This window comes from Silene latifolia, chromosome X (genome assembly GCF_048544455.1).
Source record: "Silene latifolia isolate original U9 population chromosome X, ASM4854445v1, whole genome shotgun sequence".
NCBI lineage: Eukaryota > Viridiplantae > Streptophyta > Magnoliopsida > Caryophyllales > Caryophyllaceae > Silene > Silene latifolia.
Window position 1 is genome coordinate 314,694,182 of NC_133537.1, and position 72,089 is coordinate 314,766,270.

General features: G+C 36.0%; 2 protein-coding genes across 3 annotated transcripts; one reads left to right on the plus strand and one right to left on the minus strand.

Moving 5' to 3' along the window:
- Window positions 1-28,055: 28,055 nt before the first annotated feature.
- On the plus strand, window positions 28,056-35,090 carry LOC141617625 (beta-D-xylosidase 1-like). 2 transcript variants are annotated; one of them, XM_074434799.1, is made up of 7 exons: window positions 28,056-28,923; window positions 31,165-31,443; window positions 32,258-32,427; window positions 32,520-32,617; window positions 32,732-33,082; window positions 33,216-33,629; window positions 34,240-35,090. In XM_074434799.1, the coding sequence occupies exons 1-7, from the start codon at window positions 28,513-28,515 to the stop codon at window positions 34,821-34,823; spliced, it is 2,307 nt and encodes a 768-aa protein (XP_074290900.1). In that variant the 5' UTR covers window positions 28,056-28,512; the 3' UTR covers window positions 34,824-35,090. The 2 variants fall into 2 exon arrangements, with proteins under 2 accessions (XP_074290900.1, XP_074290901.1); XM_074434800.1 differs by having other exon boundaries at window positions 28,435-28,923; window positions 33,216-33,658; window positions 34,060-35,090.
- Window positions 35,091-59,351: 24,261 nt separating this feature from the next.
- Window positions 59,352-60,638, minus strand: LOC141620576 (uncharacterized). Its single transcript, XM_074437411.1, has 6 exons — window positions 60,477-60,638; window positions 60,186-60,414; window positions 59,977-60,074; window positions 59,718-59,841; window positions 59,601-59,620; window positions 59,352-59,534 (listed from the first exon to the last, which is right to left on the minus strand). Exons 1-6 carry the CDS (start codon window positions 60,636-60,638, stop codon window positions 59,352-59,354), a joined length of 816 nt encoding a protein of 271 aa, XP_074293512.1.
- Between the last annotated feature and the right edge of the window lie 11,451 nt (window positions 60,639-72,089).

Genomic DNA, 72,089 nt, shown 5'->3' on the forward strand with positions numbered 1-72,089 from the left:
AAGATGATCGGGAACGGATGAGAAGCGACCCGGGATCGACAGAAGAGTTATGCGAGATCTACATCGCGGGACATAGAGTTTCGGGTTGGGGACAAGGTTCTTCCGAAAGTGTCTCCGATGCGTGGAGTTATGAGATTTGGGAAGAAAGGCAAGCTAAGTCAGAAGTTTATAGGGCCTTATGAGATCTTAGAGCGAGTTGGGGAAGTTGCTTATCGTCGGCGTTACCGGTGCGTTAGAGAGGGTGCATAATGTGTTTCATGTATCGCAGCTGCGGAACTATGTGAGTGACCCGTCGCATGTGTTGGAGGCAGAGAGCTTAGAGCTAGATGAGTCTTTATCATACCTTGAGGTGCCTAAGCAGATCCTAGACCGAAAGGTTAGAAAGACTAGGAGTGGTGAGACAGTTTTGCTTAAGATCCTTTGGTCTAACCACGAGACTGAGGAAGCTACATGGGAGGCGGAGGATATTATGAAAGAGCGTTACCCTTTCCTTTTTGATCAGGTATGTATGGTTACGGGGACGTAACCTTGTTTCTTTTAGGGGGGTAGGAGATGATCGCGAGAGTTTTTAAGAGTTTCATACACCTTTTATATGCTGTGTCGGTATGTTTGTCGGGATAAGTTGGGTTAGTATCATGCTTTACGGTGTGTTTTGTTTGACCTTCGAGTCGGGAGGCTTATGGGAGTACCTTTGTTGAGTAGTGGTTTGAACTTCGGGGACGAAGTTCCTTTTTAAGGAGGGAAGACTGTAATACTCCGTATTTATATGTCTTGGGGTACTTTACCGAGTAGCCCTTACTCTGTCGAGTATGGGCAAGTTGCGAAATAAAATAGTTTATGACCTGTTGGGTACTCGATCGAGTAGCTGGGGTACTCGATCGAGTAAGGGGGTACTCGATCGAGTACCTTGGGTACTCGATCGAGTGTCCGGTTTTACGGGGAGTTTTCTCGGGTTTTGTTAATTATGCGATTAAGGTATTTAAACATATTCGTCATTGTTTTAATTCACTTTTACAAAACCTAAAACCCTGTTTAAGAGAGAAAGCAGCCACTTCATCTTCCTAATCGCATTCTTAGCAATTCCCGGAGTTCAGACGGTCGGTTCTTGTTGTTTTTCGTGTCATTGGATTCCTTGCGTCGAGGGTAAGCTTTTAACATAATTTTTATAATGTTTCGTTGGGATTGATTAAACCCTAATTTAGAGATTGGGGGTTTTATGAGTAGTAAGTGATTGGTAGTCTTGATGTGTTATGTGTTAGGAGGAGGATTCGTAGAAGAGGCGTTTTGATACTTTTGTAGATACCGTCTCGCTTGTTGTGCTTCCAAGTAGGATTTCCTACTCAGTATTAGTCCCATAATGGGATATTGGTGATGTGCTGTAGTTAGTTGTTGATATGATGATTGTGATTGTGATTGTGATTGTGATTGTGATTGGTTTCTATGGCTCTCGAGATGCGTTCTCGGCTGAGTGGGATCACTTGCGGGAGTGACTTCACGCCCTAGTTTCGCCCTTCGTGGAACCCGCCACGGAAGGGGATGTGCACATTAATGGGACAGGGTTATCGCTCGTACGATGAGCGGGGCTTAGGTGGGAACGGCTGCGGTCCCCCCCGGGCGAAATGGTCCAGTGGACAATCAAGTATTGAGATGATGGGAGTTGTGTGTGTGTGTGTGTGTGTGTGACAGTTCAAATTGTCTGTTGTCTTATTGTTGTTATCTATATTGATTGTGTGATTAGACGACCCGGTGTTGTTTTGTAAACTGCGGTGATCCATTCGGGGATGGTGAGCAGATATTGAGCAGGTATTGAGATGAGTCTTTGGGATAAATTTTGGGATGCCACGACATGACGATAGGAGTCTTCCGCTGTAGCCTTAGTTTGCTTTACATTTCAGTTAGAACAGTCATTTGAGAATCTTGTATCGTACTTTGGTTTGGTTTTGAGGATTGTATTTATTCATTAAACTATTCATATTAAATGTTGTTTCTGTTTTGTCTATTTGATTATCATACCTCGGGCGACCGAGATGGTGATGCCTTCATACCTGAGTGGTCCTGGTAAGGCACTTGGAGTATGGGGGTGTTACATAGTTAATTCTGCCTGACATATAGCATCACATATCCCAAAAACAGCGAGTTAGTAATTGGTATAGAGATTTTGTGCTTGGTCACGTTTAGATTGAGAGGGGAGGTTTGGAGAGGGAAAAGGTTCTTTAGTTTTGAAAGTTAATTGTTTACTTAATATGTTGTTCTGACTGTTTTGATTCTTGGTATCAGGAGAAAGGCATTCATTTGAAATTGATGGCCAAATATGAAAAGAAAATAGACTGGTTGAGCCAGCAATGCCAACGCAAGACGGATGAATGCTATCAAGCTTGGATGTCCTAAAATAGTGGTTTGTATGCAACTGATATTGATTGTTATAGTTGGAGAAACTTAATGCAACTGATATTGATTGTTATAGTAGGAGAAATTTTTTGTGCGCTCGTGTATCACTCGATCTATATGACGAGTATTTAGGAGCGCTGGGTGCTGGATTAACAAATCATGGTCTACATTGGCATTAATGTTCAGCATATTGCATTCATAGTACAAAAATTGGACTGTGACATTATGTTGAGATATTAAATTCAATTAAATCGATTCAGGTGTTATTCAAAATACAGATGCAGAGGGGGAGGAGGAGGACAAGGATGGGAGAGGGAAGGAGTAGTGTTTATTTTATTTTATGAAATTTGAAAATCAAAGCGATAAGGGTGGACATAGTATAATTTTTTTATATTCATTTATGTTAATTGTTTCTGGTGTAGTTAGTTAGATAAATCGCTACTTTCCAACTTAAAGTGTTCTCTTATACAATGACTACGTTACATTTAATTGAATTTCATACTTCTATTATGAGATTATATGTGTATTTTTAAAAGCTAAAGAATCTATACAATAAAAAAGTGGTAATAGTAGTTATGTAAAGCTCCAAGTTGGGAAATTTAAGTCGAAAACCTGGGTTGTGAGAAACGGGTCTGACTCGGTTTGGAATGAGGAGTTTGTGTTTCGGGTTCATGATATGGAGGATGAACTTCGTGAGAAGTACTGAATTTATTAGTTGTTGCTTGATAATTCAAAATCTCCCCTTATGATATGGAGGATGCAACTCATGAAATTATACAACTCAACAGTGAAGACGTTTAACAACCTCCTTCAATAGAATTACTTATCATGCAGGTTGATATGGGTTGCATAATTTCATTGAGAAAATCGCAATTAACATTATCCGCAAGCCTAATATCTTAAACAACAATACACGTCGTACCTTGGATCTCCGTGCGCATCCTCCATATCACGTGGGATATGTTAGTTGATTTCAACATTCTGCCTCATACATTAAGAAAAAAAATTAGCATGTAATAACTAAATGATACATTCAAAACAATCCAATTACCATTATACATCGCTATAAAAGGTTCCGCAACAAAACACGTGATACCTTGGATCTCCGTGCGCATCGCGCGCGGAGAAACGACTAGTAAATAAAAACAATTGAATTTCCTTGAGTATTGCCACTTTTTTAGGAGGAATTTTATGTTGGAAGTATTGATTCAAAAGAAGCTCTTATTATCCCACATTGGCATAATTGGTGGGATTTTTAGAAGTGTTGGAATTCTATGCGGTTTTTTGCACAACTTCCAAGTTTGATAGTTCAGTCTTCTATACTGATTATCGCGGTTTTTCCATACTGATTACTCAGTCTTCTAAACTGATTATTGACTTCTCCATGCTAATTGTGTAGTCTTCTATGGAACAAATTACAAAACAATATTTAATACGTCTCTAGATCCTTCCTTCTATTCCTATAAATACTCCATGTTTATGCCTTTTTCTACAAACAACAATATCGATTCTCTGTTATATTCTCTCTAAATATTTTTTGATATTCAAAGCTGATATTTGGCAACGTTCTGCAAGTAGTCCTCATTCTGAGTCTTTGTCGTACACCTTAGACTCGGACGTCGTGTAACTCTGGGGGTTGGTTGCCAAGAGGCCGTGTGTATCAAGCGGGGCAAATTCAACTTTAGGGCAGTGATTCTCATCACGCCACGACAAAATCTCTCCTATATTCCGTAAGATTTAATGTTATTTATTTTCGTAATAGTCATACCGCCTACAATCTAAAGTTGAAATTTGAAAAATAAAATTCGTGCTCGTTAAATTTTTATTTAAGATGATATGATTATGTCTATTTTTACTAATTCATACGGATGAATTATGACAAATGGAGAAATACTAACTTGCTATTTGATATAAATTGTTACATATCTTTATTTATTGATGAATTTTTTTATCATTTGACATTTCTCGTGGTGTACATGTGTGAGTTTATATAATCACTGTTTTATTGTGAGATGTTCATTAGTCATATGTTCCCTTCTACTATCTACTCTGGTATTGTGATGTACGAATTTTTGGGTTGCTAATATTCTCAAGGCTTTATTTTCCTATAAAATATTATGTTAAACTTGAATTTATAGGTAACCGTGCATAGTTATAATTTTTTTGTGTGTGTCAAATATCTCGTAATTTTTTGGACGTGTTGAATAATCTTTGTCTATGCTCACCCGACTTCTTTTAATTCCATGGTATGAGTGTTCGAGTACTCAAATTGTTGAACACGTATGTAAACCGTGGTTATACTTAATGACACACTAACTATAAATGTAGTATTTAATACGTACGATAAGATCGTGATCGCTGACTAATATGTTTTATTGTTCATATGCATGTGTGAATAATTCGGTGATTTAATTCTCATTCATTTGGTCTTTTGGAGGTAAATTTTACAAGTATGGATTATACTCGTGTATATAAAATGATAGTCATTCACTTAGTTTGTTTTCTTATTGTGTTGTTGTTCATGAGTTAAGGAGAAAAAGATCTTAACATGATACATTATTATACAATCCTTTTAACATGCACAAATACAATGAATTAGTGTTTTGGTTGGCATGTTTGAGAGTATATTTGTCATGCCTTGTCATTACTCTAGAATTGTGATGCTTAATTTTGATACACACAATGATAACTTGAATATGTGACTCATTTATTATATTAGTATTACTACTATGTTTGTTGTTGCATCAGAAGATAAGGATCGAAATATGTTGGGATAAGTTATTTTGTATAAGGCAAACTCTAGTCCTTTTCCTATATTTCAATATGAGACAATTTTGAGTTATTCTCTAATTGAGTAAACAAATGTGGGGGTACTTCTGCCATTTATACGGTTGATCAAAAGTGATACATTGATATGTTTTTAGTGCCCAAAATGAGTTTTTACAAGACTAATTCATGTGTGAAATTCTCGTATGTATCGCTACATATTGGTGTATAATTTCGTGAACATTATATTATGTTATCACTTACGTATGACGTGACAACATGTGAGAGAAGTAGTATTATTTAAGCAAACTTTGAAAAGTTGTGTTTTTTCTCTAGGTTGTGAAAAAAAAAAAAAAAAAAAAAAAAAAAAGAAGTTTTCCTTATGTGATATACATGGAAATATATGCAACGTGTTAAAAGAAAATATTGTATGGTTTTATGTAATACAAAATTGGATCTAATATAATTTGCTATGTTTCGTTGTTATCACAATGAATAATTTGGCATCTTGATTTATCATGTTAATAATTTCCTATATGACAATGTTGGTCTCTGGTGACATATTTCAGAAAGGGTAATTTTTGTTCATCGTTTTATGTCATCTTGGATGTTGGCTTTGAAGCCTAAAATATTGCCAATGGTGTCTGCTTAGTCAATGCTTTGAGTAAGTTGTGGATTGTGGGGGCGTCTAGTGAAGGTAAGACTACCCTTAACTTTGTCGTAAGATAATTGAGTTTCAGTGATGGAAGTGGTTATAATGACAATTACATTGAATTGGCTGATAGATTGTGAATGCTCTGATATTGGGATTGTATAAACTTGTTTCTCCGATCACGAAAGTTATGAATGGTTGTTTGGTAATACAAATGTTCGAGTAATTACTTTTTAATTAGTTTTACTTTTTAATTGGTTTAAATGTTTATAGTAAACCAAGAAAAGGTAAAAGACGCATAATCTATATTTATTGGTTTTGATTTTGCGATGTTTCTTTAACGGAAGTTATTTGCGATAATTGGATCACTAATATATGAGGTATTTAAGATGTATTCTTGAGTTTATACATGACAAAATTAAATTGGTGGAAATGTTCTTACATTTATATATATGATGTTTATATGTGTTACGAGAGATATGATATAGCTTATGTCGTTGTTATAGGTGATAGACACCATGGCTTTTTGTAAATTAATCAATGACAACAATTGAATTTTTGGGGATGAGTTTGCAATTTAATTGAACGTCGAATAATTATGATATTTATTTGACTTTGGAAAATGGTGTCTTTCATAATGCTATATATATCATGCAAGTTATAGATGCATAATTACATTGTTGAATATGTCATGGAGTATGAATATATTATGAACAATTCGCAGGATAAAAAGCTGAATGGCTAAGTGGTGTATTCCTTTGTGGGAATATTTTGACTCCATTATTTGTCATGCATCATAATCTGAAGCATCATGTTTTTTGGCAGATTATCAAGAGTGATGGATAATCTGATCAGATAATGGGTTCACAAAGATTGTGAATTGTAAGTGGATATTGAGATCCCTTACACAATAATGTGGTATCATGATAGTACATACATAAATTGTGAAGATGATATTGAGATCCTCCTACCAATGGCCATGGTAGAAGTTGGTGTTGGTTGCACCACAAGGAATGGGGTTAAAGCCTATTGGGAGTGAATCGTGACGGGGCTCCCCCACTTAGGTTTACCAAGTTCAATGGGTCAAACGAAGTCACGAGGATCTCATGTTATAATACTACTACCATTCCTATTTTAATAAAAGTGATGTAGTATTCTTTCTATATATTGAGCTATTTCTGTCATGTGAGGAAGGTTGAGCTAATTAGCTCTTAATAAGTCCATAGTCCTTGTTTAAGGATGGTTTGTGACAGTCAAACCTGATGGACTTACCTATGTGAATGTGGGGAAATGCCCTACCCCTATGAGGTCTTTAGGCTTTAGGACCTCTAGAGCGTTCACGAGATCCCAGGCATGTGAGGGGCACTGTTTATGACATTTCGTGAGGACGAACACAGATTCGAATGCAGGTTTGTGCGCAGTTATCCATTACAAACCACCGTGGAGAGTCCAATGCCGAGAGCAACTCGATACGGCTGTAGCAGGTAATTGTATACACTGGGTGACAATTCAATTCCTCAGGAACATTGTCATCTTAAGATTTACGTTCCGTTGCCTTATATCAGCTATTCCTTTTTTCTTCTTTTGAATCATGTGGGGGATTGTTGGAAGTATTGCTTCAAAAGAAGCTCTTATTATCCCACATTGGCATAATTGGTGGGATTGTTAGAAGTGTTGGAATTCTATGCGGTTTTTTGCACAACTTCCAAGTTTGATAGTTCAGTATTCTATACTGATTATCGCGGTTTTTCCATACTGATTACTCGGTCTTCTAAACTGATTATTGGCTTCTCCATGCTAATTGTGTAGTCTTCTATGGAACAAATTACAAGACGATATTTAATACGTCTCTAGATCCTTACTTCTATTCCTATAAATACTCCATGTTTATGCATTTTTCTACACACAACAACATCCATTCTCTCTAAATAGTTTTTGATATTCAAAGCTGATATTTGGCAACGTTCTGCAAGTAGTCCTCATTCTGAGTCTTTGTCGTACACCTTAGACTCGGACGTCGTGTAACCATGGGGGTTGGTTGCCAAGAGGCCGTGTGTATCGAGCAGGGCAAATTCAACTTTATGGCAGTGATTCTCGTCACGGCACGACAAAATCTCTCCTATATTCCGTAAGATTTACTATTCTTTATTTTCGTAATAGTCATACCATCTACATTTTACAACAAACAAGATTGTGTTTGTTGTATACACTATGCACTGCGTGAAGAAACATATACTGAGTAACAAGTACTTGATTCATGCGCAAGATTGCAACACAGTGAACAATGGATACTAGAGGTCTAGAGTTCTCACGCCATATGTGAATATGCGATTTTCAGTGTTCAAACACTTCAAATTTAAAATTAGTACTGAATCTCGTATTAACTGGTGTTCTTCTATGGGCACACTCCCTCAAAACTAGACATGAAACTCGTATGCGTCATCTTCGTCCAGTAAATACATCATAGCCGCTTCATTGGATACTAGAGTTCGTATTTGAGTTATGTGTGTTAGAAATCTATATCTCATAATACTCAACATATTCTTATATGTTCCATTTAATTTAGTCATAAAATTAATTAGATCTTATGCATGCAAACATAAGTAAATATAGTGAAGAAATCATCATTCTTACATTGGAAATTTCGGATTATTGGGCACAAGTGAGTTCTCCTACTCACTTGTTCTTGAGCTCTCCTAATATAGATGAACAAAGGATTCAAGTATAGAATCCCTCCCAAGGAATAATACCCAAGATAACCTCTTAATAAAATTAATATTATTGATACTAGAACAATATTAATTTTGAATAAAATTGACCCAAAAATATTGTTTTTGGTCTCTTAATTTTCGGTTTAAGAGAAGGGAGAAGAAGAAGTAATTTATCTCTCTAAAACTCTATATTTTAGATGATGAATGAATGAATAATACACTAGAATGCATCTAGTGTATATTAGACAAATTATAGAGAAAAACCCTTGGCTTTTCTCTATGACAAAACCGGGTAGGGTGGGGTGGTGTTGGCCAATGCATGATCAAGTTGTTCTTCACAAAAACAACTAAGTTTGCATGGCTAGCAATTAGGTAAATGATTATGTTTTCCACTTAAATTAACCAAGACAATATTTAGCCTAATACACCCCTTATTTCGGTCCATTTAAGATAAAATGGATTCCATTTTATCTTTGTCAATTTGTCAATTTGTCACATGTCACAAGTCATGTAAAATTGTTATGTATTTTTAACATATTAAAAATCAACGCATTAATAAAAATACGTCATGTACAAAATCGACTTTAGTAATTCATAATTACTTGTACCAAAATAACTTACCAATTATAAATCACAACATCTTGTATTTATAATAAATTATTCATTCAAATGCAATTGTTTCCTTAAACAATAATTTCATCTAAGTAATAAAACAATTCGATCACTTAGACCGTATCTCATTTAATCAAATTATAATGAGATATGTAAATATTATTTCCAAAATTGTCCGTCAATTTTAAGTAATTTAATTAACCCGTATCGACATACGATCAATTAAATAATCAATTAAGAGTGTTACCCTTTAGGTATGACCTAAGGGGATCAACTGATCACCACCGTCGCACGACATTAATGTCAAACTCTAGTCAGCCAATCATTACCGATATGTGTGGACCAGTTGACAGTAAAATATTACTTCCCACATGTATTCTTAAATTGAGACTTAAGCTTGTGGACATATAATGAATCCCATCATTATAGTTGTCTATTAGATCACTTTAAGTGGATGATCATATGTTTCTATGTGCAAGCATATATAGACGAATTTTTAGAACAAGAAAAATACGATAAAACGGGTGACTTGGGTTGCAAACCAAGCCACCATAATCCAAAATACAACAATTGTTTAGAAAGGATCAAACATTTCCATGTCGAACACGGAAATCAAAAGGTTCTAAAAATCCGAAACATAAATTAAAATAAGACAATAAAAAGCCAAGCTTAATGGAAGCTACTCCTAGCTTATTGATGGTTTCTCAAGCTTGCTTTTCCTTTCCCTTGTCCTTGCTTGCTGGAGGCCCTATTTACAATAAAAAGGGGATACATTATCACAACTTTGTATCACAATACCATAGTTGAATTAGAAACATAAAAGAAAGGATAGTCATTTACCTACTGGAGTGATCTTTCCAGCTTTGATGTCACCAAGATACTTGGAACAATTTCTTTTCCAATGTCCAACACCATTACAATAATGGCATTTATCAAGAGGACCCTTCTTGATCTTGGAAGTGCTAGCTTCAAAAGTCTTAGCCTTGGTGAAAGTGGGAGCTTGCTTCTTACCCTTCTTCCCATTCTTCTTGAATTTCCCCTTGCTCTTGGTGCTTATGTTAAGCACATCCTTAGGTGGGTTAACATTTAACCCCATGTCTCTTTCGTCTTGCACAAGTAACTTGTGCAACTCTTCAAGAGACAAGTCCTTGTCTTGCATGTTAAAATTCACCCGGAATTGAACATATGCCTTGACTTTGGATAAGGAGTGTAGAATCCTATCTACAATGAGTTCTTTGGGGATTTCAACTTTTTGAATCTTGAAGGTCTCGACTAGCTCCATCAATTTGAGCACGTGAGGGCTAACCTTTTGGCCCTCCTTAAAATCGAGATCAAAGAATGCCGCGGCCGCCTCATATTGGACGATCCTCGGAGTTTGTGAAAACATTGTCACAAGCTTGGAATAGATTTCATTAGCGGTGCCCATTTTAAAGGCTCTCCTTTGGAGATCCTCCTACATCGCAAAAATCAACACATTTTTCATTGCGGCGGACTCCTTGTGGTAAGCCTCATATGCTTCCCTAGTGGCGGCACTCGACCTAGCATTAGGTTTGGGTGGAGAGGCCTCGGTGAGGTAACGAATCTTGTCGTCACCTTGGGCGGCTAATTTGAGTTGGGCATCCCAATCGGAGAAATTTGACCCATTCTTTTCAAGTTTACAACGATCCATGAAGGATCGGAGCCATGAAGCATTAGTGAGAGGTGTGGCGTTGGTGTTTGGAGTGGCCATTTGTTTTGAGAAATAAAAGAGGTCTACAAAACAAAAATAGAAGGAATAAAACATATGTCATTTTCAAAATAATAACACTCGTAAAAATTTTAATTTAAACAAGTTTTATTGTATTTATCTAGTGACCTCTACTCAATTTGATAAATGATTCCGAGATCCAAATTCATATTAACTTGGGCACGGGGTAGCCGATGAAACCCTTATCAATATAACTCGGTGGACTAACTCTTTAATCGATTCTACTTTTAGAACTCTCGGTCGATAAAAGTACTCTAATATTTATCTATAGCCCGGAACACATGCGACTACGGTCACGAATACTTCCGTTGAGGTCAATCCAAATTTCAAATAAATGTGTCCATGATCCAAATTCACATTAACTTGGGCACGGGGTAGCCGATGAAACCCTCATCAACATGAATTCGGTGGATAGACATTTATCACCCACTTCCCCTACGTAACAAGGTTTGTACCCCGGGGTGGCCGAGTGCACTCCCTCGCGAAATAGGTTTTCATGGTTTCTACTTTTTGGTAAGGCTATGTCTCAATTGTTTATTTTTTAGCGAGAGGTCATGTCAATTTATTATCTATCACGTTTTAAGTGAACTAAAGCGGTGAACTACGATAATTATAATTGACACGGTCGATATACTCGATTTAAATGATAATGCATGTTTTAGTTATGGCGATTTAGCGATGCATGCAACATATAAATAAAATGTAAAGCAAAAATAAAATCCTAGTATGGCCTTCCTAGAATAGTAAATCTAATAAACTATTACAAATTCGGAAACCAACTCCATTGGTCCCTTGAACTTCGGTCTTGGCACGCATCTCGAGGTAACACCGTCTTTAACGGATCGCCTTCTCGAGTGGCATCGTCTTCAAGGAACTCCGGAATAAATAAATTACATAACAAATTACATAATTTCCTATTATACATTTGTAATTAAAATAAAATGAATCTATTAAATTACAAAACGGTGATACGAGATCACAATAAATTACAACCGAATCGATATTCCCATACATTTCGGGTAATATCAATTAAAAACTAAGGCCATACTAAGTAAAATTACATAATTCAAAAAATACATAAAATAAAATTATGACAATCATAAATAAAATGCAGCATTATAATATGTATAAACATGCCCAATTTTATGCTAGATCGCCTTTAAGGAGCCAATATCGTATATTAATCGGTTTTTACGGATTTGCGTGATTCAACCTTTTAAAAACACAATAAATTACATAAAATCATATTTATGTACTAGTTAATTACCCCAACCTTATTAGGACTAAAAATTAGTCTCCACTAATATTTGACAATAATTAACTTATATATTTCTTAATATTGTTCATAAAAGGACTTAAAATTACAATATAAAGCCATAAATTTCAAATAAATCATAAAAATTTCAAATAAATTTGAAATTTGAAATTTTAAACTCATGAACATTCTGGAAAATACCATGACACTCATAATGTTCAAAAAACTTAAGTTAAAATTTCGAAATTCATCGAGGAAAAACAATGTTGCGGTTTATCGGATTTATCAAATATTATCATAAAAATATGAGAAAAATTATATTTATCAACTTTTCAATTTTAGATCTAAAATAGGTAATAAAATACAATATGTGACGTTTTTCCTTAGTCATGAAGTATGTTTTAGCAATTATTCATTAATTAAGTCACTATTTATGTTATTTTTCATCAAAAAATCATAAATCATGCATAAAGACTTCATTATAGCCTATTATTTCACACACATATTGTAAAATTACATGTGACAATATACTAAATTTCTATGATCAGATTCGAAATATTTCTCATATTAACCTATTTTATCGTTTAAATTCGATTTTATCATGAAAAATCTATATTTCGAGCATAGGAACTCATAAAATTATGAACATTTACAGGTCATCTAAATATAATATATGTGAAAACATATCCAAAAACCACTGGAAAAATCAAAGTTTAGCTAATTTTAGTCCAAAAATGACATTTTTAGCATAAAATCACATTTTAATGCCATTATTCAATAAAATGAACAATAAAAATCCATAAATTAACCAAAATATCCTAAATATATTTTAGGACCAGAAAATTTAATATGCATAATTGATTTCGTGATATATCATAATAAACACAAATTTATAAGTTTTATATGTTAATCGTATAACTCGGAAAAACTATAACCGATTTGCATGCAAACAACCTAAGGCTCATGATACCGCTTGTTAGAAATCTATATCTCATAATAATCAACATATTCTTATATGTTCCATTTAATTTAGTCATAAAATTAATTAGATCTTATGCATGCAAACATAAGTAAATATAGTGAAGAAATCATCATTCTTACATTGAAAATTTTGGATTATTGGGCACAAATGAGTTCTCCTACTCACTTGTTCTTGAGCTCTCCTAATATGGATGAACAAAGGATTCAAGTATAGAATCCCTCCCAAGGAATAATACCCAAGATAACCTCTTAATATAATTAATATTATTGATACTAGAACAATATTAATTTTGAATAAAATTGACCCAAAAATATTGCTTTTGGTCTCTTAATTTTCGGTTTAAGAGAAGGGAGAAGAAGAAGTAATTTATCTCTCTAAAACTCTATATTTTAGATGATGAATGAATGAATAATACACTAGAATGCATGCATCTAGTGTATATTAGACAAATTATAGAGAAAAACCCTTGGCTTTTCTCTATGACAAAACCGGGTAGGGTGGGGTGGTGTTGGCCAATGCATGATCAAGTTGTTCTTCACAAAAACAACTAGGTTTGCATGGCTACAATTAGGTAAATGATTATGTTTTCCACTTAAATTAACCAACACAATATTTAGCCTAATACACCCCTTATTTCGGTCCATTTAAGATAAAATGGATTCCATTTTATCTTTGTCAATTTGTCACATGTCACAAGTCCTGTAAAATTGTTATGTATTTTTAACATATTAAAAATCAACGCATTAATAAAAATACGTCATGTACAAAATCGACTTTAGTAATTCATAATTACTTGTACCAAAATAACTTACCAATTATAAATCACAACATCTTGTATTTATAATAAATTATTCATTCCAATGCAATTGTTTCCTTAAACAATAATTTCATCTAAGTAATAAAACAATTCGATCACTTAGACCGTATCTCATTTAATCAAATTATAATGAGATACGTAAATATTACTTCCAAAATTGTCCGTCAATTTTAAGTAATTTAATTAACCCATATCGACATACGATCAATTAAATAATCAATTAAGAGTGTTACCCTTTAGGTATGACCTAAGGGGATCAACTGATCACCACCGTCGCACGACAGTAATGTCAAACTCTAGTCAGTCAATCATTACCGATATGTGTGGACTAGTTGACAGTAAAATATTACTTCCCACATGTATTCTTAAAATGAGACTTAAACATGTGATCATCATGATCGACAGTTGTGATCGCATTATTGTCGGAGGACACATATTCCAACAATGTGTTGGAGAAATTAAATAAAGAGAAATCAGTTATTATGTATTGTATTTTCGGCTTGTAGATGAAGAAAGAACCTTATAGATGATGAAGAGCTAAGTATTACGTAAATAAAGAACACAATAAAATGATGAAGAAATGTATGTTATCACATACTTAGTTGAATAGATATAAAATTAATTTAGTTATTGTTTTATTTTGATTTTAATTGAATAGATCGATAATATTGAATAGATATAAAATTACTTGTCTACCCTTAAAACTTTGGTGTAAAAACGAAATTAACATTTATTTTACTATTTTTATTTTTCTTTAATTATGGTGCGCCGAGATTCGGTACCACCGGGTGACGCCCTATCGCCATCCATAATTGAAGTTTGGAATCTTCAGCTAGACTTATGTTGCAATACGAATATAGCTTTTCTTTTTAATGCAGGCTATGTTTCATCTTCATCGACTAATTTGGTTAGCTTAGATTTCCGGATTCCCCTCCCCTGGATGTTCGCCTCATTTTACGAGATGATGTGTTCGGAGTTTTATTTCCTCGTTTGATTCCAGGGTAACCGCGGCTTGTCCTCTTTATGTAGCCAAAAAAAATTACTTGATTAGGTTGTGACTTGTGAGTACATGGACCATGGTACTGGTAAATATCGAAATGTCTTTATTTTCCGTGGCTCAAATTATACAGACGCATGGACCGTAAAAAAGTGAGGATATGTACACATTAGAGTAAATTATCAATTACATCAACGCTTAATCCAATTTTTTACATTTACTCACATGTTAATTTTTTTTTAAAATTACACCCAAATTAATAGCTCGGGTTATATTTTGCACTCAACACCATTTTCAGGCGAAAAAAATTATGAAGTGACGATTTTCCCCCGCATCTATTACTCTAAGTTTTTAGGACTGTCCAATTACTTGCCCTATTTCATCTCTTCAACCTAATTTTCCCCAAATATTTTCCTCAAACATTTTCCCCTAAAAATTCCCCAAATCTTCGTCATAATCAGAACTTGAATTATTGAGCTCCTATATTTGAAAGATTATTCATCCATCCCCAAATTTATGGAAGTTCTCCTTCTTTCTCTTTTTTTCGTATTTGTTTGTAGCTTATATTCAAAAGATAAAAATCAAAAAGACATTCTAATTAGCAAGAACCTTGACAAAATTAAACGAAAACCTTAAATTGAACACAATCAACGAAAACAAAACTATGGGGATAGAGTTAGGATGAGGAACACAATGAATGAAATCAAATTGGGGAAGATGAGAGAGAAGGATAAAGAAGAGAATGAACGAGGAGAAAGAACAATCTAACCTATATGCTTAATAAAAGGAGGAAGGGCAAAATCATCATAAAATTATTGTTTTAACCCAAAAAATTGAATTTTGACAGAAATATGGCCTGAAATCGATTTTGGGTGCAAAATATAACAAACGCTATTTATTTGAGTGTAATTTAAAAAAAAAAAAGAAATGACGTGGGAGTAAATGTAAAAAAGTGGATTGAGCGTGGATATAATTGATAATTTACTCTACACATTATTATTCTAAAAGCCTATATTACTGATGTAAGTGGCGGACCCAAAATATTTTCTTTTTGAGATCACGATTGAAATATAAAACCTCTTATAGTATAAAATTTATTAATTTTGGCCTAAATATTGGACACAATACACAAAAAAATCTCGTTTTTCTATGTCTTGGGATCCCAGATCCATACAAATGGATCCGCCCGTGAGTCAAGGTATATCTTCTATATATAAAAGCAAAGTTGTTTAAAGAAATATGATTGACTGCTTAATTTCAGGATTATTGTAATAGTGGTAAGGTCCATTTGTAACAAATTAACTAGGAGGACGACAGAGTTATTTACCGGTTTTCAAATTTGTATTTATATTTGTGTATTTTATAAATTTAATATACAACGTAATTTTGTAAATAATTATTCTGGGTGATTTGTGTCAATCTATTGAAAAAAAAAAACAAGAAATTAATAAAAAATAATGTCACTTTTTGATCAAATAAAAAAAAATCATACAGAGTATTTTTTTTTTACAATTATTGTGCAGAAACAAAAAAAAATCAAGGTCAAAACTCAAAACCATTATCATCTCTAATAATACTAATTATGTTAAATAAAATATTATGTTAAACCATTGTCATATGAAATTTTATCATCAATTTTTATACATTTAGTCGAATGCTCGAATTAAGCGGAGTAATAATCATACCTGGATCGGAAGTGAGATGAGATGATGCATCTGTATCCATGTATCAAGGATCAACATGATTTTGTTCCGATAAGACTTGGAACGATTGACTTAAATCAGTAGGTCGAGGAGCCTCGGATTCCATGACATAGGCTTGTCCTTGTGAGCGAGAAAGCTGGCTACGGTAAGAGGAGGGTCGTGGCTGGTTAACGGCATGTGGTGGCCATGGTTGGGACTATCCAGGGTAGGTTGGGTAAGGGTTAGTATCATCACAAATACATACTATGCTAATATATAATACAAACCCCTCATTATTACCCACTAATTACCCATATTACATATACTAATTACTAATTAATTAACCCAAAACAAAACCCCCAAAAGTTAGGGTTAAGACTAAAACAAAGATGAGTGGAAATTGACTTACAAGTGTAGATGGTGAAGAACAAGGTGAGATATCCCTTAAATCAAGCTTGAATCCATGGTGGAAGAGATTTATGGGGGTTTTAGAGAGAAGGGAGAGGATTTAAAGAGATAAGAAAGAAGATAGAAATGAAATAGGAGAAGGAAATTTTATCCTTATCCCATGTTCTGATTCAACGTCACTCGGTCGAGTGGCGAGTCCACTCGGTCGAGTGTCGCTCACTCGGTCGAGTGCCGGTCCACTCGGTCGAGTGAACCTCACTCGATCGAGTACGACACAGTTCTCAACAATGACCAGTTTTCGTAAAACAGTCATATCACTCGTTTCTTGGTCATTTTGGGCGTGTGACCTACCATTGGAATCGTAAGAGAACAAGCTATCACCTCCAATGGAAATCACATCAATAACATGTCTAGATATCAAGTTATGACAGTTTTAAGACGACCCTTCTATAGGCGGACATTATAACAACTCCACTAATTGTAATACTACGGATTTTATTAAGTTGCATACTCGACCGAGTAGAGCCTACTCGGCCGAGTAGTGTTAATTGTAGGGTCTCTTTTGATTCTGCCGATGAATACTCGGCCGAGTATGGGAATACTCGACCGAGTAGAGGATACTCGGCCGAGTAAAGCTTTACTCGACCGAGTATCCGGTCTGGCGAGTGTTGTTTTAGCGGTTTGATGCGGGAGTGTTTAGGGTTATTTTATATTTACCGTCAGTTTCTAAAACATCATTTTAACCCTAATCATTTTTACGATTACCTTAATTACTTTCTAATCACTCCCTAATCATCCTCTAATCTCGTGTGTGTAATCGTTGCGACCTTTACGTGAAATCTCGCATTCTACTGTTGGTAAGTTCATTCCTTATGTCATTTATGTTTTATTGGGGCTACTGTATGTTTGGAATTAGGGAATAAAAGGGGGATGGTTCTTTATGTAATTGTGTGATGTGATTATTGTATAGGAGAAGACTTTGTAAAGGAGCCTTTCTGATTGTCTGATCTACATTCTACTGTTGATTGCTAAGGTAGGGTTTCCTACTCAGTTTTACTGTTAATTGTTATGGCCTGATTGTTCCGTGATTATTGTTAATTGCTGATCATCGGAGTATGGGCGTTGTTGTGACGGTGTTGGTGTGGAGAGGTTGTGACAGCTGTGATGCTGTGTGTTGTGATTGTGGTGGAGTCACTTGCGGGAGTGGCTTCACACCCTAGTTCGCCCTCCGTGGAATCCGCCACGGGAGGGGATGTGCATATTAAGGGACAGAGATTTGTTTAGTCGCTCATTGATGAGCTGGACTTGGTGGGATCGGCTGCGGTTACCCACTGGTGGCGTGGATTACCTGTTGCGATGGGTAATCTGGCAGGGCTACACACTTCGGTGTGTAGTCGGTTACTGTGTGAGATCGGGAGACTTGGGGAGTGTGGATGATCAGCTGGTTACCGTGTTGTTTGCCTTGCATTGATTGAGTAATACTGACCCCGTGTTGTTGTTTGTAAAACCTGCGGTGATCCATTCGGGGATGGTGAGCAAACTTGACAGGTATTGCTATTGATGAGCTTGGGACAGTCATGGGGGAATTGTCATCATCAGTCGTAGCATCACTGTTCGAGTCGTAGTTATGATTTTCACTTGTTAGACATTTATTTACATTTCGTTGGATCAGTTTGGGATTTGGTTTTTATGTAAACATTATTTTATTGGTACTTTAATAAATGTGCTCAGTTCAGACGCTTTTGATATTTACTAACCTCGGATAACAAAGATGGTAACACACTTTCATGGTAAGGTGGTCCTGGTAAGGCACCTTGGTATGAGGGGGTGTTACACTAATTAAGTCTAGTATTGGTTATACTCGATCCACTCGGTCTACTCGGTCGAGTGAACGCCTTAGAAACTATTAGGTATTAAAATCTCCCTTCTTTAAAAAGAACTTCGTCCCCGAAATTCACCTCACTCTCTTGTGTCTGTTTGGGACCGATAGGTGATCCCCCCATTTCCCCCACCTTATCGGTCCCTTCTCTTGTGTGGCTTTTTTGTCTTTAAAGGTTGGTTTTCGTATGTGAGGCGGTGGTCCTGGGAGGAGTCGCTTGGTGAAATAGGTGTCCTTTTTGGTTTCTTGGTGCTTGCTGATCTGTCGCTTCTTTCTGCGGCTGTGTTTGTTGTGTCCGTTTTTCTTAGGTTGGGGTGAGGTCATGGTGGATGGGTCTCCTTTATGAGATGTGCCTGTAGGGGAAGAATTGGGTTTTTGGCTGTGTTGTTGGTCAGGTCGGATGCGGTGGTTTTCGCTACTTATTGATGATTGTTTTTTGTTTACCTTATTTACTGTTTTTCCAAATAAAACCGTTTCCTAGCTTTATCTTCCTAGATTTAGTTGGGTCGGTCTGTTTCATATTTAGTTACGGGTTGATAAGGAAAATAGTCATTGTACACCTAGTGGGTGTTGTGTCCATCTCCCTCCTCCGCCCTGGTGAGTTGGATTTTAGCAGTGATGAGCGGGTTGGTTTCGACAGAAGTCGTTGTTTTCTGGCTTCTTTTGACTGGGTTTTGGTTTATGGACTGCTTTGGGCCTTGCTTCTTTGCATGGCGGATTTCCTGATGGGATGGTCTTTTGGTCAAAGGGTTCGATTTCTAAGGTGTAGGAGTTTTTTTTTCTCCGGGTGGCGACTTCGTCGTCTCGCTCATCTCTTTTTCTTTCTTCGTTCTTTTCGCAAGAACGGAAGTGCACCTTGTCATTGTCACTCTGCGGCTCGTTGGCACCGATGTCTCCTGGAAGTCAAGCGTGCTTTTGAAGATGGTTCGGTTGTTCGTGGCCCTTCCTCCGCCCTTTTCCATCCTATGGTCGCGGATTTATCTTATCTTATTGTAGTAGCTTTAATTTTATTTAATATTTATGTTTTGCTTAGGTATGACTTTGTAGTGCTAGGTTTAGCTCGCGGGTCTCTGCAGTCTTACTTAATGAAAAAATTTTACTTTGTTCTTTGATGATAGAGCATTTGTAAGGTATTATCCTACTGTTGTCAAAAAAAATCACAAAATGTGATGGGACACTATAGATTATGATAACGATAACATTACATATTTGATAATTGATCGGAGTATTTCCATAGTCAATAATTACGACATAAGACTTAAGAGCAATAAAATGATGATACGTTGCGGATGCTAATTACAAAACACAAATTTGGCTGCTTTAAATGAAAGACTAAACTAACCAAATAGAATTAAATACTCATCACAACCCAATAATCTTAGATTCCCATAAAATTTGACAACGTAATGGTGATAAGGTTTTGGTCTATTTATTTAGGTATCTTGTATTTTTTTTAAATTATTTTGCTTAGTTGGCAGAAATATCACATCTTCTGTATGCTTATCAACATGTTATTGACGTGGATATGCATGCAAATTAAACACCTGTAAATTGTTATCCATCCTTAACTTTCTCCTAACATCTTTCATACAATTCAAGAATATTGTTTGGTTAGACATCAACTTAGATTAATTATCTTTATGTTATCATAATGTCGCTTCCAAAGAACAAAAGGAACAGAGAGAGAGAGATAACTCACATGTTCAAGCAATTGGTTTAATTGATCATAAAATTACCCTAGTCATATACATACTACTCATATTTATTAGGGTAATTTGATAACTTATACCTTGAATAAGTCGGTTTTTTAAATCTTATACCTAAGATAAATTTGTTTCAAAACTTATACCGAAATTCCTATTTTTTTCCAAACTTAATACCAAATCTCAAAAAAAGAGATGAATTGACCATTTTACCCTCATTAATTAAATGTCACCCCTTCCCCCACACCCTTACTAACCCATTAACCCACACAAACACCCAAATTAGTATTCACTACTACAAACCACCACCTCCTCCACTGGTGCTCGCGTCACTCCCCACGGACATCTAGCCGTTGACCCATCTCTATGCAACCTTCCTCCCGTCGAACCCCATTCACCACCCACTAAAAGCACTACCCACCTTAGTAAAATCATTCCCCCATCCACATTAATTTCTGGTGGCTTAACCCAGTCGTAGGCAAATGAATGTCGTCAAGGTACGGTGGATCAATCTGATGAGCAACATAATGAACCCGATGGAGTGAGGCGGAAGGAGACCATGGTGGTGTTGTAGTCACCTGGTGGTGCGAATTTGGCATGAGGGCGTGTCCTTGGGCTTCATTTAGGGGGTTTCTTGAGCCTTGATTTTAGTTAAACGGTGGTTGTCGCGCGATGGTATGAATTGGTTAACTGGTGGTCGCATTTGGGTGATTGATTTGTGTGTTTGTTTTCGTGGGCGAGATGATGGTGAAATTAATTACGAGAGGTGATAGGTGTCGGTGGTGCCGGCGGTGACCACGTCGAAGATGGTGCCGGTGAGGAAGGAGGCGGTTCTTGGTAATAGTGGTATTGTTTATGTGGTGGTTTTGGGTTTAATGAATTAATGTGGAGTATGGTTGGTAGATAAGGGTAAAATTGTCAATTCATATTTTTTTTTTAGATTTGGTATTAAGTTTGGAAAAAAAATAGGAATTTCGGTATAAGTTTTGAAACAAATTTATCTTAGGTATAAAATTTAAAAAACTGACTTATTCAAGGTATAAGTTATCAAATTACCCTATTTATTATTACTTTCTTCCATGTGCATATATTGAGTGTGTATTTTTTTTTGTAAAGGAAACTAGCTTTTGCACCCATGAAAATTACTGGTGCTTTTGAGATTAATTGTTTTAAGGTTATGCATGATTGCATGACTGTAACCTCATTAGTATGAAACATGTTGATATTTTTGTTGGTAACACAGATTCAAAAAAAAAAATTCACATGAAATATAATTCATGTAGTTTAGTGAGGACCATAACTTTTATTTATATAATTCAAGATATTACATAGGTAAGTTGATGTAATATTGGATGAAAGTAATATGGAAGTATGGAACTACTTAATTGGAAATTGAGAATTGTAATACAAAACTAACCGTTTTAATTTAAAAAAGGTGGTAGGATTGTTGCTCATTTTCATCATTGTCCAATATTCTTTACTTTTAATATGTTTCTCATATATTTTCAACACTTTCATCATTAACCGTGTCAATTTCACACGAGCACCACTTTTTGTAGGCCGTGATTTTTTTTCCTTTAAATTGTTCTTTTTAGTGCAATATATTTTTTAATGTTTTATGGGATAACATGACTTCAGAGGAGTATATTCGGTGTTTTCTATGTTATCCTTGTACTATGATATTTTAATTTACTACGCTATATAATATTTAAAGTACGTTATATGAAAAAATTATGTTATTTTATTTTCAAGCTCTTTTTATATTTAATCGGTTCATTGAAATTAATGGGTACAATTACACAAAATAATATTGCACAATTAAATTAATATGCCGTAGTAACAATAAGATATTAAAAGCTTATTTATTTGTTCAATTTATATGCCCATGTCATTTCACACGGGTTCTAAGCTAGTAAGAGTTTATAACATTTACAAACGCAGTAAAATTATAGTGATATAATGTATTTTTTTTTTGGGGATAACTGATTTTATAATAAAATCTTAAAACTAAAATTTGGAATTTACTTTGATGTTTAATCGTTGTTTAAGTCGTTTAATTTACTTTAAAGTTAAAAAGATAAATTCTAATATTTGTGGTGTTCTAGTTTGTATTTAATGCTACATATTATTTAAGCATTTACTTTTTTTTTTTTTTTTTCTAAAATAAGAGTTTAATAGTGTTATATAGTGTTCTTTTTTTTAAATTTTTTACTAATAAATGACTTGGTGATATGGAGGTTAGTTGTGTAAATAATTGAAATTGTTGATGTGGCATGATGAAAGATGGTTAGTTTGTATTTTTATTATTATATATAGATAATAGAATTCTGATCCATACTTCCTCCGTCATAGTCATTTGTTTACCCTTAGTTTTGGAGCAAAGATCAAGGAGACAAGAGAGGATCATCTATGGGTGTTGTTATTGAGTGACAAGTGGATAATAGGTTGTGTGATGAGCAAAATATCCTTAAAAATATTCCCAATATAGAATGGTAAACAAATGAATAAGATACACATAAATAAAATAGGTAACCAAAAGATCAGAACAGAGAGGAGTAATAACTAGTAAGCCAAGTGGATGTAATATAATAATAAATACGGATTGATCGATGAGAAAAAGAGATACGAGTATTCAAATTAAAACATATAAAATAATTACCTTATTACTCGTATTTCCTTAATCCATGTTCTATGAATAAGCTATGTTTAATGAAATTAGCTAAAAAGCTAGCTGACTATATTAAAAATGTTTGGTAAATTAGTTGAAAAATTGGCTGATATTTAATAAATAAGATACTTTGTTCAAATAAGCTAACCAGCTTATTTCTTACGTACTGTCACCAAGTTTAAACTATTTGCAATCGAAGCCTTAGCTCAAAAAGTAGAAACCTTTGGGTAGTTGTTTTTTTTTTTTTTTAGAAATCCAAAGAGGTAATATCATATTAAAATCAACCAACGTAATAATCGATCGGTTGCCTCACGCAGCTTACCAATCCAAATGGTTTTCCCTACTCCTATCGGTAAGGCATGCGCAAGATTACAGCGCTTGAGATCACATTTTCAAGATTAACGGAGTACATCGTGCAAAGATCTTTAAATAATTTATACATTTGATTTGTTACGAGCATCACTTAAATATATAAATGTAATCTACGTACTATTATAACATCGTTATACACTGGCCCTGTTTGATTAGATCCAACTTAGAAAAAACTATTAAGGTTCTCATAGTCATATACTGGACACATCAATTGTGTAAAATGACAACTAAGAAAGCAAGCATGTCAATTCAAGTGAGTCCTAAATTTAGTTAGATAACCAATTTACTTTATACATGGATGTGGCTTCTTGGGTTGGATAATCCTAATCCCTTCCCAAATCGTTGTCATAATTCCTCCCACTTGTAATAACAAGCCCAATTGAGCCCACATTTTAGTATTTTTCACCATTGTTTTATGAATTTGGATGATCTTAATGTGGCCCACTTTTGAGGTTCTCCCATAATCTTTCTTTCATTTTTGCACAAATATGTATGTGGATAGATTTGTACTACGTAACATATCTCCATTACAGACAAGATGACCCGTATTGAAGCTGTTTGGGTAGTTATTGAAAGCTCAACACTCACCTGTCACCTTCATATGGTTAGCAAGTAACTATGCATCCATTATAATTATTCAACATAAAATCTATAAAGAGACAATCTAATAAAGCCCCAAATGAGAGTGAAACACATTTATTCAGGTTTATAACTTAAGAGTTTGTGTTCCACATCGACAGCATAAGAAGTAAGAAGTATCTCTAATTGTACAAATAATACTTCGTATATTTTAAACTCATTAAATTTGTATCAAAGCCATATGCTCCATAACTAGAAACTAGTAGGAACTATCATCATGAGTAGACATGACAAAGCAGCCTAAAGCAACCCGAAATTGCCTGACCCAATCATGACCCAGAACCCAAATTGCCCGAACCAAACTTTGGTTGATCAAATGTTGACCCGACTTGAGGTGACCTAACCCGTGATTGATCCGACCTGAAATGATTGCTAGTGATCCGAAATGACTATTGATTGTAACACTCAGTAACTAATTAAAATATTTAACAATTGACCCGAAAATGACTCATACCCAAAAATCATCCGATCTGAAATGATTCAACCTAAACTAATCCAAACCCGAAATAAACCGGCAGCTCAACATCCGATAATGACCCAAAACCCGTTCACCCATCTTGAAACAAAATGTGTCACGAACCCAAAGTGACTTGACTCAATACAATTAATCCATTTGATATCTCTAGTTATGCTCAACAAAAATTTTTTAAAGGCCCTAATGACCATGCAAACTAGGATGCCTGGATGGTCAGTACGTCTGTGAGTTTTAGTAGGAGGGCAAAAGAAATTCAGTGTAGTGCTAAAAAGTGAGTAAAAACCGTGAGTGAATTTTGTTTTGTTTTAGACTCTGCCCAAATATCACGTGCTGTAAAAAACCTTAGACTTACCAGCTAATCCGTCTGTTTTCGTTTTTCGCGTAACCAATAATAGAGATTTGTGCCGCCATTTTGTGGCCTTTTCATCTCTTTCTATGCTGATACCCTATTGCCTTCTTGAATTTATCAACCCACTCGTGAACTTCCCTGCTTATTCATGGTAATTTCTCAACATGTGAAATGCTACGTTATTTCACGTAGCATAAGTGGAAAGAAAAATTACATGTAATTTTGAAACCGTTTTGACAAATCAATTAAAAAGTAATCAAAAAATAAATCTCTTTTTGAAAAATAGAAGCTGATAAAATAACTCACAAAAAATGTGACTGATATTTCCTAAAATGAGTATAAAAGTACATTATTATTATTATTATTATTATTATTATTATTATTATTATTTATTAAAGAAAAAATGAATGCAAAATAAGAAAATGTTTTGATTTTAGTTAGTATTTTTTTTAGACAACCATTAACTGAATTAAAGAAAATAAACTAGTTGGTCAACTAAGGCAGTTAAAATAGGTTGTCAAACAATTATAATAAATACAGTGCTTAAGAGGTTTAATATTACACCGTATCATATTAATAAAGTGCATTTAATATACAAGCGTAACTATTACTTGACAAGTTGACAATAACTCAATGAATTCCATTAACACGATTATATGTAAAGAAGTTATAACTTTTTCTCTTCAGGAAAAAAAAAAGTTATAACTTTTATACTCCGTTGTTCCAACAAAAATACAACATTATTCTTTAATTGTTTGTGGTACAATATATTGTATTTAAAACACTAAAAAAGTAGAGTAGAATGAGTGGCGAAATGAGGATTTATATGTGGAGCCAAATGCTAGAAATTTCAATGGGGTGAACGAGTAATAACGGCATAACCTAAATTTATAAAAGAATCTAAACTTTCAACTAGAACTAATAAAATTTTCGATATCGAGTTAGGGCGAGCACTTCTACTAAATTCATCACTAACCAGCATGCAGTGTGCGGCCGCGATCGACACCTAATAAGCATGTAAAGCTAATATTATAAATATATAGTCACCGAAAGACGACAGTGATAAAATTCTATTAATCTGCTTGATGCAGCGCGCATGCACAATCGACCTTCCACGGTGCAAACTGCAAACTGTGTGAAATACGTTTATACAGATGATCAAGCAAACCAATATGGACTATAACCTAAACAAAATATACCTAGTACTCGTAGAGTCGTAGCTGCTTATTTGTCTATGTAATCAAGTGATTAACAAATACGAGTAATTAACCGGCCAAGTATTCTCACTTTTGGAGCTACACGTTACACACCTATCCAAGTAAATAATTAATGGCATCTTACCTTTTTAGTGATAACTAGTTTTGTGACCCGTGAAAATCATGAGTTTGACTTTTGTTGTTGTTTTGTTTTCGTTGTATTGTTCGTGAATGTGTGGTTCGGGTTTTTACTGTACTTTCTTTTTGACTTGGAGATATATTATAGTTAGGGTATTTTGAAATTTTGTGATATTAGTCAAAACTATGTAATGAGGAATGACACAAAAACCCTTAAATCTATATGATGGTTTGATTTGTCTTAATGACAACCCCTAAGTTAGTATTCCATTTTAATATTTCGAGGATTGTAACCACTAAATCAAACTTACTTAAGAGAAACAAAGATAGTACTTGATATATGTGAAATAAAAGTAGAAAGAATGAAATATAAATTGTTTATACCTCGACATTTCACGTTTAGATCGTTGGTAAGTACACTTAAAAAATAAACAAAAATAAATTAGAATCCAATTGAATAGAGTGTAAAAGACTAAACAAAAGTATGCAAATAAAAAATCATAGGTGAATGAAAGTCCCACCGCCTTTTTGCGGTCTTATTTATATCTCTTGAGTTCTCAATTATAATTGATCTCAATAAATCCTCCTAGTGCTAATGATAAATGAGAGTTATTGAAATTAGACTTTAATGAATTGTGAGGAGTTATAAGATATAAACATTATTTTAATGAGTCAATTTAACCAATTTTTATTTTTTGTCTTTTTAGTTGCCAAGATCATTAACGATGGAGTAATGAAAAATTACTCATGCATATTTTCTTAGAGAGTTTGCGAAGGTTCTTACATGATTACTTAGTCATTTATTTAACCAATTTTTATTCTTTGTCTTTATAGTTACCAAGATCATTACTCATTTAGTTATGAAAAATTTAAAGCATATTTATCTTTCTTTGATTAAATGTATAGAAAGTAAATTAATTGTTAATCCTATGTGGAATTAAATTAATTGCTATTAACATGTGGAATAAAATTAATTGCTTTTACCTAGCCTTTTAATTATATAGTATAGACTTTAGCATATTTTGCTAGTTCAGTAGTTTGGACTACGTGTTAGGTAATTAAGCCTAAATTAATGGTTTCTTTACTGTGTGTGAAACGAACCATGATAGAGTGTTATCAGTTACTATCTAAACTCGGTACCATTCTCTCATATGAAACACATGTCATCTATAATAAGAACACAATAATTCAATTTTTTTTTTATCATTTTTATAGGTTTTCCAAATAATTTGTTTATCCAGATAAATGGCATAATTGAGAGATAATATAAACATTCATGTAATTTGTTAATTAAACGGCAAAATAAAAGATACTCCCCGTCATTAACAGAATTCATAACATTTGTTCTTTGGTTTCTATTAGAATTATTTTCAATTATACCTATTTTTTGTAAGTGCCGTTTGACATTTTATTAATGAATTGATCTTTTCCTTCAAAAAACAAAAAATAATATTCATAAATACTTAACAAATGTTATGAATCCAGTAAATTACAAAGTTTACTTATATAATATTTACTGTTAACATAATATCGCGATCTTTAGTAAATATAATAGGTGAAATGTTTCAATCCTACACTCCTAGCCCATATATTATAGAAAATGATGATAGGTCATAGTTGGTAACTTCAAAAAAAAGGATGGAGTCATTTGTCAAAGAGTAAATGAAAAGTTGATTCACAACTATTTCATTATGAGTGCATGCAATTGAGCAAAGTTCATCCTTACTACACAATAATCACACTTCACAAATAGCCAAATAATGCGTGTTTAAATGTCTTACTTACTCGTAATAGTACTCTTTTGAATCCAACTTCTGTCATTTTCTTTCTTTCTCTTACACAACTTGCAATTTCCATTGATGTACATACTCCATATACCTTAAACAAGCTAAGTATCACAATATACATACGTGGAAAACTAATCATCAAAAATACGATATATATCCCTCTCATCATTTCTTCCATTTCTTTACGTAAATTCCCACTATAAATATCTCCACATTATCACTAGACTCCCTCAACACATTCCACAAAATATATACACAAACACACACTCATAAGTTTTAAACAATTAAAATGTCTAATCCGAGAAAATATTCCTTAATTATATCTCTCATTTTGGTTACTATTAGTGCTACGCATATAACTAGTGCATGGGCACGGGCACCATTTGCTTGTGACCCAAGAAACGGGCTAACCAGGTCTCTACGTTTTTGTAAGGTCAACCTCCCTATTCATGCACGTGTGCAAGACTTAATTGGGAGGTTGAACCTACAAGAAAAAGTTGGGTTGTTAGTAAATAATGCGGTTGGGGTGCCACGTCTTGGGTTACAAGGATACGAGTGGTGGTCAGAGGCCCTACATGGTGTGTCCAATGTGGGACCCGGGACAAAGTTCCAAGGTGCATTCCCGGCCGCTACTAGCTTCCCCCAAGTCATCACTACGGCTGCTTCATTCAATGCCTCTCTTTGGCAAGCCATTGGTCAGGTGAGTTACGAATACTTTTAATTCTATAACAATTCACTATCTATCGTTTTAATTTGGCAATATATTTACTTGTACACAAATACTTAAGTATAACGTAAAATATCTAACCGTCAAATCTCAAGTAGTTATACACTTCAGTTGATAATGACAAATATTATATATATATATATATATATATATATATATATATATATATAACGGTCTTACACAAATCAGATAATACGTTAAATTTTATTGTGTAATGCTTATTTGCAACTTGTAAGTGAGGCTGGTCCTTAGAATTGAGGTCTAGGTTAAGAGAGAATCATGCTTTTATTAGGAAGCCTATTTGTGCATATGTGGTGTAGCATGCAATGTCTATGTTGTCTTTATCAAAGACGTTGTAATATTATCATGGGTCGTTGTAACATACGTTCATACTACATGCTTGAATCTAATTAATGCATTGAAACATGACAAGATGCGTATACTTGTGGTTGATTTTTGTCAACAAATCCACAATTATTTTTACAATTTGACATGTTCTGAGTCCTAGTCAGCGCCTAGCTAGTTTCAGTGTCAAAATGAAAGTACACCATATACTATAACTAGAGCTCGTGACTTGTGCGTCTTATGATTGGTAGAATTAAACAATTACGGTCCGTTTTTCTTAAGACCATTGCTTTTGGTTTGAAATAAGACGGGTAACATGTCATCATTTTACAATAAAATGTTGTTATTTTTTGATAACATGTTACCATTATTGTTCACATCATTTTCAGGGTAAAAAATGACACCTCTAGTCATAACATTTTATGAATTAATTGGTTACATTTTCTTAAAAAATGACAACATTTTATCCGTCTGACAAATAAGACCAAAAGTGTCCGTCTGAAACAAGAATTTGTGAAACAATTAAAATGCACATAAATATTCACTTGTTGCCTTTTTCTTTTTCTGGTCATAATAAAATCACAAATTCTCACTTTAGAGGGATATTATTCATCTAAAACTGTTGACGGATAATGCATCTCTTACAAAATGAGAGTAGATAGATAGTGCAAGTGAGTGGGAAATAATGGATACCCCCACTTGCCCTATCACTTGCAATTTTGTCAGAGATCCACTATTCTTTTACAATTTTAGACGGATAATGTCCATTTATAATGAAACAAATTGTTAAAAAATAGGTACTGTATATGACGACTTTGCTCTTAGAATGACTTTTAAGCAAGACTATTTTAAGTTTAGAACGACTTTGTTCATAAGTATTACCAATAAAATAATAAATCATAAATTTAATAAGGTTGCATAAATAACTAACTTTTCTTCTAAAAAGAAAAGCACACACACTTGTATAAAGCTGTTTACATCAACATTGTTATTCGTAAATATAGGCGATATTGTAAAACCACCTTATGCAAACGACCAAATAAAATAGTCGTAATACAATAAGTAAGAGATCATTCCATAACCATGTACTCCATTTAATTTGTAAACATAAAATACAAGATGAACGAGAGTGGGTAGTCAGTAGCAGAGGAAGGAATAATGAAAAATGGTGGTGGTGGTGGTGGTTGAACTCTTTTAAGAAGTCTTTCAATAGTGCATAGCATGTGGTCTGTGGCCTGCTGCTATGCTATACAAGGGCAACTATTTACAATTTACAATTTGCATGCCCATGAAATCCTTCTTTCTTTATATTTGTGGCCCGTTTTTGTCACCCAAATCTCTTAAAAAATTCTGTTGCCCCATCATTTCCCAATTTCCATCATAGTAGTTATACTTGTAAGTTAGTACTTCTTTGATCAAGACTTACGTTATTTCCTTGCTTTTGCATTATTGTCTAGTTTAAGCAATTCTCCAACTTATAAAGTTAGTATAAAGTATAACATCTTTCATTTCTTGTTGGACTTTTCTCCATGGATCCTATCTAATTTAGTCCAATTTTGATTCACTTTCGCATAAAAAATAAAATGTAACATCTTTACTAGGGCGGTACAATATCGAGAGTGACCTATTGTCCAGTATACCTCTTTCTTAACCACTAGTTTAAAACATTTTCGGTAATAAATTATTAACTTAACAAATAACATTATTCGTTTAAACCTTATCAGACACATAATTGTTAAAATTCATCTAACAAAATTGTATTATCCTTTTAAACTTCAATATATAACCTAGCTAGACAAAATGGTTGTACCTAGATTTTGGCCTTTGCAAAAACCATTGATACAATATTTGATTTGATAATATATACAGGCAGTATCAGATGAAGCGAGAGCAATGTACAATGGAGGAACAGCAGGACTAACATATTGGAGTCCAAATGTGAATATATTCCGTGACCCAAGATGGGGACGAGGACAAGAAACACCGGGTGAGGATCCGACTTTATCAGCCAAATATGCTGCAAGTTATGTCACGGGTCTTCAAGGAAATTATGGAAATAGGTTGAAGGTTGCTGCCTGTTGCAAGCACTATACTGCTTATGATCTTGATAATTGGAATGGCATGGACCGTTTCCACTTTAATGCTAAAGTAAGCCTTTTCATTTTTATCGTCTCTTCTAAAACTGTTTTATATTCTTTATATAGCTCATATTTTGCTATAAGTATCTAACGTCGATTTTTAGACAATTTTACGAACAATATATAACCGAGGCGTGCAACAGTCTATGTGGGTGGGTGAAAACCCAACTAAGTCATCCACCACAAGAGCACTAGTTATCCTAAAATATTAGTGAAACTGATAGCAGAACATATCATAAATCATTAAAATGGATAAGATTATATATTTAAGGGTGTGCGCCAAATTGGTCCTACTAGATTCGAATTGTGGGACTAAAGTTTGTTACAATTAATTGTAATTTAAGGGATTTAATATGTGACATAAAGACATGCATAAATTGATTGGAGTTGTATGGTAGTGATTGAATCATGAAAGGGATTATTAGGGATAGGTGAGTTGTTTTATGTACAATCTAATAGTGACTTGATTTATAACATTTCTTGTACGCAACTTATGTTCATTTAACGTTTGATAATACAGCTAATCTCTTAATCATTTAATACCGACCTTTAATAATTTGTCTTTTTGTCGCAATAACCGTGATTTCTTAACGTTGAGTTTGGAACCAAAAACACGTGATGAATGACTGTACCAGTTAAATTAATAATCGAGATCTAATCTTTTAATTTCATGATGTAATTGACGAGATCAAAATGATTCACGGTCATTTTTCCGATTTAAGTACAAGGTTTTTCTATTATAGTTACGTTCAAGCTCACAACTATAAAGATGTTAATTAATTTCATGTATAGACTTTTAAATTTGTTGTTAATTGTAAACGTAGGTGAGCAAGCAAGATTTGGAGGACACATACAACGTACCGTTTAAGGCATGTGTACTAGAAGGAAAAGTTGCGAGTGTGATGTGTTCTTACAATCAAGTGAACGGCAAACCCACCTGCGCGGACCCTGACCTCCTCCGCAACACCATTCGTGGCCAATGGCATCTCAATGGGTAACTAATAACTCAACTACCTCACCTTATGACACGTATAAATCGAGAAATGTTGTTAGACTTAACTTTTTATTGCTAATTTGTTTTGCTAGGTATATTGTATCAGACTGTGATTCAGTTGGTGTACTATATGATGACCAACATTATACAAGGACACCCGAGGAAGCTGCAGCTGATACCATTAAAGCGGGTTAGTCGTCCCTATGAATCATGTCGGAATAAACAATTGATCTTTGACAGCTTCAACGTTTTAATTTAGATCGGACTCTGGTGCCCCTTTAACCTAAGGTTTGATGATTTTCAGGTCTAGACTTGGATTGTGGGCCATTCTTAGCAGTGCACACGGAGGGGGCCGTAAGACAGGGCTTAGTGACAGAGGCTGCTGTGAACCAAGCCTTGGCAAATACCATCACTGTCCAAATGAGGCTAGGCATGTTTGATGGTGAACCTTCAGCCCAACCTTACGGAAACTTAGGACCGAGAGATGTGTGTACTCCAGCCCATCAAGATTTAGCTCTTCAAGCGGCCCGTGAAGGGATTGTTCTGCTCAAGAACCAAGTCGGGTCATTGCCCTTGTCCACGGTCCGTCATCGTAACATTGCCGTTATTGGGCCTAACGCCCAGGCCACGACCACCATGATCGGAAACTACGCTGGTAATTAAACTCCATCGACTTACAAGCTTTCAAAACACAACTTTTTTTTTTTTTTTTTTTTTTTTTTTTTTTCACCTTTGTATATCATATTTATGAATTATGAACCTTTTTACATGTTACTGAATGTCGGTAGGCATAGCGTGTGGATACACATCTCCCTTACAAGGCATATCAAGGTATGCAAGGACAGTCCTGCAAGCAGGATGTGCAGGAGTAGCATGCCCCAGTAACCAACAATTCGGACCAGCCATTGCAGCAGCAAGCCAGGCGGACGCGACAGTGCTAGTGATGGGGCTGGATCAATCAATTGAGGCCGAAGCCAGAGATCGAACTTCAGTCCTATTACCTGGCCACCAACAAGAGTTAATTTCAAGGGTGGCTATGGCCTCAAGAGGCCCAACCATTCTAGTGTTGATGTGCGGTGGGCCTGTGGATGTCACCTTTGCTAAAAATGATCCTAAAATTAGTGCCATTTTGTGGGTCGGTTATCCTGGTCAAGCTGGTGGCACTGCTATTGCCGATGTTCTCTTTGGTACTCATAATCCAGGTGAGTTCACCACCTCCTAATCCTTAAGGGTCCGTTTGGATTGAAGGAATTGGAGAGAAGGGGAGGGGAGGGAAAGGGAGGGATTTAATTTCCTTTGTTTGGATAAAAAATATGGGAGAAAGGAAATGGAAGGGAGAGAAATGAGAGGACTTATTTTCCCTCCTATGTAACAAACTATAATCTTTCCAAAGGTGGTAAAGATTTGGAAAGAAAATATTATTCGGATTTCTTATTATACCACCAACATCCTTCAATCCTCCATCCATTCTTCATCTCCCTCCTTCCTCCCTTTCCATTTCCCTCATAATTTTGTTATCCAAACACCCACATCCCATTTCGTCCTTCTCCCCTTCTCTCCCCTCCCTTCACCTCCCCTCATTCCCCCTCCCCTCCCCATCCCTCCTAAAATTGTATCCAAACGGACCCTAAGACTCGCTTTAAATCCAAATAAATTCCTTGGTTCATTATGATTAGAAACTCACAGGCCTAATTGACCAAGTTATTGTGTTTACTGTTTTCTGTAGTATAAATGATCTTATTTGAGTTTTTATAAATGATCGGTCTAGAATGGATAAACGTTATCTTAAGAATGATTTCATTTTGCATATAGGAGGAAAGCTACCAAATACATGGTATCCACAAGACTATGTAGCAAAGGTATCAATGGCGGATTTAGACATGCGAGCCAACCCAAGTACAGGCTACCCCGGTCGTACCTACCGTTTCTACAGAGGGTCTGTGGTGTTCCCTTTCGGATTTGGGCTAAGCTACGGTCGATTTACCCAAACCCTGGCTCAAGCTCCAACTAAGGTCATTGTACCCTTATCAAGCCACTACGCTACCAAAAACATCACCACATTGAACAATGCCGTAAGAGTTTTACATACAAATTGTGAAATACCCTCTGTAAGCCTTCACATTGACGTGAAAAACACGGGTGATCTCGACGGGTCACATACCATCCTTGTTTTCTCGACCCCACCAGGTGACACCCGTATGCCCGAGAAGCACCTTGTCGGGTTCAAGAAGGTTCACGTATCAGCGGGTTCACAACAACGAGTTCAGATGGATGTCCATTTATGTAAGCATCTTAGCGTGGCGGATGAATTCGGAATTAGAAGAATTCCAATTGGAGTACATACCCTTCATATTGGAAATGACCTTAAGCATCAACTTTCTATTCAACTTAATTAAGTAGTGTGTTAATTTTTAAAGATTAAGGGCTTTGAAAAATTATTATACATTATTGATTAAGGTTATTGCTCTAATTATTGTGCTTAGTGCTCATAAGATTTGAATCTTATTAATAGATTGGTAATTGTACAAAGGAAAGTCATGTTTTTATTATATTTGGTTCTTGAGGCCTTGTACTGGTTTGCTAAAATTAATTTGCAGCATCTATATGTACCAAATGTAAGCAAATTATATTGAAATGAAAAAGTTATTCCTATATTTCATTAATATGTGTTCTTTGACGGATACAATTTTCTTTACTATGGAGTATAAATTATTGCTAGACGGTTTCATTAGGGTTACTAATGTTGCAATCCAGTCGCATTAGGTGTAAAATGACTCATTTAAAAAAGCGGTCATCATCAATAATAAAGTGAGTTTTAAAATTACGTACTAAATAAAATGATCACTCTCAATAGTAAAATAGTAACTTAATACACATAATTATTACAAAATCGTTTCATACAACAATTAAGTAAACAATTAAGTTATTAAATTTCATTTGTTTGTTTGATATGAGGAATTCACAAGTTGAGCTTCCAATTTGATTGAATCTCGTTGCTACACTTCCGGTGATTCTTGAAACGTTATTTAACGTTGTTGATTAAACTAATTAGTAGCTATGAACCTTGGACTCCATTGTTAATGTATGAAGAAAACAGAGTATGTTTAGTGAGTTTGTTATAGTGAGAGAGTTTGTTATAGAGAGAGAAAACAATCTAAATAAAAAGAGTATCTTATTATTAGAATATGTACATACAGTGTATATATATAGTACACCACTTATTCAACCTCAATACAATATAAGTTAATCTACATTGCCCTCTCAAGCTTGACTTTCTTTGTAAGAATGAAGTCCAAGCTTGTGAACCAGAAATGAATGTTGCTGGTTTCCTAAACCCTTTGTCATAATGTCTGCAATTTGTAAACCACTACGCACATACCGTGGTACCAAGAAGCCCTCTTGCAATTTATCCCTTACATAATGACAATCAACATTTAAGTGCTTTGTCCTCTCATGGAAGACGGAGTTTTCTGCAATATGAGTTGTTGTTTGGTTGTCACAGTAGAGAGGAATAGGTAGGGGTAACTGAACATGCAAATCCTTGAGTAAAGCTTCTATCCAAACTATTTCACTAGTGGTATAGGACATGCTCACCATTTTTTTTTTGTTTTCCATGAAATAAGCGCTGACCCAAGAAAGACACAAAAACCACTAAGAGACTTGCAGGTGAATGCACACTGTCCCTAGTCTGCATCACTGTAGGCTTTGAGCTGCAAATCTGATGAAGAAGGATAATGTAACCCAACATTGATTGTGCCTTTGAGATACCTGACTATGTGTAATGCAGCCTGCATATGTGGTACTCGAGGCTGAACCAGAAACTGACTCATATGATGTACTGAATATGATATATCAGGTCTAGTTAGGTTTAGATATAGAAGTTTCCCAATCAGTCTTCTATACTTGTCTGGCTTATGCAATAGCTCACCCTGTTCAACTGATAACTTGATCCCTCTTGGCATAGGAATTGCAGCTTCATTGCAATTCTCCATGTTCAAATCTTTGAGGATGTCAACAACATATTTTCTCTGGTTTAATAGAATTCCAGAATCATTTCTTGCCACCTCTAAGCCAAGAAAATACCTCAGGTGACCAAGGTCATTGATAGTGAAGGTAGCATCCAAACCTTGCTTTACCAACTGTATTCCATCCTGATCATCACCAGTTAGCAAAACATCGTCCACATAGACTAGAGCAATGATCAAGGAACCATCTGAATTTTCTTTGATGAACAAGGAATAATCTTGCCTAGACTATTTGAAACCAAGTCTAAGTGGGTGTTTAGTGAGCACTTTATTCCATTGCCTAGATGCTTGTTTTAGGCCATATAAAGACCTCTATAGCTTACAAACTTCATGATGCTTAGCCTTCTCATAACCTAGTGGAGGCATCATATACACTTCTTCCTCCAGAAAGTCATGCAAGAATGCATTGTTAATATTAAGTTGATGGAGGATCCATCCCCTTGCTGCTGCCAAGGCCAATAAAGTCCTAACAGTAGCAAATTTTGCCACTAGTAAGAAAGTATGTTTATAATCTTTGTCTTTAACTTGACTATACCCCTTTGCAACCAGCCTGGCTTTAAATCTTTCTATGGATCTGATGCGTGCATTTTATATAGTCTTTTTGAGTCTTATTTGCACGCATTTCTATGTGATTCCCTTAGTTTTAGGCTACGTAATGCCCCGAATAGTCTACTTTGGTTCGTTTGGCTTTAATTGCGGGAATGGACCTGAAAGAAACAAAATTGGCTTGGAACTGTCCCATTAGCGTGCATATAGGAGATGAGTAGATTTAAAGCGGAAATACTTTTGCCTTGGGATGCGTGAAGACATCTTGGAAGCTAAATCAACGAGCTATGTGCTGATTTCAGTGGCAGTTAACTCGATCGAGAGCTTTTGCTGGCTAGTTAGCTCGATCGAGTACTTATTGATGTTGAAGACCACTCGATCGAACTCCTGCTATGTTCGATCGAGAAGGGATCTTTTGGTGTTCCTCGATCGAGTACTTTGTTCTCTCGATCGAGAGGTTTTTGCTAGAAGTTGTTCGATCGAGTTGTTTCAATGTGCTCGATCGAGTAACTTGAGATCTGATGCAAGATTTTATTGCGTGAACTTATTTATTTAATATCTTAAGTTATCGTATTAGGTTGATAAATATCTCCCCTATATAAAGGAGAGACTGAATTAGGTTTAGGTATCTTTCAACTTTTCTATCTTCCATTAATTTCAGACTAGGGTTCAACGTTGCTTGGCTATTTCTCGGAACTCGTTTTGTGTAATTCCTTTCTCTCTTTAATTCATAGTTTTATTTCCTTTTGCAAGCATTTAATTCTCTTGTCTGTTATTTATTATTTATACCATGTTTAATATCGTTTTGTATATTGTTATTGTCTTATCTATAGTTATGAGTAGCTAAATCCCTTGTGCTAGGATATAGGGGAGCCATGGTAATTAGGGAGGTTAAGAATAGGTGATTAGGATAGGCTGGATTAGGTTTGTGTTGTTAATCATCACGTTTAACAGCAATTAGATGCTTGAGTCGACGCATTTAGCTAGTTGATTTGGTACGCTCTGACCTAGATCGGAAGATTGGAAGGGGTAAGACCAAGCAGTGAACATTAGGGCATTCTAATGAGGGCGGAAGCTAAGTTAGTAATGTCTTAGGGCGAATAGCAGACCTAAAAGACCTTTTCACTACCCTTCAAACCGAGTTTATGCCAACCTTTGACCCTAGAATGGATCCCTAGAAAACCATGGTGAACCGACAATCCTAACATTTCTCTCTCTTATTTGATCACATCTTACTTTTACAGCAATTTTAGTTTATCTATTGCCTTTACTTTTTGTTTTAGTTTAGTACTTCAAACAAACAAACAGCCCGGTGACATCGACAGACCGAGATAGACAAGTAGATTACTAGAAGCCTCCTTGTGGAATACGATACCCGACTTACCTCTGCTACATTAGTTAGAGCCATTTAGGTTTATTTTTGATAGGGTTGCGACAGCCTTATCAGGATCCATCGGGTTGTGCTTGATTTTATACACCCATTTGGAACCTATAACCCTCTTTCCTGGAGGCAATGCTACCAAATCCCAAGTGTCATTGGATTCTAAGGCTTGTAGTTCCTTGTTCATTGCTTCCACCCACCTTGAATCTATAACAGCTTGATCAAAAGTGGTGGGCTCATGCTCCTCCAGTACAGTGGCCAAAGAAGCTAGATATGCTGAATCAAACTCAGTAAGGGAATGTGAAATAGTAGCATTAACAGAGGTGGAGTTATCAACTGTTTCTGTAGAAACAATTGGTTGAAATGACAATTTTATAGGGCAATGATAACCCTGCAGACTCTTAGAGATCTGCCTTGGTCTAACATATCTTCTAGGAGCAGGTATGTTGGAGGCATCAGGAATATTAGTTGTTTCCTGTCCATCTATATCAGGAATAAGTACTGAATTATCAGGAATGACATGATGATTATTATTTGTATGGTCTATTATTTGAGTATTATTTGTACATGGTGAAGTGTTTGTAAAAGTATTATTGTTTGATAATGGGGAAATTGCTTCAGAAGTAGTGAAGTCGACAATCTGTAACTCTTCTGAAGTCTGAATATCAACTTGTGCAGGCTTCTGCTGTAGCTTGAAGGGAAAGACATCTTCATTGAAAACGACATCTCTACTGACAGATACAGTATGAGTAGCCAAATCATAGACCTTGTAGCCTTTCTGACCATATGAATAGCCAAGAAATATACACGTTTTGCCTCTATTAGCAAACTTATCATGAACTGGTCTAGCCAGTGCAGATAACATAGGCAACCAAATATCTTGAGGTCATCATATGGAGCCTGCTCATGAAATAGTATCTCAAATGGACTTTTCCAATCCAACAATTTGACCGGCATCCTGTTTATAAAATGGGTGGATGCTAGAATGCACTCTCCCTAGAACCTGAGTGGCAATCCAGCATGCAGTCTCAAAGCCCTAACAGTTTTTAACAGATGCTTATGCTTCCTTTTCACTCTACCATTTTGATGTGGTCTCCCTACCAAACTTCTTTGATGCACAATGCCCTTATCCTTAAACAATCTATGACAGTCTCTCTGAAGGAACTCAGTACCATTATCACTTCTGATAAGCTTAACTTTCATTCCAAACTGTGTGTCAACATAAGCTAAAAAATCTTGAGCAAGTCCATGAACTTGAGTTTTTGTTTGAAAAAGAAAGGTCTATGTACTTTTTGAATGATCATCAACTAACAATGGTCAGGAAGTACTTGGCACCATTTAAGGCTTTGATTCTATAGGGTCCCCAAATATCCATGTAAATTAACTCAAACTAAACTGGAGCATGGGATAAATTGTTTGGAAAGGGAAATTTATGATGCTTAGACAAGATGCAAGTTTCACAAAAAAATTCATTAATCTCTGAATTAGGAATATTCAACATATGCTTCATCTTAGCAATAGAAATATGTCCTAGTCTGGCATGTAAAACATGTAATTCTGCCTTAGTGACACAAATCTTACTATTACACTTAGCCATATTACTAGCTATATCAGTACAAGAAGTGTTAGAATGAAAACTTGAAGTCTCTTTATTTTCTATCTTACAAAACTTCAACCAGTAGAGATCACCACACTTCCTGGCAACTCCAAGAACAACCTTACTTGTAAGGTCCCGGAAAAACCACTCATGAGTGTTAAAACTTGCCACAATATTGTTAGTACCAATTAATTTTGCAACAGATAACAAATTTTGTTTGAAATTTGGTACTATTAAAACATTGTGCAAAGTCAGATGTGGTGTCAAATAGGCTTTGCCTATCCTATGCACCAGTTTTATAGACCCGTCAGGTAGACTCACAACGATAGGTTTGAGTAAAATTCTTATGTCATATAACACATCAATCCTAGAGGTCATGTGGTCAGAAGCTCCAGTGTCTACAATCCAATCTGAAGTAGGCAAACACTTAGAAACTGGACACACATGAGACTGAGGAAGTATACCTGCAAAGTTCATGTGAGCAATAGGTTAAGGAGGTTTATCAGAAAATGCGTGAACAACCTGCTTTACCACAGTCTGTACCAAACCATTCATCATTTGATTGTTAAAAACCATTGAAGACTGAGGAGTATGAGTGGTATATTTGGTGTCCAAAGCAACAGCAAGAGGAGAACCAGGACTCAAAGAAGTATAATCAAGTACTTCATCATCATCATCATCACAATCAAGAGCATGTGTATTATTGGCTCTCCTTCTGTAAACATTAGCTCCATTCTGAAAATCCATCTTGCCTTTGCCCTTCCAGGTTTTACCTCTGGCTTTGTTCTTGTAGATATAACAGTGCTCGAGTTTATGGCCCTTCTTGCCACAACACTCACAGGGGCTGAGCTTAGGACAGTTAGTGATAAGATGTCCAAGATCATGACAGTAGTTGCATGCTTGAATAGTAGAGATAGAAGAATCTGGTGGATTAGGCTTAACCTTTTTCCACTCAGGTTGTTGTGCAGTGGTGGAATATGCAGTAGCCTCAGCTAAGACCTCTACGACATCAGTAATTTGCTTTTTCATTCTTATCTTTTACAGTAGAGAGAGAGAGAGAGGGAGCTTTGTTAATAGATGGCAATGGCTTCAAGGATAGAATGTTTGTATTAACTGTATCATAGGAATTATTCAATCCCATGATGAACTGAATTAGCTTAGCATTAGACTCCCTGTCTAGCATCCTTTTGAGAAGGTGACAGGAGCATTGGTCTAAAGCACCACAACTGCACAAAGGTACAGGATCTATGAAGGGCAAATTATCCCAAACTGTTTTCAGCTTGCTATAGTACTCCATCAAAGAAGAATGATCCTGAGAAATATGACCTAAATCCTTCTTGAGCTGATAAACTTCTAGACCATTGGACTGACCATATCGTTCTATCCTGTCTAACCATAATTCCCTAGCATCTTGAATATAATCCAATGATTCACGAATATCAGGATCAATCGAATGTAAGATCCACTTAGTAACAAACAAATTGCAGCGAATCCATTGATTATGTGTACGATCAGTCTTAGCAGGTAATTTCAGGACTCCATCAACAAAACCGTCCTTATTTTTGGCGATAAGATCAAGGTAAACATCACACTTCCACTTAGTATAATTCTTGCCATTGAAATAGTAAGTAAGAAGTTTAAGAGTAGGTTGATCATTTGTGGAGAACTGGAGATATAAAGCGGATCGTCAAAAATCGCATAACTAGCAGAAGTTTGCGAAGAATTTGGAGTATTATATGATGAATCATCAACGATTTCAGGCGTTGTGATTGATGTAAATGAAAATCAAAGAATGCGCACAAAAATGTAAGCAAGAGACGATCAATTAAGGAAAATTGAAAGAGAAATGTGATCGAAGAAATCTAGGTTAAACAATTTGGGGAAGAACAGTGGAGAAAAAACGACCTAATTTCGACGAAGAAATAGGAATCATACGCAATGAAGATCCAGAATACGGAAGAAAGAAAGACAAAATCATCACTAGATAATCGATCCGTGTCGTCTGATACCATATGGAACCTTGGACTCCATTGTTAATGTATGAAGAAAACAGAGTATGTTTAGTGAGTTTGTTATAGTGAGAGAAAGTTTGTTATAAAGAGAGAAAACAATCTAAATATAATGAGAATCTTATTATTAGAATATGTACATATAGTGTATATATAGTACACCACTTATTCAACCTCAATACAATATAAGTTAATCTAAAGTAGCGTTTTTCATTCGTAACAAAATTTGAAGTAAAATGACTAATTATTGGTCTAGCAAGAGTAAGAAGTTGCTTCAAGATCAAAAATGTTACGAGATTACAAGCATAAGTCGCTAAATAAGTTCGTTTGAAGACACAAACTATTACTTGTAGTTAACAATGTTTTTTTTGGGGGGCAAGCAAGAACAAAATCAATGCTAGAGAATCGACTTTAGTTTGAAGATACAAACCACTACCTGAAATTACGGCTCTAAGCGCTATTTGGTGAACTGTAAAACCATATATTTAAAGAAGCAGAATAATGATAACAAAATGTGGTTAGCATATTTAGTAGTATGTTTGAGTATCAAATTAAAATAATAAAATTAAGAAAGGACATTTGGTAATTCCCCTTTATTTTTATTTTACTACTAAGGACTTACTTGGATTGAAGGAAAAAAAGAGGAAATGAATAGGGTAGTGATATGTAAGGTGCGTTCCATGTTTGGTATGAGAGTAATTATTCATCTCCCGGATCTATTACCCTCATGAAGGGGTAATACATTACCCACCCTCCCCCCGGGTAATGATTATGGGAGTAATAAATCATCTCCTCAGTAATCATTAGTCATTACTCCTATATGTCAAAAACCTATCTTCAAAGAACTCATTACCCAAGTAATTAACTTCCTCAATAATTATCACCCAATTAAAATTTACTCTCTAATTATTTCATGGATTCCAGGCAAGCCCTAAGAGAATAAAAATTCTAATTTTCCCTCCAAAATGCATATACCTCAATAAGGAAACAAGTGAAACTTTCTTCTAATCAAAACTTTCTTCTAATAAAATTTTTTTTCTTAAAATATAATCTTATAACTAAACTCTAATCTTTTAATTAAATTCAAAATTATAATTTTTTTCACTATAATAAAATAAAATTGGTATTAAACTATAGAATATAAGTTGATAAATTTTCATAATGCAAGAATTATTAATTTAGAGAATAACTTAGAGCAATAGCAATAGTGGTTCTTAATCTTGTGATGATTACTATTAACTCAAAATAAAAAGTTCTTCTATTGCAAGTAAAAAGTTGTTCTTAATTTTAAGAAATGAGTTCCAAAATAAGAATTTGGTTGTTCATACATGGGAATTTGAGAACCAATAAGCATATTTTGAAAAATGTGGAAGATCAATTACTTATTTTATATTTTTTATTTAAAAACTTTATACAAATGTCATTTATTGTGGGTAAAAGTTCTTAAACATTGGAGCTAATAAAATATGATATGGCATAAGAAGAACTTAATATAAAGTTCTTCTATTGCTATTGCTCTTAGCACATACTTACTGTTAGGTTTTTTTTTGTTAGAATGTAAGTATTTCATTAAAATCACCAACTTAACCAATTACAGCCAAATTATAGTCTTATGTTTTAGCTACTAATACACATTTCAAACTACTAACAGTTAACATGAATCTTATTAAGCCAACTCCTATCCTTTTGACTGATTAATCTAGGCAATTGGCTGGAAACTCTCCCTTTTATCAGCAGCTGGACTTGAGAAGTAACCTAACCAGGACTCATCAGAACGTTGTTATAATGAGCCTGGTTTCTCTGAATTCAGATGAGATACCAGACAGCAAAAATCATAGCATTCATTGTCCTTTTCTTCAGTTTAGACCATCTCCTTTATCTGATGCTCATAAATATATCATTAGCATCAAGCTTACATATCAGCCAACTCTCTATACAGTCTCAAATTTTATGACTATAGCAGCGTTCCTGAAATAAGTGTGTATAGGTCTCCTCACCAACATGACAAATACAGTATAGATTATCAGTACTAATATAGAGTCTAGCTGTGTAATTTTTATTTCAGCATTACTGTTTTACGGCAGATTAGCCATCCAATAACAGCATGTTTTGGGACCACCCAACTATTCCAGACATTCCTATACCAGTCCACCTTAGCTCTATGAGTTCTGAGCATCTCATAGGAACTAGAAGTGGAAAATCTCCCATTACCTGCAATCCAAATATCATTCTCAAAGCCAACCTTCACAGAAGAGATAATTTTGTATATCTTCTTCCATTGCCAACTGACATCACCAGATATTTCATAATTACTCCAGTGCACATTCTTAAGATAGATATGGTTAACTCACTGTACCACAACTTGTCAGGTTTCACAGCAAGCCACCACACAATCTTACTGATCATGGCATTATTCCACTCAGAGCTTCTCCTTAGCCCTAGTCCACCTCCTTCTTTGGGTGCACAAACTTGTCAGGTTCCTACAAATAGAGTCAACTCTATTAATCACACACTTGGGTAAAATAAAAATAGAAGCCCAATAATTGTACATGGTATAAAGGACAACTTGAACAAGAGTAGTTCTACCAGCATAAGAGAGCTTTTTTGCCTCCGGGGATCTAATTCTATCCACAATTTTGTCAATTAAGATAGTGCAATCTTTATTCCTTTGCCTACCTGTAATACCCGGCCTTTTTGGGACCCGTACTTAGACCTTGGGATACATGAGAGGACCTTTAGACCGACAAGAGAGCACGCGGAAGGGAAAGATAGCCTTACATTAGACCTGGGATAGACCGAGTGGTGTTGCAGCGGATCGAGTGGGTCCACTCGGTCGAGTGAAGAGTACACTCGACCGAGTGAGTCCACTCGACCGAGTGGAGTGCTACTCGGCCGAGTGAGTCCACTCGACCGAGTGGACTCGGCACTCGGTCGAGTGACGCTGTTTTTAGAAACAGGGATCAACAACCCTTTCTGCCCTAACCCTAAAATCATTTCCACCTTCCTCCTTATCTCTCCAAACACTCTTTCTTCTCTCTAAACCCTCACAAACATCTTCTACTTGGGATTTAGGCTTGGATTAGAAGATTTATCACCTTCCTCTTCATCTCCTTCATCTAGTAAGTAAAGATCTACCCTTTTCCAGTCTTTTAAACCCTAACTTTTGGGATAATTCGTTATGGGTAATTAATTAGTGATTAGTATGGGTAATAGGGGTAATTAAGGGGTAATAATAAGGGGCTTTGTAGTGTATATTTGATAGGTCCATTTTATATACATTTTAACCCCCTATTTTACCTCTATTTTACATGTCATTTGCTCTAATGTTAGTGTTTGTGAGCTAATTCCGTGTTCTAGTTGTGCTTGCTTGTTTTCCATTGTGTTTTGTAGGAAATTAAGCTTTTAGTAGCTTTTTCCCGTCAAATAGCAAGTACAAGAGTTCACGAGGCTAATGAGAGCAAGTCTTGATCATGCAAAGGAGTTTCGGGAAGCATAGGGGCATTTTGGGAAGAAATTGAAAAACCCGAGCAAGAGGAAACCAATCTTAGTTGGTGGATATGTAAAGAAATGAAATCCAAATTAAAGCCCATGATAAGAGTTTGCATTGGATGTCAAAGGATGCTTAAGATACCTTAGACGGACGCATTAAGACATAAACATCGGATTCCGCATCAACATTAAGTGCAAAGTTAAGACGAAATTAAGAGAAATTTGAAAAATACCACGACCCCGATCGGGGTTGGGTGGCCCCGATCGGGGTTAGCCCCCTGTAGCTTATTTCCGTTACTCCCTTCACTCCTATAAATAGAAGCTTTGGTCGACACTTCTTGGACATATCTTTACACATATTTTTCCACCTAAATTCTCTCTAAATCTTAGTAGTTAGTTTAGGTTAGCTTAGTTTAGTTTAGTTTGTTTACATTTCCTTTTAGCAATTACATTACAATTACATTTCAAGTTTAATTCCAAGTTACAAGTTTCACTGTTCTTCTAATTCCATTTCCATTTCCATTTCAAGGTAATTCTATTCACATTTCCATTATGTTTATCATTTTAATTATCATTAGTGTAGTTTACATTTTCATCATGTTTGAGTAGTTACATTTGTCTAAGAAGTAAGGGAAACCATGCATGACTAAGTAGATTGTAAATGTTAAAATGAGGCTAAGTTAAATTGATAAATTGTTTCTATCACATGTTTGCGCCACAACGTTTAATCTTTGGTTATTGGCCGTAATCGTAGATTAAGTTTGTTAATTCATTCTATAAGTCGAGAGGCACGGAATCGGATTAGACTAAGCATGTGTAGTAGGACGACCTAGTCATAAACGAGAGTTTCTCTAGGACCCGGTCTATGGTTGACGCTAAGATCGAGAGGTGGGTGTCTTTAAGCCTAAACATTTATCGATTAATCAACTTCCTAAACTGACATGAGCATTTGCATAGTTTGCGTGTGTGACCCGACCTCCCTAGACATTCTCTTTATTATTGTTTTATCATCACATCAAACCAAACTAATCAATCAACCATTTTCTACTAAGATAAAACTCATTTCATAACAACAAAATAATAACCACCGAGCTCTCTGTGGAATTCGACCCCTTAAATACTACATTCATTTGTTGTACCAAAGGGTATTTTTGCATAGGTGTGCGATAGCCTATCAAATTTTGGCGCCGTTGCCGGGGAGCACGGTTTTGTTTGTTATTTAGTTGTTGAGTTTTATCTTATTTTGTCCTAGGGAACACTTGTTCCTAGGATTCATCTCACCGTTTTCTTGTAGTTTTAGTGCTTATTCTTGTAGGTGATAAAGCTATTGGCCTTTCATAATGAGTTACGAATTCATCCCACAACTCCAAGATGAGCCTTTTCCTGACTATCTTGACCGATTCTACTACTTTTGCGATAGTCTCATCTCCTTTGGACATGTCCTTGACGGGGATTACTTGGGTCATTTCGTGCTTGGCGGCATGGATTCCGAGACCCGTGGATTGGCTCTAAAATTGAGTTATGGGAATCTCTACAACATGATTGGGCCTGAACTTTGGAATTTCTTAAATTTCATGGCTTCCGAATGTCGGGAATTAGCACGCCAATTCCATTATTGGTGCATCGAAGAGGAGCTTAAAGTTTTACATGCTCGTTTGGGAAAAAATTCTCAAGAGAAACCGAGACGACGTGAGCCTATCTTCTCTCATTTTGCTTTTTCACCTCCCCAATGTGAGTCTTTTCAATCTAATGATTTTGATTTATTGGATGATGATGATGGTCCGATTTTATCTTTTAAAATCTCCCCTAGTGTCATTCAAATAGAAAATGTAGAGACTCATGTTGATGACATTAACCCCATAGTAGATGAGTCACCTTCTATAAATGAATTTGTCGAGATTCTTTGTAATTCTAATGAGGTTTCTCCCGAGTCTTTTGACCCCATTGACAATTTATTTGTAGATGATATTGTTGATCCATTTGAGGAGGATAGAGGTCTAAGCACTTTCGACTTAGAAATTAAGTGGGATAAACCTCCCATTTTTGATGATCCTCTCCTCTTTCATTCTACTTACCACCCATTTGAGACCATTTATGATTATAATTTGTGCTCTAACGATTTATTTTGTGGTCTTAAGAATGATACTCCATTTCTTGCTGACGAGTGGAGTGATATGGTGGTATTATTTGAAGTCTCTCATGCGCCAATTGATAAGATATCCTATTTCTTACCTTTGATCATTCATGCTAATATCTTATCAATTGCGTATATATGCTTCCATGTTGCTCATGCGCAGGTATATGATAGACTTCTAAGGGCTTTGACGAGCTTTTTAAGCAACAAAAGTCCTATGTTCCGAAGCCCCTTCTCAAGCTAGCTTGGGGGAAGCTTCTAAAAATTAGTATGCATTTATTTTTCTCTATTTTCCGAATGTGTCATTTCCATTTCCTCTTGTTGGCTTTACTTGTCTTCCTTTGTGTTTTTTTGCGGTTAACCCCGTTTTCACATTGAGGACAATGTGATGTTCTAGCTTGGGGGAGGGAGTTAGTGTGTCTAGTTATTTTATTGCTTTCAAATAAATTGAAAAATTGTTTTGGTTTTCATTTAGTTAGTGTAGATTTATTGAGAATTTTTGAAAAAAATTGTGTTGCTTTTGCTTCTAATTCTTTGCTTGTCCTACTTATGCCCTCTTGTTTGTCCCATTTTTGGCTTGATAGCTCTTGATTCGCTACTTTTGACGGGATATAGCATGCATGGGGATGTCTTGACATAGTAGGTGGAAGATGGAAATTAAACCAAGTAGGCTTGATCTTGACTTTTGGCAAGCTACAAAATTGGTAAGGTAGAACCTCCTTAAAGGCCATTTCATCTTTATTTGGTCTCACTTAAGTGAGTGGTAGGTCTCCTTATGGTGTGTGTTACATCAAAACGCACAAATATGGTCTTCTTTTCATCTCTTTTAAGCATTACTTTCATTTTGCTATGCATTTTTGAAGCCAAATTCACATTGATAAATTTGCCCATTTTCTAGCTCCCTTCACATGTTCTTGTTTCCCTAGCTACAATATAAATTGCCTACCCTTGTTAAGCTAGTAGCTATGTTTTGGTGTTGGGATGCTCAAATTGGGATGTTCTCTAAAGATTATGTCCTTGTGAATTGGTTGCCGGATTGTTGTTTTTCCGTAATTGTGAAGGTAGAATTGAAGCAAGAAAAAAATGATGAAAAAAAAGAAAAAAAAGAAAAAAAAAAGAAAAAATGAGAAAAAATGAAGAAGAAAAGAAAAGAAAAGATTTGTTTGATAAAGTTGATGTTAATAATAAGTGGTAGAAGAAGAAGAAGAAGTTAAGATTTCTCATATGGTTAATTATATATTTTGGAGAAATTCTTAAGGTTTGTAATGTAAGAAGTCATTTGTCTTCTAATTGGGCTATTTTGGGTTGGAATGAACATTTTCACATGGTTTTGTTGCTAGCTTAACATTAGCTCCACATATCCATAATCATTTGTCCCCCTTATGTCCCATATCACAATAAAGCCTTCTTCTAACCCTTTGGCTTCATTATTTGCTTGCATTGGATTGTTTTGGCTTATGATTTGATTGTTCACCATATTAGATTGCGGGCACATTCTCATGAGTCGAGGATAGCTTGAGTGATTATTCACAAAAAAATGTCCTTTACACAAAATTGAGTTATGAGTGGATCGTGAGAGTCCGAAAGTCAAAAGATCATGCAAGAGCCGAAAAGTTTACTTGAAGTCTTCTACGCTACGCCGCCATGTAAATCTCATCCATGATTTTGCTTATCCTTATGCCCATGTTGTTTCGGGATTTGAATCAATTGCTTGTTAGTTACTTGGGATTTGCAATGTTGGGATGATCTTGCTTGAGGACAAGCAAGGGTTTAGCTTGGGGGAGTTTGATAGGTCCATTTTATATACATTTTAACCCCCTATTTTACCTCTATTTTACATGTCATTTGCACTAATGTTAGTGTTTGTGAGCTAATTCCGTGTTCTAGTTGTGCTTGCTTGTTTTCCATTGTGTTTTGTAGGAAATTAAGCTTTTAGTAGCCTTTTCCCATCAAATAGCAAGTACAAGAGTTCACGAGGCTAATGAGAGCAAGTCTTGATCATGCAAAGAAGTTTCGGGAAGCATAGGGGCATTTTGGGAAGAAATTGGAAAACCCGAGCAAGAGGAAACCAATCTTAGTTGGTGGATATGTAAAGAAATGAAATCCAAATGAAAGCCCATGATAAGAGTTTGCATTGGATGCCAAAGGATGCTTAAGATACCTTAGACGGACGCATTAAGACATAAGCATCAGATTCCGCATCAACATTAAGTGCAAAGTTAAGACGGAATTAAGAGAAATTTGAAAAATACCACGACCCCGATCGGGGTTGGGTGGCCCCGATCGGGGTTAGCCCCCTGTAGCTTATTTCCGTTACTCCCTTAACTCCTATAAATAGAAGCTTTGGTCGACACTTCTTGGACATATCTTTACACATATTTTTCCATCTAAATTCTCTCTAAATCTTAGTAGTTAGTTTAGGTTAGCTTAGTTTAGTTTGTTTACATTTCCTTTTAGCAATTACATTACAATTACATTTCAAGTTTAATTCCAAGTTACAAGTTTCACTGTTCTTCTAATTCCATTTCCATTTCCATTTCAAGGTAATTCTATTCACATTTCCATTATGTTTATCATTTTAATTATCATTAGTGTAGTTTACATTTTCATCATGTTTGAGTAGTTACATTTGTCTAAGGAGTAAGGGAAACCATGCATGACTAAGTAGATTGTAAATGTTAAAATGAGACTAAGTTAAATTGATAAATTGTTTCTATCACATGTTTGCGCCACAACGTTTAATCTTTGGTTATTGGCCGTAATCGTAGATTAAGTTTGTTAATTCATTCTATAAGTCGAGAGGCACGGAATCGGATTAGACTAAGCATGTGTAGTAGGACGACCTAGTCATAAACGAGAGTTTCTCTAGGGCCCGGTCTATGGTTGACGCTAAGATCGAGAGGTGGGTGTCTTTAAGCCTAAACATTTATCGATTAATCAACTTCCTAAACTGACATGAGCATTTGCATAGTTTGCGTGTGTGACCCGACCTCCCTAGACATTCTCTTTATTATTGTTTTATCATCACATCAAACCAAACTAATCAATCAACCATTTTCTACTAAGATAAAACTCATTTCATAACAACAAAAAAATAACCACCGAGCTCTCTGTGGAATTCGACCCCTTAAATACTACATTCATTTGTTGTACAAAAGGGTATTTTTGCATAGGTGTGCGATAGCCTATCAATATTAGTATAAGATGTATTGTGATAGTTATTATGTGATTTGTATAGGATGAGACGGTTCCTTGAGACGATTTCGGTCCGGATTCGAGTAGCTTGAAGAGATTGCAAAAAGGTAGGTTAATCCTACTCGGTTTCAATAATGTGATGTTGTTTATGTTGATGTTGTAGTTAGTCTTGCATAATTAGGGTATTTGCATTATAACATATTTTGTGGTAATTACATCATTAAGAGGATGATTATGATATGTTGGTTGTGGTTCATTCATTGGTCATTATTATATACGTTAGAGGATTTGTTGTTGTTGTTGTTGTTGTTGTTGTTGTTGTTGTTGTTGTTGTTGTTGTTGTTGTTGTTGTTGTTGTTGTTGTTGTTGTTGTTGTTGTTGTTGTTGTTGTTGTTGTTGTTGTTGTTGTTGTTGTTGTTGTTGTTATTGTTGTTGTTGTCGTCGTTGTTGTTGTTGTTGTTGTTGTTGTTGTTGTTTTGGAGACGTAAGACGGTTGGGAGACCGTCTTATGCTTAAGTCCCCTCTTGGAGCTTCCCACTCCAAGAGGGATATGCACATTAATGGCTTGAGTTATGGAGGGACTCGTGTGGTTGAGACACGACGTCAGGTAGGGGATCCGGTTGGCTTCCGGACCCGGTACGTCTGGGCGTGTCCCGGTATCTGTTTGTGGTTGTTGGTATGTCTGGGCGTGTCCCGGTACTAGTGTGGTTCTTGGTATTTCTAGGTGTGTCCCGGTACCGTGGTGGTGGTTGTTTGATAGCGTCTCATTCACATTAGTAGTCATGTTTAATATTCGCACACTTGAGTCGTGTCGCACTTTATTTGCTTATTGAAACTGACGTTTGTGTTTCTGTGTATTTGTCACCTGTCTCTTTTGGGGTGGCATGTGTTGATCCATATGATATCCTTTGGTCATATTGGGAGCAGGTTAGGTACAGATTGTTTGGATAGTACGCGGGAGACGGGACGAGCTTGATGAGTCACGCGACGAGTGTAGTTAGTTAGATGAGTATAGTAGCCATAAGTTGTATTTTTATTCATTAGTTAATGTTTTGTAATCACTAAACTTGTCATTTATAGTAAATGTTTCTTTATTGTATCTCCGATTCACCGCATCGGAAAACCGAGAATGTAACATCTCCCAATTACCTCGGCCGGGTAAGACGGGGGTGTTACAAAGTGATATCAGAGCGACGATTTTTGAACCTAAACCAATGAACCAAAATGAACCTAGGTGTGTCTAATAAAATGAACCCGACTTGTGTACGATAGGAGATCGGTTTTGGATGAGTGGACGCCCTCATGTCAAAACTAGTGCCTATTGTCTCGGTTGGTCACTACGTGGGTGGTTGAGAGTATGGGTTAACGCTATGTGGAAAGTTGTATAGTGGCATGATTGTATGAATGTGTTATTTACATGAAGTACTTGTATAATATAGTACTTGCCATGATGCATGAAGGTGTGGAAGTTGAATGCTAGATTGTTAGGAGTAGTATGCTTAAAAATAGTTGGTATATTTTGGTATGCGAATGATGACATTGCTCTATAAATTTTGCACCGAGTGTTAAATGAATGCATGTTAGTGTATTTGTTGTATATGATTGGTGAGCTGTGTTGGTAGAGTAGTTATTAGTACTACGATAATGTACCAAGAACGGTAAAATAGGATGACGTATGAGCTAACTCGGGTGAGTCACCGAAAGCCGGTGGACTCCCGAACCTTTTCTTTGTGTTGCAGGGATTTCGTCGTTCTTTTTCGACTCGAAATTAACCATAAGCAACCACTCCACCGAGTACGAGTTCACACCCGATCAAGTGAGTTCGCACTCGACCGAGTGGGCCCTGACATTCGACCGAGTGGACTATTTTCCAGAAGATGGAAACATCCTGGAAAAAGGGGCACTCGAGCGAGTGAAAAATCCACTCGACCGAGTGAACTCGCCACTCGACCGAGTGGATCTGGGATGGGATTTACACGGGTTTGATTCCCTTTTCTTCATTCAGTATCTTCTTCATATCTCATTTTCACCTCATTCAAACAACACCAAAATCTCTCTAAAAATAATTCCGAAACTCCATTTTTGTGATTTGCTACTTCGAATAAGTTTTCCACTTGAAACTTTCGTCTCAAATCTCTCCTAATAAGCAAGGTAAGTAGACCGTTCCTCTTCTTGTTTCTCCATTTTGAATTAGATGGGTCTACACTAATGAGTTTGAGGTTTGTCAATTAATTTCATGCTTTTACTTAATTCATAGTAACAAATAGTTTTCTACATTATTATTGTTGCTAAAAATTAAAATTTTATGTCAATTATACCACCTAAATTGAAGAACACGAAGTGGATACATGAGCTTGTATGTGGATTTTTGGTGCTTATTGTTGAGTCTAATTGAACAACAAAGGCTTAATTAAACTTTGTTGTTATTGATGGATCTTGTTTAGTATGTGAAAATTTCGTCTTAAAACTTGGTGAAATTTCCAAATTTCTCCTAAATCACCCATGAACAAAGGTAAATTGTGTCGTTAAACTATGAATTTGATGGTTATTGTTATATCATGAGGTAAACTAAGGAAATTTTCGTCTTAAAATGTGACCAACTCCTCGATAATTTGGTACTACCCATGTCAAAATTTTGATTGTTATACTCGCTACATGCCTTACTTACCCATGGTTATCTTAATTCTCAAGTTTTGATGCTTGAGGAAGCTTCGCATCTAGAAATTTTCCGTCTTAAGGACTTAAAAGTGTTGAAAGTAAGTACTATACTTACCCGGATTTTTGATTTTTACTAAGACAATTATTGCTTTACTCACCTCTTACCAATTGAAGTCGGATTGTGATAACATGTAACCTCTCATGCTAGAATTTTCAATCTTAAAATTTTTAAGGTTTTCAAGATGAATGACCATCACGTTAGGAGTCTAATACGGTGTTTCGTTGATGAGATGAGTCTTGGTCGAAAAGTCGGCTATAATTAAGAATAATGCTTTTGATTAAAATTATTCTTGAAGTCATATTTTTGCCACAATGTTTCCCAATTCCGGAAAACTAGTAGTATGAGAAAATGTTAGTATAGAATTAAGCATAAGGGAATTATGTTAAAACTTCTTTTAAAATGGTTAATTATTAAATTGAAGGGTTGGAGAAATTCCCATTCACCTCAAGAGAAAATTAGTTCCAAGTTCTTATCTTTCCACTCTACATCATGTTGTGTGATTTCTTTTGTAGCATGTCAAGAACATGAGGAGCACCCGTGGAAGAAACAACCGTCAACCCCAACCCGAACCAGCGGCACCACCCGCCATTACCCATCCAGGATACCCAGGGCTAGAATTTGAGAGTGAACCCCATAGGAATTCCTTATTGGCCCTCACCGAAAGACGTATGAACGCCACTAGGTGTGTGTCGTAGAATGCCTTAGAAGCCTTGGGGATAGAGGTGCAAATGCATGATATCTTTAGCGTACTTGGAATGGAAGGATTGTATAACTTAACGGAAATAAGCTATCGCAACCTTACCTTAGAATTTTTGAGCTCCTTCCTCTACAATCCAAAAGACCACACCGTGAGCTGCCGACTCAAGAACACCTCCTTCCACCTATCTAGTGATGTCTTTGCGGAATGGCTAGGTGTAGGAAAAAGGATCACCCTTACTCTTGACAAGGTGAGGAAGGAAATAAAATCCACAAAATACATCAACCTTTACACGGGTAACCGAATACCGATGTTAGTGCCATGAAAATAAACGATGTGGAACATCCCATTTTGAAAATTTTCCTTCGCCTAATGACCAACCTCCATTACGGAAGAAGGGACCCTAGAAAACTCAACTCCTCGGAGGTACTACTTCTGAGCTCCTACCTCAATCCATATTATGAGAGGTGTTTTTACTTTAGCCCCGTGGCCATAGTGTGCTTAGCATTTGAAAGGATGACCAAGTCTTACAAGTGCTCCTTTGATTGTGGCGCCCTAGTGACTAGACTAGCCAAGAATCTCTTGGGTTATGAACTGGGGGCAATTGATAGACTCATGAGTACAGAGGTGCCCTACTTCGACCTTGCCTACATGAGGGGCATGTTTTGGGTTGTGGACAGGAAAGACAAACAGGGATACTCGTGGAGGGTGAACACGGCCCTATACATTAAGCTACCCGCAAACGGGAGGTTTTCTGAGACCTCCAACTTACCTAAACTGGCCCCACCTCGCCCTCCGGCCCGATCCTACCTCATTCCCAAAAAATCTTACTTACACTCTAGATGGTGAAGCGGTACAAGGGGAACCAATCCTGCAACTCCTTTTCGACCCTTCTAGGACTTCTCCACATGCCCCATCGTCCTCCTATATGCCCATGCCCTCGCCGCCCTTTGATCGCCCTAGTCGCTCCACTTACGCCCCGTCCTCTTCTTTCATGCGCGAACCTTCGCCACACCATGACCCTCCCCGACACTCCATGCACGTACCATCTTTCACTAGAGGGTATAACCAACCACCACCAGGCTATGCTCATCAATATCCAATGGCATACCTAGTTGAGAGAGTGAACAACTCCTTGGTCCTAAGAGATGTGCATGAGTTCACCTATAACCAAGGAGTAAGGCCGACCGAACGCCCTAGCTTTTGGTCCGGGGATGGGGACACTCCCGGAGTATTCAAGGCCAATGGTATCCAACCTTCGGATTTGGGTCATGGAGTTCCTCACGGCGACAGACACTTGCTTGGTCCTTGGGCGGGACCGCACTATACCACCGGGAGTTTCTTCAATAATACGCATCAAAGTGGAGGCTACCAAGAGAATGTGGGTGGTGATTACCAAGGTTATGTAGATAGTTCGTACCAAGAGGAGGCGGGAGGTGTCTCTCACAAGGCTGGGGGCAATGTTTTCTATGAAAGCGGGAGTGGAGGAGGAGCATCAAGTTGGGCACCGGGACTTATGGAGTATCATGGCCGCTACGTCAACGCAATAGTAGAAGACGCGACGATGGACACCTCGGGCGATACAAGGAGCGAAGAGCTTAGCTCGCGAAGGGAAGAGTCACCGATAAACAACCAAGGAGCTCTAGTTCGGTGGGTTAAGAGGCTTGGCAAGAGGAGGAAGTCCTCTTCTTAGTCCTGTTTACTTATGTAGAAACTTGTTTGACCTTGTGTCGGTTGAGTCTCGAACAACTTGCTTTTCTCATGTTGTAACCTCGGCCATAAGGCCGAAACCTAGTAGATGTTGTGTAATAGGATGGTGCTATGGTCACCATTGAGACCCTTTTTCAAGTATAATCAACCATATGTAAGCTTAAAGACCAGGAATGACTGGATTTTGGACTATCTGGTGATACTCGGCCGAGTCCCGTTTTCACTCGACCGAGTGGCGGTCCACTCGACCGAGTGCCCCATCTCACTCGATCGAGTGAGCCGAAAACAGACCCTGGGAACTTTTTGTAAAAACCCACACTCGATCAAGTGACACTCTCACTCGACCGAGTGACATCCCCCACTTGACCGAGTAAGTCCCCACTCGACCGAGTGGACTGTTTTGTTCTTGTTTTGATGGTTTTGAACCGACATGGATTGATTACTTTCGTTTTATGACCCTACCGACCTCCCGATAGTTGTATGAACGTAGAAATCTTTAACAAATAAACTGGAATGAATTGTTTACATTGTTATGTGCCGCTTTGTACGTCGTAACATGAAATATGTTTAGTCGATGAATGAGACCTAACATGCTTAGTAAGGATAATAATGATGCGGTAATTGGTAAGCATAAGTGATAATTCTATGAGGGTTATACGTGATCGAGTCTTGCGGCGACTAGAGTGGGATGATATGGTACGAGGATAGATAAGAATACATGCGTGATCACGTGGTTTATGCACAACATGAGTTAGTCGAGAATAAGGAATATGGAAGAAAGTGAATCACAGTAGACGAGGTACCCAACCGTGTTACGATTGTTATGTACGGAGTCAGAAATTCTACATGTATACCTAGAGTCACAAACTATGCACGATACAACTGACCTTAGCCATAAGAGTAGGAATGAATGTTGAGCTTGACTTGTACTCGAACCCATGAGCCTAGATTGAGTGAATAAGAGGATCCTTCTCGCGAGAGATCAAGTGACGAACTTCGGAGCGAAGTTCTCTTTTAGGGGAGTGAATGTAACATCTAAACATTTAGGAATAAGAAAGGACATGAGAACACAAAAGATCACGTACGGTAAAACACTAGCGAGAGAGACGAGTGAATGCGTGAGGAAGAGATTTGGGAGTTAGACATGACACGAATGAGACGTAAGAAAGTGTTAAGAAAAAGTGAGGGTGAGGCGAAATTCAAGGACGAAGTTCATTTTAAGGAGGGAAGATTGTAATATCTGGCCTCTGTGGGACTGGTACTTAGACCTTGGGACGCGTGAGAGGACCTTTAGACCGATAAGAGAGCACGCAGAAGGGAAGGATAGCCATACACTAGACCTGGGCTAGACCGAATGGTGTTGCAACGGATCGAGTGGGTCCACTCGTTCGAGTGAAGAGTACACTCGACCGAGTGAGTCCACTCGACTGAGTGGTGTGCTACTCGGCCGAGTGAGTCTACTCGACCGAGTGGACTCGGCACTCGGTCGAGTGACGCTGTTTTCAAAAACACGGGATTAACACCCCTTTCTCCCTTAACCCTAAAATCATTTCCACCTTCCTCCTTATCTCTCCAAACATTCTCCATTTTCTCTAAACCCTCACAAACACCTTCTACTTGGGATTTAGGCTTAGATTAGAAGATTTATCACCTTCCTCTTCATCTCCTTCATCTAGTAAGTAAAGATCTACCCTTTTCTAGTCTTTTAAACCCTAACTTTTGGGGGAATTCGTTATGGGTAATTAATTAGTGATTAGTATGGGTAATAGGGGTAACTAAGGGGTAATGATAAGGGGCTTTGTAGTGTATATTAGTATAGGATGTATTGTGATAGTTATTATGTGATTTGTATAGGATGAGACGGTTCCTTGAGACGGTTTCGGTCCGGATTTGAGTAGCTTAAAGAGATTGCAAAAATGTAGATTAATCTTACTCGGTTTCAATAATGTGATGTTGTTTATGTTGATATTGTAGTTAGTCTTGCATAATTAGGGTATTTGCATTATAACATGTTTTGTAGTAATCACATCATTAAGAGGATGATTATGATATGTTGGTTGTGGTTCATGCATTGGTCATTATCATATATGTTGGAGGATTTGTTGTTGTTGTTGTTGTTGTTGTTGTTGTTGTTGTTGTGGTTGTTGTTGTTGTTGTTGTTGTTGTTGTTGTTGTTATTATTGTTGTTGTTGTTGTTGTTGTTGTTGTTGTTGTTGTTGTTGTTGTTGTTGTTGTTGTTGTTGTTGTTGTTGTTGTTGTTGTTGTTGTTGTTGTTGTTGTTGTTGTTGTTGTTGTTGTTGTTGTTGTTGTTGTTGTTGTTGTTGTTGTTGTTGTTGTTGTTGTTGTTGTTGTTGTTGTTGTTGTTGTTGTTGTTGTTGTTGTTGTTGTTGTTGTTGTTGTTGTTGTTGTTGTTGTTGTTGTTGTTGTTGTTGTTGTTGTTGTTGTTGTTGTTGTTGTTGTTGTTGTTGTTGTTGTTGTTGTTGTTGTTGTTGTTGTTGTTGTTGTTGTTGTTGTTGTTGTTGTTGTTGTTGTTGTTGTTGTTGTTGTTGTTGTTGTTGTTGTTGTTGTTGTTGTTGTTGTTGTTGTTGTTGTTGTTGTTGTTGTTGTTGTTGTTGTTGTTGTTGTTGTTGTTGTTGTTGTTGTTGTTGTTGTTGCTGTTGTTGTTGTTATTGTTGTTGTTGTTGTTGTTTTGGAGACGTAAGACGGTTGGGAGATCGTCTTACACTTAAGTCGCCTCTTGGAGCTTCCCACTCCAAGAGTGATGTGCACATTAACGGCTTGAGTTACGAAGGGACTCATGTGGTTGAGACACGACGTCTGGCAGGGGATCTGGTTGGCTTCCGGGTCCGGTACATCTGGGCGTGTCCCGGTACCTGTTTGTGGTTGTTGGTATGTTTGGACGTGTCCCGGCACCAGTGTGGTTGTCGGTATGTCTGGGCGTGTCCCGGTACCATTGTGGTGATTGTTTGATAGCGACTCATTCACATTAGTAGTCATGTTGCATATTCGCACACTTGGGTCGTGTCGCACTTTATTTGCTTATTGAAACTGACGTTTGTGTTTCTGTGTATTTGTCACCTGTCTCTTTTGGGGTGGCCTGTATTGATCCATATGATATCCTTTGGTCATATGGGGAGCAAGTTAGGTGAGATTGTTTGGATAGCACGCGGGAGACGGGACGAGCTTGATGAGTCACGCGACGAGTGTAGTTAGTTAGATGAGTATAGTAGCCATGAGTTGTATTTTTATTCAATAGTTAATGGTTTGTAATCACTAAACTTGTCATTTATAATAAATGTTTCTTTATTGTATCTCCGATTCACCGCCTCGGGAAACCGAGAAGGTAACATCTCCCAATTACCTCGGCCGGGTAAGACGGGGTTGTTACACTACAACCAAGTTATTTAAATGGAAGTTGGCCCTCAACAAAACCAGACTGACAGTATTTCATCCCTCAGTTTCTTGCTCATACCATTAAAATAGGCACAAGATTTCATTGCATTCATATTTAGACCAGAAGCATGAGAGAATGAAGAGAAGGCTCTGTGTAGCACCATAATTGACTTAAGGTCACCCTTAGTAAACATCAATAGATCATAGATCATCTGCAAACATGAGATGAGTCAATCTCAGTTGTTTGCAAAGAGGATGAAACCTAAAGTAAAGCTTACCAACAACACATTCAAGAATCCTGCTTAAATACTCCATACAAAGAGTAAAAAGCAGGGGTGATATAGGGTCTCATTGCCTAAGTCCTCTTTTCCCAAGGAAAAACCCAAACATGGTACCATTTAAAGAAATTAAGAATGATGCTGTAGTGACACAAAGCATAATTAGTTCTCTGAAGTGAGCAGGAAAATCCAGAGCTTCTAACATTTCCTCAACAAATTTCCAACTTACTGAATCATATGACTTCATTACATCAATTTTGAACATACATCTAGGGGAACAAGATTTTCTTTTATATAACCCCCATAAATCTTGACATATGAGAATATTTTCAATAATACTCCTACCTTGAATAAATCCCCCTTGATTTAAACTCACCAGATCAGGCAGGACATCACCCAACCTTGCACTAATTAACTTGGAGATGATCTTATACAAGGTGTTACAGCAAGCAATGGGCCTGAACTGGGTGACATCTGCAGGCATAGTACATTTAGGAATTAAGGTTAGTACAGTAGTATTGTTTCAGAAGCTTTCTTTTATTGAACACATCAAGATATCCCAGTGTGCATTAGTACAAATCTTACCCCTCCCAACAATTCTCCTATTAACAGGAATGGTAATGGTCTCTGTGCCCAACAACCACTTATAGTATTCAAGGAATGCATTTTGGATGTCTTGAGGTTCAACACAGTTATTACCCATCCTATCTTTAATTTGAAGAACTTGGTTTTTCATTTGTCTACTTTTTATCACACCATGAAAGTACTTAGTGTTGAAATCTCCATCTTTGATCCAGGCAGTTTTGGCTTTTTGCTGCAAATAAGTCAAGCAGCTTGCAATTCTCTTTATTCTTATGTAGCAAGTTGCTCTTTAACAATCAAGTCAGGATTCAAGGGATCACCACTCAACTGCTCTTGAATATATTCCAGTTGCTTTAGAGCAATCATGGCAGAGGTCTCAACATTTGAAAAATTATCTCTGTTAAAGCCCTTAAGATGCTGTTTGTGAGCCTTCAGTTTGGTAACCACTTGATACATTTTAGTACCTTAATCTTTAAAATACAGGGAGTGTGATCAAAATCCCCTTCAGGTAAGAAATGAGCATACATTTCCATCTGATCCACCCATTCGCAATTGACTAGGGCCCTATCTAATCTGGAACACACTCTGATAGCAGCATCTTGTTTATTATTCCAAGTAAAGAAATAAAGGTCCCACTACAATACTATTTACCAGTCCACAAACATTTAAACAATTCTGGAAGTCATTTATCTCAGTAAAGCTAGTAGACCCACCTAGCCTCTCTGCCGGAGATAAAACACAATTGAAATCCCCATAGACAAGCCAGGAATTAGATATAGAAGAAGCAATTTGTAACAGTTGATTCCAAAGAGTACTCTATTATTTAGAGCATTGAAGGCATAAACCATACTAAGATGAAAGCAAATATTAGAAGATAGCTCAAGCACTTTCATATGTATGCATTGAGAACTATAGTCTTGAAAATCAACTTGAAACACAGAAGGATTCCAGATAACCCAGATTCTACCTCCAGGATGTCATCTATTATTAGTACTTAAACACCAACCATCAGGTAATATCCCTTTAATACTATTCTGAGACAGAGTTTTTAACTTTGTCTCAAGGAGTCCAAAAAGCCCAGCCATATATAGAGGAACCATTTAAAATATCTCTGCTTAGTTTGCTTATTGAGACTCCTAACATTCCAAAATCCAAAGCTATGCATTCTTCACCTTCTGGTGGAGAGCATTACTACTTGTCCTAATACCAACTTTGGGAGTTTATTTTCTATTTAAGGTCTCTAACAAGGAAGTTTGTCCAAACTTATATATGCTGAGACTAAAAATCTGTTGGAAAAAATTTATTAGTACTTACTATTTGTTATGAAATATTATTATTATATGGATGTCCATATCTTATAGGATTATAGAATATTATCTTATGGAAACTCTACCATTGTATGTGTATATATACCCTCATAATGGAATAAGAATACACTTTTCTCTCTCTCTCTCTCTCTCTCTCTCTCTCTCTCTCTCTCTCTCTCTCTCTCTCTCTCTCTCTCTCTCTCTCTCTATATATATATATATATATATATATATATATATATATATATATATATATATATATATATATATATATATATATATATATATATATATATATATTCTCTCCAACTCCTCTCTACAATTCTCTTATATTTATTCCACAACACGTTATCAGCACGAAACGCTTATTAATTAAAACCGTCATAAAAAAATGGATTGAAAACACACGGTTATGGGGAAGACATAATCATTAAGATGGCCACACAACAAAGTGTTTATCACACTAAATCATTCCCAAGTAAGTTTTCCTAGTACAATTTTCTTCCATATATGTATAAGTATTACTTAATTTTGTTTGATAATCGTCAAGATTTTGATTCATGTATCTGAAAAGAAGTATTGTTACAAGAGATATACAAATTTTGAAAAGGGACATATCATATAATTTTGGGCCTGAAGTTCCATTTTTTTTTTTACAAAAATAAAGAGATATGCCCATGTTATGACTTCGATCTGAAATTTAAAGTTTTATAATAATAATAAATACCGTTTCATCAATATAATATATTCATATTGTATAAGTATATATGGCCAGAAGTGCACATCTATGAGTTTAAAAACCGCAATTGAGTTTTAAGCAGTCTTTATTAAGGGAAAATTTATTTGTGAATTGATCCTTGTTCACCGGAAGTTGAACAATATAATGAATATGAATTTTTATTCATTCTTGAGAGTGAATGTGACATCTCATAAAAACTCTGCCGTAACAGAGATCAGAGACTCGTATACGCTGGAAATTCGATATAAGAAAAGGAAAAATGATATACGAGTTGAAATTTTGGTATTCATACGATGGCATGAATTTCATAGAATTTATAAATATTGAAACTATGACCAACAGTTCATACAGTTCATAGTGATTACACATACTGATTAACACCTGAAGGTCATAATAATTACAAATATTGAAACTGTGGTCTAAAAGTTCACAATGTAAGTATCGATATAAATTATGACATCAAGTCTCTAATTCTAACATTATTAAGCATTCAAACGGGTACTATCTTGACTAGTACGGTCTACTTGAATTACTATTGTACTCTATGGAGGTTATATTATTAAGATTTGATAATCAGGAGGTTCGTATATCATATCTTATTTCACTATTATTCAACTGAATAAGGTATGTTTTTCATGTCCAATTTATTATTTATTGGATCTAAATAATCTCAATTATGCCTAAAATTAATAAAATATATCAGTTCAAATTAGAAAATCAACACTCATCCAGAACTCTTGTAACTCAATCTTTATCCTAGTAGTTAATGCCACGTGATGACTAACTAGATTTTGTGTGCATCATTATACCACTATACTATGACGATTGATGAGTTTGATTTACTTCGCGAGCTCGTTACATAATTAACTCAATGACGTGAGACTCCGAGGGATTGTATTTTTCGTTTATCAAAGCTTTAATACGCATATATAGAATATCTAGAATTCCATTGATCTTAATTCTTAATAATTTTTACTCGTTGGATTACTTGTTACTTGGGTATCACTGAAATTATCTTTATAGCATGTGCTTTAAATACTTAGGCTATAAAAAATTAAAGTTACCAAATTGCTACTACTATGATTTTATTGAATTTCTTTAATAAAAGGTAAGTAGTTCCCCTTGTTGACATAGCTTGTTAATTTGTTTGGACATCGTATATGTGGTAGCTATCCTGAAATTTTTGGGTCATGCCATGTTTTTGGATAATAATATAAGATTCATGTCTTGATGTGTTACACTAAAAAAAACTAGTTTAATGGAGTGTCTGTTAGTGATATTGATTCGTCTGAAAAAAATAGTTTCCAGTGATGTTAATATGCTGCCAATAACGAACTTTTTAGCGGTCTTAAGTAACCATTATAAAAATCATGAGAATTGTTACTAATAGTAAATAATTCATCTATTTGTGCGTCTTTATTTATTGTTTGATTTGTTGGGTCATTTAGTAAATTTGTGGGTCCTTTGGTGACATAGTGCAAGTCTACGTGATATTTATATTGATATATACTGCAAACTGATGATAACATGTGTATTACTTGTATTAGAGTGCTTAAGAGAAAGTCGTATTTTACTAGTGTTATTAATCTCTTCCAAATTGTGAGAAAGTCATATGATGGATTGACAGTATATTAAGTGGCTTGTAGTCAAGTAATAATTTTTCTGAGTAGTTATTGTGTAGAAATCACAGTTTGATTATTATATGGAAAATCGTTAGTCTCCGAATTGGGCATTGTGATTCAGCACACTTAAAATTCAACTGCATTATATGTTACTTCCCGAAATTTTGTTATCGTACAAAAATGTCCATATAAATTCTCATCGGTGATATGAGCAATAAGGTCTAAGGTGGTTATAGTTTCTACCCCCTTAAGGGGAGAATGATAAGGAAAAGTTGGTAAAAACAAACAAGTATGTTATCCCCAACTGGACCTGAAGTTCAGCGGTTTATTTTCAATATGAAATACATCAAATAGAGGTTCATGGAATTAAAAATGATGGTATTCATTTGGTTATAGAGATGTATTATGATACCACTTTGTCACCTTATCAAAATGTGATATGTTACATTAAAATCTATGATTTAATTATAGACAGTTTAGCCCTATATATGGTGTAGCGAGCTATACATTAGTCATAGAAAATATATGTAATGAAAATATTAGATTCTTGCCAAATTGAACAATAACCACACATGAAATGTAATGTGAGAGTCATATCGGTTCACATATTTCAAGTAATAAGAAAATGGCAAGCTTGACAGTTGGTACTCCTATGGAGTAAAGAAATTTGGATGTCTCGGAAGTGACATAAATATCTGAATGATAATAGATGGCATATATAGATAAGGAATGGTATCAAATATATTCAGATATCAATGATTCAGTACTGACAATATCACGAGATGTTGAAATTATATCGATGTGGTTAAGGAACCGATATGCATTTGCGCGCGGAATTTAATGGACTAGATAATGGGGATCTTATAAATAAGTCCAATTTTATTGTTGACGTATAATCTATGATTATAAATGAGCTCATGGACCTGAAGTCCATCAATTGACGTGGAGTCAATCGAAATTATGAATATTGGAAAAGAAACTGTACAGTTTGCATTTTTGTGTCATCATCATATGCATATAGATAGTATGTTCATCATTGCATTTAGTTTTACTATTTACATTATTATTACATTGTTTTAAAATATGTTATTTACAAATTTGTTTCATATCATATGCATGTACATGTTAATAAATGTTTAAAAGAGAAAAATATTATTTTATAAGATATTATAACGAGGATAACTCCCTATATGAGCCTCTTATAAACGATCATCCAATGATGATGGTTGATTAATTGAGTTTTGGAAACTCGTAATTATATATGAATTTCTACGACACGATTGAAAGGTTATCGTGATTATTTACAAAATGGAATATTCAAACTTTTGTAGAGTTTAATTGAAGGAATTATTATTGTCTCAATCTGAAGTTTGAGCATATGGGAATTCAGATTTAAATGAGTTTCTTGCTAAACATGTGAAATTAGCTTATGGTCCAGAAGTACCATAACGATTGGAAAATAATGTAGGTAAAGTCTACAATGAGAATGTCAATCCATACATATGTGGTTTAGCAAAGAAAATCGCTCAAAAGTATTGAATGATTTATTCAATAATTATCGGATTGATTCTCCTTAAGACAAGGAATTAAGGAGTGATAGCTACACTCTTTTTTCCCTTTGACTAGGTTTTTTGTCCCAATGGGTTTTCCTAGTAAGGTTTTTGACAAGGTAGCACTATAAGCGCATTATTACGCTATAGTCATGTCATCGTGATTGTTGAGATGACAATTGTTTTAGACATATAATGTTATGTCGTTTATTGAGGATAAACTATATCACTATTACGGAAGTATTATTTGAAATGAAGATCCAAGAGTTATTATGAAATGATTATATTCAGACTGTGAGTTCTCAAAGAAATATGATATCGAAGTTGTCGTGGATTTTTATTGACCGAAGATTCAAGCTTATCAACCACAATGGGTACTACTTCAACATCATCAAGAAGTAATGTCAAAGCATGGATCATTCAAGATTTATTAAGTTATGTAATCATTAGGAGGAGTTGACATGCGTTGTACTCTTTTTCATTATCTGTGGCACTACTACAAATACAGGCAACCACAACGGCCCTTTAACAACGCTTATTCACGAAAATCATCAAAACACGTTGTATAATTTATTCCGCGAATTTTACCAAACTTAATTACAACGGTTATGTGTTGTTAGCCGTTGTTATTTGTTTTAACAACGGGTCATACTTAAACAACCGTTGTTAATGAAAAAACTAATAACAACGGTTAAATTTTAACCGTTGTTAATGGTTTGGCGCCAAATTAGTGAAAAGTAATCACAACGGTTATATTAGAACCCGTTTTTAATACTTTTTAACAACGGTTGTAATCTCAATAACCGTTGTTATTAATATTATGAAAATCTTAAGAACAACATATTGCTTTATTCTGCTATACGCTACAAACACAAACACAAGCTAATACTGCTACTATATCATCCTCCATTCCTCCCTGATCGTCTCTCTGTCTTCATCTCCGTCACTGTTGTCACGTCTTCTCTCCCTCATCGCGCGTGTTTATCAATCAGGTATATATATGTTTCTTAGCAACGCTTATTATAACTAGATATAGGATTTTTTGGGTTATTATCTAATTTGTTGATAATTTAGCTTAATTGCTTTCCTGAATTTCGTTTATTTGTTTGCCTATTATTGTATTTTCTGAATTAGTTGCCTATTATTACGAATGTAGAATAATGACTCGAACTTGGATGATTGATGCAAATATGAGTGACCGCACCTACAAGGATGGTTTAGCTGAATTTTATGAATTCGTTTTGAACAATTTGAAAGGTTCTTCTAGTATTGCATGTCCTTGTGAAAGATGTGGTAATATTAGCTATATGGCTTTTCCGGACGTTAAAATACACCTAGAAAAGTGGAGATTTAGTCGATCCTATACACTTTGGATTTTTCATGGGGAATCATTAGAGGAAGAGAATAACTCTGAAGAAGATGATGTTGAGGTACACGAAAGGCTAACTGATGATCCTGAGTTTGCCGAGTTTTTGAGTTGGAAGAGTTGGAAGTAGAGAAGTTGAATGTTGGGTCTATAGATAATGAAGAGAATGATGATGAGTCCATTGCTTTTGAAGATGTAGGTGATGACACTAGTAATTGGGATGACCTTAACAACATGTATGAGAAGTTGTGTGAGTCTGAAGCACCTCTTTATCCTGGTTGTAAGTTCACAAAAATGTCGGTTGTGGTGAAGTTGTATAATATCAAGGGGGCAAATGGGGTGAGTGACACGTGTTTCACTAGTTTTTTAGCCTTAATAAAGGAGTTGCTTCCTGATGGTAATGTTCTACCTGTTAAGACATATGAGGCGAAAAAACTAATAAGAGGAGTGGGTATGAAATATGAGAAAATACATGCATGTCCAAATGATTGCATATTGTATCGGAAATTATATCAAAACTTAACCAATTGCCCTAAATGTTTGGAGTGGCGTTATAAGGATAAGGAAGGGATCCGGCTAAGGTGTTGTGGTATTTTCCATTGATACCAAGAGTCATAAGGATTTATGCGAATCCCGATGATGCAAAAATGTTAACTTGGCATGAAACAGGAAGAATAAATGATGGAAAGCTAAGACACCCTGCAGATGGTATGCAATGGAAATCGTTCGACGCTAAGTATCCCGAGTTCGGCAATGAACCTAGAAACTTACGTCTAGCGCTGTCCATTGATGGAATGAACCCACACGGAAACATGAGTAGCCAACATAGTACTTGGCCAGTAGTGTTGGCTATTTATAACTTACCTCCATATGTGTGCATGAAAAGAAAGTATTTGATGTTGTCGTTGTTAATTTCCGGCCCTAAACAACCTGGAAATGATATAGATGTATATTTGGAACCTCTTCTAGATGATTTGCGATTGTTGTGGGATAGTGGGATAGAAGTATTTGATGCATATAAGAACGAAACTTTCAATTTGAGAGCGATGTTATTGTGTACAATAACCGACTATCCGGCTTATGGCGACCTTTTCGGGCACACAGTTCATGGGAAAGAGGCTTGTCCATTGTGTGGGGAGGATATCGAGTCCGAATACTTGAAGTCTTCTCGTAAGTATGTGTATATGGGAAATAGGAGGTTCTTGTCTCATGACCATTGTTATCGCAAGATGCAGAAAGCATTCAATGGAAGACAAGAACTTCGTCAACCTCCTAGAATTTTGAGTGGGCATGAAGTTTATCGGAAAGTAAAGCATATTGAGATAGATTATGGGAAGAAGAGCGGCTCTAAATTGTCTACTCGTGGGTATAAGAAAAGATCCATATTTTTTGATAAACTTCCATATTGGCCCGACACGGAGGTCGCATTGCCTCGATTTCATGCACATTGAGAAAAATGTCCGTGATAATATTATCAATACCCTTACGAATGTTCTGGTAAAACAAAGGATAACGCCGACTAGGGAAGATATGAAAATGATGGGTATTAGGCTAGAGTTGGCACCACAGAAGAGAGGTAATCGTACATTTTTACCGCCAGCAGCTTTTACCCTTTCACGGAATGAGAGAAAAGAGTTCTGTGCATGCTTGAATGGAATTAAAGTGCCACATGGTTATTCGTCGAACATCAAAAGCCTAGTGTCGATGCAAGACCTAAAACTCATCGGGTTAAAGTCACATGATTGTCACACTTTGATGCAACAATTACTACTTGTGGCTATTCGTTCCATTTTACCTGAAAAGGTAAGATATGCTATAACTAGATTCTGTCTCTTCTTCCAGTCCATATGCGAGAAAGTCATCGATCCCGATGACGCGGATTCATTGCGGGACCTCGTTGTAACCTCTCTTTGTCGTTGGAAATGTATTTTCCACCCTCTTTCTTCACTATCATGATTCATCGGACCATTCACTTGGTTAGGGAGATTTTGTACCTTGGGCCCGTGTACTTGAGATACCAGTATCCTTTCGAAAGATTGATGAAAGTCTACAAGGACTATACATCTAATCGGTATCGTCCAGAAGGTTGTATTGCTGAACGCGCTATTTTAGACGAAGCTCTTTCATATTGTTACGCTCATCTCTCCCCGAAGGAGTTGATTGGCGTTCCTAAGAATCGTCATAGTGACTGGATGACGGGAAAAGGTATTAGGGGCCGGGTTGAAAAAATTGTGACACGTGAAATGTTGCATTTAGCACACATGTATGTGCTAAACAACGAAGATGAGGTGCAACCTTATATTCAACAACACAAAGATGAGCTCAAATACGATCACCAAAACAAGACCGAGAAGTGGATTGCGACCGAGCATACGAAGACGTTTCCAGAGTGGTTTAGGAATATTGTCTTATTATTGTACTTGATCAAACTGGTGATGACATCTCTCCTAGGTTACTACGTCTTGGTTTAGGTCCAAATGCCAGGGTCACCTTTTACAACAGTTTTGCCATTAATGGATATACTTTTTACACCCGCGAGCAAGATGAGGTGAGCACAATGCAAAATAGTGGTGTGAGTTCAGAATTTGAGGCAATGCACTTTGCTACTTCAAAAGATAAAAAGCCTATTTGGGGAAAATGCCTTTATTATGGTGTTATTCAAGAAATATTGGTACTAGATTACATTGATTTCACAATGCCTTTGTTTCGATGTAACTGGGTTGATAACAACATCCATTGTGTCCGAAAGGATAAGATGGGATTTACGTTGGTCAATCTGGGTAAGGTTGGCAATAATAAGGATGATCCTTTCATAATGGCATCCCAAGCTAAACAAGTGTTCTATGTCACCGATCCTATGGATAAGAAGTGGTGCATTGTACTGTCTATAAGGAAAAGAAGGAGTAGTCCATCCGATAATAATGAGGATGATCAGGATGTCGTTTTTGAGGGAATGGATCAGTCTACCACTGTATCTTATTTCGACGATGTTGACACTGATCATGAGGACACTGAAAGCATCTATATGCGTGATGACCATGGTGAAGGTATTTGGGTTAACGAAGAAACTATGACATCCAAGAAACGTCCCCGATCCCGAGATAGTTCATCGGGACACATACGAGTATATGCATGCATCTTTGGTGTAAGTTGTCTTATTTTCTTGATCTTATTATTAGATGTGGATCTTTGGTGTTGAAATTCTTTGAATAATGTATTGTTACAGTTTGACCTGTAATGGAATTCTGATAATTTTTTAAAAAAAGAGGTTCAACAATAACAACGGTTATATTTAAATTACCCGTTGTTAATACTTTCAACAACGGGTGTAGTACCTCTACCCGTTGTCAATTATTTTTTGACATATTTCATTTTGGCGCAAATTTGGTGAAAATATATTACAACGGGTATATTTTACCCGTTGTAATAAACTTTTGACAACGGTTGACTTTTATTGACCCGTTGTTATTAACATATAACAACGGTTCTTCTTTGAGCACCCGTTGTTAATAGTTTGTCTTAATAAAAAACTAATATAGAAACCCATCCAAAGATGCCATACACAAACTAACACACACAACATTATTACTCCAACCGTTGGTATCCTGTGTTAATCCTTCTCTCTTCCTCGCTTTTTACATTCTCGTCGCCCGAGTTTTAAACCCGATTCCGTTGCCTTCCCTTATCATCCCTCGTTCTCTTTATCATCATCATCAACAGGTATGTTCACTTTAATTTTGTGTTTCGTCATTAGGGTTTTAAGACGATCATCTTGTTTCTTTTTTCATGCATTTGTTTGTTTTTCGTCTTCTTTGTTATCTTTATCATCCCGCATCATCTACTTTACTCCTCTTATCAGGGTTTAGGATTTTAGAAGCTCAATCTGTTGTTTTAAATTTTCATTCCTATTAGGGTTTAGGGTTTTAGATAATACTCAGCATGTACGTTGTTAAGTTGTTCATATCCAGCTATATCATTCATATTTGGTTTTTAGGATTATCATGGGTGAAAAACGTAAAAGAAGTCAAAAGAATAATGAGCCTGGTGATAATAAGCCTGGTGAGAGGGGTGCTACGAAGTGCAAGAAAGTCCTTGCAGCTATAGCCGCTAAAGCAGTGTTCGAAATAACATGGAGTGAGAAGGGTTTCCCTCATTTGGTCCAAATGCGGGTCTTTTCTCCAGTTGGATTGGTGCTTGCACAAGACAGTTTGTGCCTATCCATTTAGAGGATGTTAAAAGTTTGAATCCAAAATTGGCGGAGTTATACTTGGCTCGTATAAAGGAAGGCTTTATTATACCCGATGAAAGTCATGATGAGTATTTAATGCATAAGGCAGCTGATGTCCACAGGCAGTGGAAGTGTGGCGTTGCTAGGGATTGGTTGTATGTGGACAAGGCAACGGGGGAGATGCGTAAGAGCCCACCGGAAAACAAGTGTCCCACCATCAAGCAGGAAGAATGGGATCTTTTCAAAAGATGAGAACTACTGAGAAGTTTCAGGTTAAATATCCTCGCCTTTTAACGATTTACCTATCATTTTTTTAATTAATGAGTCCTTTATATAATCTTTTTATTATCTCATCTACTTGCGCTTTTATATAATTATTTGAAGGCCGTTAGCAAAAGAAATCGTGCTAACATTTCATGCAAGAAGGGGAAATTCTATGGTTCTCGAGGCGGTTACAGAAAGATAGAAGAGGACCTCGTAAGTAGCATGCATTATTGCCCTGTGAGACTTTATTTTTTTAATCACACTTGGACTTGCATTGATACACATTTACGTGTATAAATGTTACCATGTTAATGTGTAGGTGGCAAAGGGAGTGAAAGAGGTGGATCGGCATGTAACTTATAAACATGGGCACACGCCTAAAGGATCCCGGTCGTCGCATGACAAATACGATGTGGAAGTTTTGGCCAACATAGTAAGCATTATTTTATTAAGACGAGTTCATTACTAACTTTATTATTTTAGTCACAAATATAATTTGAAGTTTATTTAATATATTATAGGATAACGTATTGAAAGAGGTAGAAGAAGGGAAATTCACTCCCAGTGGTCGTAATGACGTTCTTGCTAGAGCGATCGGCCGACCCGAACATCCAGGTCGTTTGAGGGGCGTCCCGTTACAGGTTGGAGTAACGAAATATTATGGGAAAACTGCCCAGATAAAGAAGAAAAGGAAGACTAAGTCTGAGAACGCTGACATGGTAACATTTATTCTATTATTTTCATTTAAGTTCAATTCACATGTTATTGTTGGGATAAAAATTGCTGACACATTACATTCTTGGCAAGCGACTTGATTAATGGCATCCGTAC

What these genes read in the sequence shown, in the direction of transcription:
- LOC141617625 (XM_074434799.1), top strand. Translation starts at nt 28,513, where the DNA reads ATGTCTAATCCGAGAAAATATTCCTTAATTATATCTCTCATTTTGGTT. An exon ending in GGCCAATGGCATCTCAATGG is followed by an intron (nt 32,428 to 32,519) that starts GTAACTAATAAC and finishes TTGTTTTGCTAG; the next exon opens with GTATATTGTATCAGACTGTG. An exon ending in CTTTGGTACTCATAATCCAG is followed by an intron (nt 33,630 to 34,239) that starts GTGAGTTCACCA and finishes TTTTGCATATAG; the next exon opens with GAGGAAAGCTACCAAATACA.
- LOC141620576 (XM_074437411.1), bottom strand. Translation starts at nt 60,638, where the DNA reads ATGTATCAAGTGGTTACCAAACTGAAGGCTCACAAACAGCATCTTAAG. An exon ending in CCTTGAATCCTGACTTGATT is followed by an intron (nt 60,415 to 60,476) that starts GTTAAAGAGCAA and finishes ACTTATTTGCAG; the next exon opens with CAAAAAGCCAAAACTGCCTG. An exon ending in GATTCTTGAATGTGTTGTTG is followed by an intron (nt 59,535 to 59,600) that starts GTAAGCTTTACT and finishes TCATGTTTGCAG; the next exon opens with ATGATCTATGATCTATTGAT.